This window comes from Lutjanus erythropterus, chromosome 4 (assembly GCF_056507025.1).
Source record: "Lutjanus erythropterus isolate fLutEry1 chromosome 4, fLutEry1.hap2, whole genome shotgun sequence".
NCBI classification, from domain to species: Eukaryota; Metazoa; Chordata; class Actinopteri; order Lutjaniformes; family Lutjanidae; genus Lutjanus; species Lutjanus erythropterus.
Genome location: NC_139320.1, coordinates 7,738,654 through 7,810,742, shown reverse-complemented (window position 1 = coordinate 7,810,742; position 72,089 = coordinate 7,738,654). Strand labels below are relative to the sequence as shown.

The following is a 72,089-nucleotide window of genomic DNA, read 5'->3' as shown; positions in this document are numbered from 1 at the left end:
GTGTATATACTATACATATATTAGATCATTATACACTGTACAGTATAATACACAACTACGCTCTGTAGTCTGGCTCAATGTCCCGCCTACAGCAGCACATCTGATTGGTTAGAAGTCATGATCAATCAATCAATCAGTAGACACACTGTGTCTCAGACGGGGTGAGACAGAGCTGCTCCGGTGAGCAGAGAGGAGCTGTGCAGAAGTTAAGACAGCTGATATCACCAAAGTTTCAATAAACATCACAGTTTTATGATCTGTTTCTTTGGTGATAGCAGAGTTACATCAGTGAAAAAAGTTATGGTCTGGATTTAACTTTTAAATCTGTCACTCTTCACAGAGATGAGCTGCACACAGCAGCATCTGTCCTCTGTTCACTGCAACTCTGCACTGAGATTTCTGGTATTATAACTTATACAAAAGTAACAGTGACAGTAAAACTATGATGCTCACATGTGGTCCGTGGATCACACGCGTGCCGAACCGTATAGGGCGATCTGTACGGGACACGGGTCAACTGCGATCAGTTGCTTAGCAGCGCTTAGCTACAGGGCACGTCAGGGCACGTCAGGGCAGTGAGGGCACGTCTACGTGGATCATGTGACCAACTGAGGGTAGATCTGAATTATTATTATTTTGTTTTATTTATTATTTTGGGCCACACAGACAGACTTTCTCACACACACACACACACTTACATAAAACGAACAAAAAAACACTTTGACAAAAGGGCACTTTGGACATCAAGGGGCAAAGGGGCAGGTGCTCCAGCAGCCTCCGCCCCACCCCACCCCCCCACCCCCCTGCACGTACCAGCACAGGGGGTATAGTGCCTTTCCAAGGTCATGGACACGTCAACTGTGAGCCAGATGAAGTAATACCAGTCCACAATTTGCCACCATTATCTGGCTGACACTCCTCACTTGGATGTCAAGTTGGCCTGTATATTGAGAAGACCATGAACATGTTGAGCCCTCAGGGAACAAAGGTGATGGTTGACACTCTTGAAGATAGCAACCACCTCCCAGTGAAGCCTGGGGGCCTGAGACGTTCCTGTGTGTTCAGATAGTCAGCGGTGCTGTCCAACCTCAGTCATTTTATGCCTCCTTGCACAGGTGAGGCATAAAATGGCTGAGAAAATACCACAAGTTCCAAACTTGTGACATTTGATTTATGTTAAGGAGCCTCCGTCCTCATACTGAGAATGCCACCCCAGACTGTCAGGTAGGTGTCTTTGAGTACATGAGAGATACTACCTATTTAGTCCCTCAGAGGTCAAAATCAACCAGTCACATAGTGGAGGTTAAATAACTCTAGTTACTATCTCTCCAAATACCTATAACCAGATGTGGCAAAAGTAGGCACATTTTCTACTCAAGTAGAAGTACAGATACTTGTGTAAAAAACAACTCTGGTAAAAGTTGATTAAGTTTCTTTACTCATGTAGAACTGAAAAATACAGGTTTTGAAATGTACTCAAAGTTGTCCTCTGAAGGACATTTCTTCCAGCTGGTTTTGTGCAAAGCTTACTGAACCTCACCTTTTTTCCACGGTTGAATGTCTTTAGTGTCATTTTTCGATGTTTTTCATCTCGAAAGTTCTTTTTGGTTTTATTACGTCATTTTTTAAATTTAGTTATGTCTTTTACATAAGTTTTCATCTGGATACATCATTTTCCATCTTATGTCTTTCATATGTTTTTCATCTTATTTCTTTTTCATCCTGTTATGTAATTTTTCATTTTGTTACGTCATTTTTCATCTCGTCTTATTCATCTCATTACGTCTTTTACATTGTTTTTCATCTTGTTATGTCTTTTAAGTCTAGTTACGTCTTTTTCATCATTTTTTGTCTGGTTACATCACTTTTCATCTTTTTTCTTTTATGTAGTTTTCTGTCTTATTTCTTTTTCTATTTCCAGTTATATGTCATTTTCTGTCATGGTATGTCTTTTATGACATTTTTCATCTCATCATGTTATCACATTATTTTCTTATTTGTCATGTTATGTCTTTTTCATCTTGCTGCATCTGCACCTTGTTACGAATTTTTTTGCCTTGCTAAATCATTTTTCAATTTGTTACATGTCTTGTTACATCTGTTGTGTCTCCACTGACAGATACACCAAGTAGTTAAGAATTCCCTTCAAATGCATTAAACCAAAGTAAAAAGCCTGTTTTTAATGTAAGGAGTAGAAAGTACAGACATTTGTTTTAAAATATAGGGAATAAAAGTAAAAAGTTTTAAGAAAAATAAAAAGTAAAGCACAGGTACCTGAAAACTCTACTTATGTACAGTAACAAAGTATTTGTACTTAGTTCCTTGCCACCTCTGCCTATAACACTCTAACACTCCAACACTCCTTGTCAGCATGTGAAAAGGCAGAGAATGACAGGAAATCCAAGATGCATACACCCTGACTTTGTGGGGACGTGGGAAGTCAGAGGAATGGAGGTGCATGTCCCTTCCTCAGTGACCTGCCCAGCTAAATAAAGAGATAACTACAGAACTCCCAGCCAGCAGAGTGCTAATGTGTGCAGTTGAGTCAGGATTTAATTGCCCACCCGTCAATCACAGTCAGTGGATGGTAAATCAACATGTGAATCAATGGCGAAAACGCAGATCTGAAGGACTGATCATTGCTTCTTGGCAGACACAACAGAGGCAATCTTCTCATGAAGCACAATCATTACCAGGACCGGTTCTCCCACTCCCACTCTCCCACACTCACAACATATGCCAGCTGCAGAGTACATGACTGATCGATGGGTGTTTTTCATAGTGCCAGGAACGTGCAAGGAGGGTTCTGTTGTCAGAGAGCGATGGCAGAGAACAAAAATCACTTGCTCTCTTCAGGAATAAAAGAGCAGAGGTGACAAAAGTATATATCCAGGGTTGAGTCTGTTTCATCTTGTTACACCTTTGACATTGTTCTCATCTTGTTACGTCCTGTTAAGTCTTTTGCCTTGTTTTTGTCTTGTTCCGTCTTGTTACATTGCTTTTGTCTTGTTATGTATTGTTACATCGGTTTTATCTCATTCTGTCTTGTTCCATCTTTTTATGTTGTATTTGTCTTGTTTCCAGCTTGTTTTTGTCCTGTTTCATCATGTCATGTTGTTTCTGTCTTGCATTAGAACTAAAGTAATCAGTCTGTTTTGAAAATGTAATGAGTAGAAAGTACAGATGATTGTGTTAAAATGTAGGGAGTAAAAGTAAAAAGTTGTCAGAAAAGCATGGCATCTCTTCAAATATCAGCACAGACTAAATGGCGCCATGTGACGTGCCAAATTAAAAAAGGCGTGATAACACGCAATATGACACTAACACACTGTTATTCATACGCCACTTGATGAGACCAGGCTGTGTGATCAAGCTGAAAACTGAAAATAAACTACAGGTTACTTGTAAGGTCAGATATCATCCTCCACGTTTTTTTTTTAATGGCATCACTTATCAACCCTGACCCCTGTGAAATTTGACCCCAGAGAACACGCTCAGCGAGTCTATATTATGCAAGACGCAAGATATGGCCTAGTAATTGCTCGCGGAGGGATCTTTCCATTGTTGGATGAGTCCTGCTGGCAAAAGCAGAGCACTTATCATGACTAACATACTCTGCATTCTGTGGCCAGTACCTGACAAAGTTAATTACATAGTTTATGTATGACTGGAAAATGAAAAGCCTTTACATCTGACAGCATGATTAGCGTGCCAGCGAGGTCCTTCAGAGTCGGTGTTGCAACAGTGATTGGTGAAGACAAATTAAGTTGAAATGTAGGCTCACTTGTAGATTCTTGGAACCATTTTGTTCCAGTTTGCAAAAATAAAAACGTCTTGTTTAACAGGCAATCTTGATTAAACTGAATGAAGGAGGGCGTAAGATAAGATTAGATAAGATAAACCCTAAAACCTAATAAAAACCTTTATTGATCCCCCGAGGGAAATCCAGGTGTCAGAGCAGCAACAGCAATGAAACTGAAACACAGGAGAGGTACAAGCATGAGTAAGAGTAGGAATAAAGATCAAATATAAATCAAATCAAAATCAAATCAAATATAAATAAAATAAAGATACTATATAACACTGAGCCCTAGATATCTACACTGCTGACGTGAACTGATGAACATGAACATGAACATTATGAGCAGCTGTTCTCTGTATGGACTCTTTATATGAAATTGAAATTGAAAGAAATTGTTCAGAAAGATTTCATGCAGACTAATCTTGAAAAATCATCATGGGTGGAAGAAGTAGGTTAATATCCTTTACTTAAAGATTCATTTATTGAAAATATACTTTAGAAGATCAAATTCTTGGCTATTAAACCTTGTAATGGGCCAGCCTCCTAGTGATTAAATATTTTATTAGGCCTAAATGGCAACGTTAACTCTGTCAGTTGGAAAATCTGACGAGTTGACGTCTTATCAAGTCGACAAACCTCTTTTTTTTTTTCATTTCAAAAATTTAATTCGGCTTGGTTGTTAGCATAGCCATTTTATTTTTTCTTAAAATCTCTTAATGCTGATCAAAATACACATTTTTAAACCATAATTTTATTTAGCTTTGACTTAGAAGGTCTACAGAGTCAACATGCTGTTTGTAAAATATTGGGTGATTTAACCTCTTTGTGTCTCAAACAGTTATCTAAATGAAACCATGTGAAATTTGTCGTTGGTGCAACTGCTAACTTTTCTGAAACATGACAGGAAGACCAGACACAGCTTTGTTACAAGGAGTCATAAGCCAGAAAGGTTTGTAAACCACTCTTCTTGTGTGTTCTTTCTATAGTATAGAGTATTACACATGTATACATTTGGCATTTGGCCTGTTGAGCCATGCTGGCAGTGCTTACATGTACCAAGATGCATTGCACACAAGCTTCTGACACCCATGAATCTCCACCCAAGCCTATAGCTATTACTTTGATGGCCAAAACATAGGTGACAGAAATACTTATCAAGCATGGCTCCATGGCTACTCAGAGGCAGAGACTCGAAATAGAGGAGGAATTTATTTCTTCAACTGACTACATTTACCATTAACACCGACTGGACATCCACTCAAAAAGTGATGAAATTTTCCTTCAATTAACAAAGTCACCAATATTTCCCTTTGAACTAGTCAAGTAGAAGCATGTAAAATTTGTGTTTTTTTATTTATAAACTGTTTAAAAAAAAGTTGAGGTGGCAACACACTGCAATACATTTTTGAGTTTTGAGGTCATCTTTAGTTGAGATAATTTACTTTTCTTCTTTAGATAAACATGAATATTTGAGTTTTAAAAACAAAAAAAGTTAAAAATTGATCACTGTGAGCTGCGAACCTGACAAATTAAGTAAAGATATTAAAATCTTGACATTTACTTACTTCAATGAATTTACTTCATTTTTTTAAAACAGTGTTTTGAGTTTCTAAAATTCAGAGCTTGAAATTTATCTAAAGAAGAAAAGTAAATTATCTCAACAAAGAACAGTAGTCGGTAAAACTTTGACTTGACTTAAAATCTCCTGCTGTGACAAGTCAAATAATCTGCTGTGGAACAGGATGATTCAATAGAGGCTCATGAGGCTCATTGTGGGATTTTGGGATATAGTTTACATTTAGATGAAGAATTAAAAAAGATCCTACACGCCTGCTGGGATCATGACTGAACCTGGGGGACAACTGGTGGAACGTTGCTCCTTACAAAATTCCCGCTAACTCAAATCGTGCTCTTCTCACACTTGTCCAGTCCAAGGTACTGCTGAGGATTCATTTTCCCAAAGCTCAACTGTCACAAATTTATCCCAGTATCACTAACAGCCAACAGATGTCAGTCTTCATCCTGAAACCTGAACCACATGAACCGTTTTTGGCAGAACTACCTCAATACTTCATCAAAAATACTTTTAATAGCTACAAATGTCTCTCCTCATGTCGCCATATTTGAGTTTCCAGAGGGCCACAAGCAATTAGATGTTATCTCTTTCACTTTCTTCCTGGCAAGACTCCATGTTCTTTTGGGAGTCTACTGAAGCTCCCTCCAGCACTCAGAGGCTCCGTCATGAGATGTTCTTTCTGAAACTAGACGAGATTAAATCTTCAGTGAGAGCTAATTCTGAAAAGAGCACCGTCCATACTATAATATAAAGCTTACATTTGTTCCAATAGACTTCTGTCACAGCAGACTTTTTGAAATAACCTGGTACTGTAAACACAGGTGTCATCAATGATGAGGTTCAGTTCCATTCAGGTCAACTGTGCATGCTGGCTCACTGGAAAGGCTCTGCTACACTATATGGAATGGGACCTTAATTAGTATCATTAGTTACACCTGTGTTTACACTACTATTGCATATCAATGATGCTGCTGTGACAAAGGCCTATATGCTATATAGAGCTGAAGTACAAAACAGTCTTGGTTCACCAACAAGCATTTAAACCTGATTACATTATGGTTTACCTTTAAAGGACCAATGTGTAGGATTTAGCGGCATCTAGTGGGCAAGTTTATTGATTGCAACCATTTGAATACCCCTCGTTTCACTCTCCTCTTCTAAGTGTGTAAGAGAACGTATGGTTCTGGGCTACTGTAGAAACAGTTCAACATGGCAGCCTCCATGGAAGAGAACCTGCTCCCTCTGCAGATATGCTAAGAAGAACACAATTATTCTTATTTTCAGGTGATTATACATAATGTTTTTTAAAATTATGCTTAAATAAAATGTTTACTCTAAACCTAGATTAAATTTAATTTTTAACACTATGTCATGTTATTAACTTTTTAGCCAGCTAGCAAACAGTAAGTGTGTCTCAATTCATGTAGTACACTTTGCACACTATGTACTCACTTGCATAGTGCACAAATTTCAACAGGGTTGGCTATCTCAAATGGAGGACAGCTGTTGTGTCCTTACTGGAAGTGCAGATAACAGCGTCTTTGTGGACAAACTGAAGGTCGGTAGAGCTTTACTGCTATCTGCCAAAATATCTACCAACTTGTTTAATTATTTGTGTTCAATTTTACTCCATTCAACATGAATGTCCTCTTTTGCCCTATATTTTTCCATCGGTGCAGCCGAAAATACAGAAGTATGTGAACTGAGACACAGAAGATGTAACATTTTATCAATTTTTTAGCTTGCTAGGAAACAGTGCAATGTTTCATAAACTATAATAGCTACCAAACAATGTAATGTTTTGTTAACTTCTTAGCTAGCTAGCAAACAATGCAATTTAAGGAATACAAAGTGGCTGAAAGTCAATGGTTCCCCCCCTTTCATATTTACAAGATCTCGACATGTATTTATGTATTTATTTGTTTGTTTGTTTTAATTTGGGTATGCAAGCATCAGGGTGATCGATAAATGCTGTATTGACATACTTCCAGTTAGTATTCAACCTGCTGACACTGTTACTGCTTTTAAATCATGTCCAAAGACACATTTATTTGCATTTTCACCTGACAACTAGTCATATTTGTGTACAGCTATGGTGTGCAACCAACTGAATTAAAATCCATTGTAAATCTATTATTATTATTGTTGTTGTTGTTGTTATGAGATTAGTCTTGAAATGTGCAGTAGAGCTCTGTTTAACTTTAGATCTGGATTTACTCATTTTAAGCCTAGTTTTGCTAAACTCTGAATAGAGCAAATCTTTGATGAAATTAATGTTTGTTGGTGGAACCCAGTCTTAGAACCTAACAGTGAAAACTGGTGTTGTTCATTAAAAAAAGAGGATCTTCCAGCTCAAAAATGAGTCCAAAGCCTTTATATTCTTAGTATTTTATCGGGGTATGTTTAATCCATCTCCAGCCTGCTTTGGGTTGCACTGATCATGTGAGGCCTCTCACCCACCATGAAATGATCTCTCCACTGTCTGCTCCAACCAAACTTTCAGCCTCTCTTGCATCATTTTCTTATCGAGCTCCATTTTAAGTGATGTGCAGGGTTTTGGAGCAGTTTGTTTCCAGCCCTGTGGCGCCATCTAGTGTTGAAGACTCTTTTGTGAGGTCTTTGTGTACATTGATTGTAGTCACAGCAGTTTACCACTAGGTGGCAGTGGTGTATAAGAATGAAACACTCCCTTGCAGCTGCAACAGGGTCCTTTGAGAGTGTTTTTCTTTTATTTTTGGGTGCATTATTGAGGCTCATGTACATTATGATCATATTCTTTTCTTTATTCTCAGTCAGATTACTTTCTGTTTTTACTTTTGCAGGGCAACAAAAAACTGTAGCTGTCTGTCTTTCCACTGGTTAACATAGAACTAGTTAAATAGACTTACAGTGACAGTAAAGAGTAGGTTTTCCTCTGCAGACACACAATGAAACACAAGTTACAACTGATATTAGTCAAACAAATGTGATAACACACCTCGATGGTCAAAGGGAACATTGTGTGCACCACTGTGCACCAAATAATATGAACTGCAAGACACACTGTGTGTGTGTGTAGAGTATTAAGTCATGGTTTACTTTGTTTCCGACTGCAGAAACTGTACAAGTCCTTGCTTGTATAGAGGTGTTCATTAAATGAGTTTCTGTGTAGGTGCTGAATACTTTCACTGCAGCTCACGGCAATACTTTTGAGTCACATGTGGCTGTAAAGCTCCTTCCTTTCCTGTGACTGAGGAGAACCCACACAGCGTTGTATCACTGTACTTTCTGTATACATTCCTGAGGGGATCATGATAGTGACTGCTATCACAAAACATTAATAAGAAAAGGTTGTCTCATTCTTTACTTGTTTTTGTCAAAGCTGTTGCGCAGTCTTTAAATATTTAACCCGGAAACATTATCAAAAAATAACACCACACACACACATGACCGTTCTAAGTTCAAGTATACACTGTAAAAATAGAACATTTGTTTTAACTTTAAAAAGTTAGTGTCTGGGCTGCCTTAAAAATTTAAGTTGAATTTGACAAGACAAGTTGAGATAGTTTTGTTGATTAATTGAAGGTATCAAAAAAATAAAAAAAGATATGAATTCAGTGTTACTTGAGAAACCATGTTCAATGAAGATATTAAGTTGAACCAACAACTGTTCAGTCAAACTAACAAACACTGGAGCTACTTTGTCACAGAGTCGATGCAATATGTGAAACTGCTCCCAGTGACTTTATTACATTTTAAGAATTTAATACTAACATCACTTTTTGCTGTTTATTCATTATTGTTAAAATAAACAACAATGACTAATCATAAAGTGTATTGAGGACATGGCAAGTTTTGATCAGAAATACTTTTCTCAAATTATATATATATAAAAAGAGGGCTTTCAGGAGTTTTAACTCCCACACAATGCATGCTGGGAGGTCTGCTGATGTGCTGGTCATGTTTCTTTAGAAACTTAATTTAATGAGTTGATTGAACTTTGTATAGTTCATTCATTTAGCTCATTATTTCAAGTACTTCAAGTTAGGAGAACTCTGTTTATAACTTCTGAAGTTTTCTGAAAGTTTAATTAACTTGAATAAATAAAACTTGTTTATTTATGTTCAGTTGATAAGAAAAGATTAGTTGACTCCACTATATTCCTATGCGTGTCTTTTTTTTGCAGTGCACATGGAACAAATATTTCGAGGGAAAATGGATATGGGCTTGCGTGTGAGTCTGTGTTTCTTTAGCAGTGACATGAACAATGCTGTATGGATCAATCAAATTAGCAGGAGTGCACGCCAAAACCTCTCACACCCACTGATCTGATGATAAGCCACCAACTATGAAACTGACTCATTCTTACAAAAGGACTCTAGCTAACTAGCTGCAACCAGATAGATGGATAGATCCATGACTCAGTCTTTTTAAATTCAAACCTGACCCGATCTGACCTGCAGCTCCTATTTTTCATATAATGATAATAGAAATATTAAACTTTATTTATGCAGAGTGCTGAGAAAATGGTTGTGATCATTTAAGTGTCATAAAAGTCTGTTTTTCCCCCTTGTTCAGTTTTCCTCTTGAATAATAATAAGATAATGGGACAAGTCCCTGCAGTGTGATGATAACCTGTCTGTCTGCCCCTTGCATGTCAGTGTTTGCTTGGCCAGTTCTGAGGGAAGCTGATGTTTAACTAAGATAAACTGTAAAAGCACCTGGCACAGTTACCCATCGTCCTGCTTAGAAACCAAAAAGGGAAGTTCCATAACTTCCCGAACATGGCTGTTGTTCTGAGATGTCTTGATGTCATCAAATGTTCAATGACATCATGTTTTGTATTCTTGTGAACTCTACACAGGAAGGACACCCTTTTGTATTAGACGTAGTGATGCATGAGTGATTCTTATTATTTTAGGTTGAACAGGTTCATTTTAGTTTGATGGAACCTGCTGCACCTCCACCTGTATGGATGCAGTGATGAGGAGCAGAGGCAGGGACAGTGATGAAGGAAGCATTCTGATCCTTTGCTTAAAGCTGCTACAAGAAAGTCTCACATTTTGTTGATTTTGGAGCCCCCTGTGGACAGAAATATAACGTCAAAAATAAAGAAAAGAAAGAAAAATCTCCTCTTTCTCCTTCTTTTGAAGAGGCTAACGTACAACTATAACTTTGCCTGTGAAAATATAAACACAACCTTGTTTCATGTGAGTTCAAATAGAACTTGACCCTGAGTTTAAGCTTCGAAAAGACTTTGCTTCTCTGTGAAATACCTTCCAGGTTCATCTTAAAATAAAGCATGTTTTCTTTCTTGTAGAGAGAAAGTAGTTCTTCTATATTCTTCCATAGAAATAAAGTAGTTCCTATGAAGCTGCTCACAGCAAGAGATATTGCTGAGTTGTTTTTTTTCAAATGTAATTTTTGGCACTTTGAGCACCACCGGCCGAGTTTAGTCCCATTATATTGGAGAGAAGGCAGACATCTCCATAGCTGATATCTCCAAAACTCTGCAACTCACAGGAAAAATTTGTCTTTTTGATTTTGGGGTGAACTGTGCCTTTAAGGACACCTGAGTAATGGTACTGTGTATCAGGAGGGTCACTAGACCATACATTTATTTGTTAAGATGGGTTTTATTACAGGTGAGATAACTTTCCTATATTTGATTTGAGCTGTTAAACTGCACTTGCTCATAGCTGAATCTGTTTTATTTAAAGGGACAGTCCACCCCAAAATCAAAAATACACATTTTCCCTCTTTCCACCTCAATATTCTTACTTGTAGTGCTATTATATTCATACTACTGCAACTCAAAACACAGTAACTTACACTAAAACTATCTAGATGGGTAAATAGCACTATAGAGTTAAAGGGGTAGTTCACTCAAAAATGAAAATTCTGTAATTATTTACTCACCTGCATGCAGATTGAAGGTTGGTTTTAGTTTTTTCAGTCCACAAAACACTGCTGGAGTTTCACAGGAAACGATGTTGCCGAATCTGCCAAACAATGGAAGTAAATGGTGACCAGTTTTCAAACGGAAAAAACAAAACAAAAAAACCCTGATAAGATGCCTCCGTACTGCTCGTCTGGGTTGATCCAAGTCACCTATCAGCACCAACACGCTGTTCATTTGCGTGTACATACCGTCACACCACACACACCCAGTTCAGACGGCGTACGGCGTGAACTGCGCTCCAAGCTAAAGATCTACAGAAAAGATTTAGACAAAAAATATGGTGTAAATGATGTCTTTCATGTCAACTTGGCATTTTGGGGCTTTTCCTCCTCCAGCAATGTTTTGTGGAATAAAAAAAGACTAAACCTGACCTTCAGTGAAGGTGAGTAGATAATGACTGAATTTTCATTTTTGGATGAACTATCCCTTTAGGTAAATTAAAAAAAAAGAATATATAATAAATAAAATATACAATATATATATGTATATATATAGTTATTATCTACTCACCTATATATATATATATATATATATATATATACATATATCTATATATAGCACCTAAGGAAGCACATTTTAAGCACACTGCTTGATTACTAAGCAAATTATTTAAACTGCATTTATATGGGGTTGATTCTGATCCAAGGTTTAAGAGGTCTAAGAGTTTAAGATAGAAAGATAAGAGGTCTTCACTGAATATTTGATTTTGGAGTGAACTGCCCCTTTATTTATTTGTCGCTATGCTGCGTTTTGTCTTGCTGCATATGAACTTAAGAGGGTAAAGTGGTTCATGAATGATTGACTTTGATCAAAAATTAGAAATCAAATATTAATATTTCACTAAGTCATCTTCCAGGGTGCGAGATAAATATTAACCAATCAACTGAAGGGACTTTCCACGTGTTTCACGTTGTTCTCTGAGCTGATTTCCAATCCCGATTTATTATGTAGTCATGTGAACTTAAGAACTTGCACCCATAGACGTGTTAGAGTGTGTTAGAGTTTAATGACAGAATAGCTGCAGAGGCTTTCGTCCCCTCTCACTGTTTGACCACGTATTCAGCAGCAGCAGCTGTGCAAGCTTTCTCCTCTCCGACTGTTTGTTTCAGGCCCTCGCAGCTCAAGCCTGGATCCTCTGCTCAGGTGAAGGGCCAGCCAGCGCTGCCCTCCACCTTTACGGACTGGCTGCAACACACACAGGTGCGCGTGAATGTGTGTGTGCATGACAGAAAGGGAGCGAGAGTGTGTGTGTGTGTGTGTGTGTGTGTGTGTGTGTGTGTGTGTGTGTGTGAGTCAGTAAGTGAAAGGTGAAAGTGAAGCCACAGCCCCTGGAGCAGATTTATTTGCTCTGCAGGTCGAGGCGTGTTTCAGGCCCTTTTAAGATTTGGCATGTAGACACAGGTCAAGACCAAGCAGTGCTGGAGCCTGGCATACACACACACACACACACACACACACACACACACACACACACACACACACACACACACACACACACCTTCCTAGTCCTACCCCCCCCCCCCGGATCACTTCACTTTCAGCCCCTCTGGCCGACTCTCTGCTCTTACTACGACTATCTCTCATCACATTCCTTCATGTGACTAATCCTGGTACTGTGCTTTAATAGCACATTTGCATGGAAATGCCATCACACACAAACACACACACGACCCCACGACGCCCGGCACGGTCATGTCAGAGGTCAGACAGTGAGGTCGCTGCAGGTTGAAGCAGTCTGCAGCTCCGGGAGATCACCAGGAAGAAGAAGCACTGAGGTCATGAGTCCAAGTCCCCCCTGAGTCTAAGGACATGACCTCAGTGTCCCCAGACCTGCCTGCAGACCACATGTGAGAACAGTCTGCTCAGTATACAGGAGCTGTTACAGTGTGATGTAAAGTGTGTTGTTTTTTTTTTTTCATTTTATACAGTAGGCATTACCAACATGCATAGTCTGTCTCAACACAGACACTGTAAAGTCGAGACAACTCAAAATCTCAAAGCAACTTACTGAAATAGATATTTGAGCTTTGAGCCCTACTCAAATAAAATAAACTAAAATACAATAATAATTAAAATAAAATAATAAACTAAATAAAATAATATTAAATATAGCTTTGCCAGCCTATTATGTTTTGTTGAGATCATTTGATTTTCTTCTTTGGACCAACTTGAATCCTCGAATTTTAGACACACACACACACACACACACACACACACACACACACACACACACACACACACACACACACAATTTGTCACAGTGAGCTGAAAACCTGATTTGTCATTATTTGGGTGCCTGAAAATTACATGGTTTTAACTGAAAATATTTAGTTCAATGAGTTTACTGCATCATTTTTTAAATAAAACTTTTTTGGGGTTTCAAGAACTCAAAAATTAATTTATGGAAAGAATAAAAATAAATGATCTGAACAAAAGATTAGTGGTTGATAAAACCCTTTCAAAACATTTCAGAACAATATGTATAGAGCATTAACTCATATTTTATTGTAAATGTTTTGCTAATATTTTCTTTATAAGATGATTTCTGCAGAAATGAGCCATAATTCTGTTTTGAATGTGTTTTTCACAGTTTTGAGAACAGTGTATTAGCATTTGGAAAACACCTTGCAGATATAAAGTGTTTTACTGGTGATGGAGTACAAACGAGAAAAGAGTTAATAACATTGAGTTGGAAATGTGGTCATTGAATGCATTTTTTGTGAAAGCAAAGAAAAATGATTTACAGTTTGGTCCACGGTGACTTCTTTTTACTGTTTGTTTGAAGAGTTTTGACAGTGTGACTCCAGGTTTGACCTGTGCATGTTAGCAATATAAAAAAAGACCGTATGAACATCACCTTTTCACCATTTTTGTGAAATTTGGTTCAATATGTTTTACTTTTTCTAACCTGACAAATCAGGTTCACAGCTCACTGTGATCAATTCTTGAAATATGTTTTCTGAGTTTTTAAAACTCAAAGATTTTACTTTATTTAAGGAAGAAAAGTAAATGATTCCAACTTAAGATCAGCAAAACTTTAAGTTTATTTAAAAAGTTTGAGTTGAGCTGAAAACTCAATTATCTGTTGTAATGAATTGCCTTAAATTTTTGAGTTGTCTCAACTTTTTTTTTTACAGTGTATTAAAGTTAATGTGTTAATTTATCAATGGGGTTGATGTAACTGCTCTTTCTGCTTTATGTGGCAAATCCAAAAATGTACTATAAAAAACTGAAATGACCAACTTTTTTGCAGCACCTGTAGCTCATCCTCTGAGTCGTCCATCATGACACAGCAAACATTCTGAGAACCTCTGGTTTATGTTGTCAGCAGTGGTCAGAGTTCATGACGTGAGCATTCAGACACAGACCATGACTTGACCTCCAGTACTACATCTGCCACCCACCGTCTCTGCCTCATTGTTTAAATATGTTTACAGTGTAAATCATTTTAGCTGGCTCAACTTAAAAATGTAAGTTCCCCCTGCTGCCTTAAAAATGTGAGTTAAGTGAACATGTGTTGAATACTTGGTTCAAAGTCTTCTTTTGAGCTGTGTAATTTTTTTTTTTTTAGTTTCAAACAATTGCATCCTGGGAAGTCTGCTAATGCTGATCACATTTCTTTTGAAAATTAATTCACTGAAAACAGCACATTAACTCAACTAACAACGTTTTCATGTCAGAACAACTAATGTTTATAAGTTCTGAAGTGTTCTGAAAATAAACAGTAGGAAGTTTAAAACTTACTACTACTACTAAAATGTATTATTTACATTAAGTTAATGAGAAAGTATTAGTTGATTCCACTGATTTCCTATATGATGTTTTACAGTGTAGGTCAGTGAAGTTTTATTGGAAAGATGGTTTGAGTTAAAAAAAAAAAGTTAATCCAAAGTATAAAAATAAATATAGTAAATATAAAGTATCACTGCTGGGGAGTAATTGTGTTATGTAATTACATAAAAATGTAAAAAATGTAATTAAATCACGCTGGGCAAATCTCTGTAGACAAATTTGAGTGTGACAGCATCTAGGATGGGATGGTGATACAAGCAGCTGTCTCGCTACATCCGGACAGGCTCCATTAACTGGGCAGTATGCACTCAAATTCTGATGATTGGTTTGATTGGTTCGTGTGTTTGAATTTGCATCGCCTCTCGTCTGCCAATCAAATCAATTCACATTACTCAAGACAATTAATGTGGTTAGTAAACACCTGTGTCTACCTCCTGTTTCATGTCAGAACGGCTGCTGTGAAAATGTCTATAAGTTACATTACTTGATGAAATAGTTACATTTTTAACTAGTAATCTGTAACCTAATACATTTCAAAAGTAACTGTATGATGCATATACTACAAAGCTTTGTTAAATACTTAATTCTGATTGGCAAATTACAGTATTCTAATGTGTTTTTTCTGTATAACAGGCTGTTGCCATGTGTAATAGACTGTTGCTATGGAGACTAGACTGATCATATGGTGTGTTAAAAGTAACTGTGCAATAAATGTGATAATGTACAGTGAGCAGGTGATTACTGTAAAATAAACCCCGAGAGACCCTGTTGGGGGTTTATTTCATTATAATGGCCCGCTTACTGTACATTATCCCTTATATATTAAATACAGAAAACAGTTGTGATGCTCCACCTGATGCCAGTTTCAGTCTTGGTCTTGCAAGACCAGAGGGTATTACCCAGGGTAAAAGTCAGTTATACATAAGGAAGTAGATCATATCTGTCTGTTTTCATTATGTGTTACCATCATTTTGAACTTCTGTAGAAATTCTTAAAACAAATAAATAATATTGGCAATTCAGCATATGAAAAATAACATAAATGGAGAGGGGGGAAATGGATGAAATAGCTGAACAGTTAAAACAATTGTGTGCTCAAGTTTAAACAAGCTCGTCTCTGCTTCTAACTTTATTATTGTTAATAATATTGTTATGATTATCCAGGTGTAAATGCAGCACTTTAGTTTTTCATGGTCTTGTGTAAGCTTCTCCACCCTGTCAGGAATTAGCTTCTAAAGAAAACAGAGAGTGCTTGTAAGTTTTGGGGTCTTGCCAATAATTAACCTGTTGGCAAGTCCTGAACGATGAAACATGGTGCTTAAAGGAAAATTCCATATTTGAATATTCACTTTTGGAGACATCACCTGTCTGTCTGTGTGCTTTCCAGGAGTATTTTTCTATGAACAATGTTTTAATTGACCATGCTTCTCTAACTCTCCTGCTGCCTCATTTTATAATTTCTCTTTTCAAGTAAAATCCACAATCCATATTGATACGAATAATCCCAATTTCAAAAAAGCTGAGACATTGTGAGTAAAAAACAGAATGAAATGATTTGCAAAACCTTTTCAACCTATATTTAGTTGAATACAGTACAAAGACAAGATACTGAATATTCAAACTGATGAACTTGATTTTTCAAAAAAGTTGGGACAGGAGCAACAAAAGACTGTGAAAGTTATAGAATGCTCGTAATAGCCGACCAACAAAATAAAAAAAGGAATCATTTTCTTCATAGACTTTTTTGAAATTGTTTTTGAATGGCTGTAATCAGTTACATTCTGGACGTAACAATGTCACTATGTTTACAGAAAAGGAATCAAGCTGTCTTTCTCATGGATTCCAGCAGGATAGATAGTTTTAAAATAATGAATCCAATTACTCTCCCGTTGTAAAAATAATTTTTCCGAATCACTACCACTGCATTTTAAGCCCTCAGTTACATATTCGGAGAAATGACGTGGTCTTCACTGCTTTACCTTGCTGTCAGACAGCCTTTTCTGATGGAAAACCAATGTTATATAAGTCAAATATCGCCCTCTCCAAACCAACCAGACTCCATAGGCGAAATCAGTGATTTTACCTTGTAGAACACAGCAGTTGCTGGTCTACCGCTACTTCAATCTGTTAGTTTGTTTGTGTTATTGCATGATTTTGGTGAATCGAAACTAACCTTTTATAACACTGAAGTCACACAATAACACAAACAAACTAACAGATGGAGGCAGCGGTAAACCTGCAGACCCTGTGTTCTCTGAGGTAAAATTCCTGATCTCACCTATGGGGTTTGGTTGATTTGGAGAGACTCATATTTGGCATGTATACCAGGGGTTTCCCATTGGGAAAAGCTATCTGATGGCAAAGTAAAGTGGTGAAAACATTAAAAATAAAGCATACATTTAAACTGATGGTGATTTTTTTTAGGTGGCTTAAATATCTTTTCTCAGCAGTTCATTGCTTGACTTCCATGCTGGTATTCCTCTCTGCTATAGATAAGAACCTCATACATGAAATAATCCTGACTATCTCTTTATTCTTCAACATGTTTGCTCTATATTGTATTAGTGACACTGACAGATAAATCACATGGACAGTGTCTCATGTCATCAGGGATCTAATTTTGTACTCCCTTCCTGTGTTTGCCTGATCCACAGGGAAATGTCCCTTTAGTTCTAACTTCATTTGAATCAGTCAGACCCCCCACAGAGAATTTCTACCTGAATGAGTTACTGTTTCTGTTCAGTAAGACCTTTATTTAAAGCTGATGGTAACATGACAGCAGGTGAGACCTTGGGGACCTCTAGAGGAATGTGTGTGTACTGTAGTGAAGGCCGCCAGCAGCTTCTCTTCTCATGCATACAGTGAGATGCTATCTAACCTGACACGTTTACTCTTTGGAGGATTAAGTGCCACCTTTTGTCTTTTCTATTGTGGCTGCCTTAAAACAAGTCATTATATGATTAGAAATGGAATGCAAGTCAGCCTTTTGTGTAATCCAGATGTGTTAATCACATCTACTATAAAGGGACATGAGTCACCCCATGTGTCTTTTTTTAACGTCAGGTGGTTGGATGAGAGGATTAACTGTGTTAAGGATCCTCTGCGGGTGTCTTGCGGGCAACATCTTGCAGCTGACACGAGGCTCAGAGGAATCCACTCTTGTTGTCAGGGTCAGCAGTGAAGCTACTGGTGGTGAGAGCAGCCCAAGTCCTTAAAGTGTACTGGAGGCGATGGAGATAGGATCAATGCTGAAACCCAGCCCACGGGCTAAACTGACAAATGAGACTTACTGTGAGAAATAACTGTTGCCTTCATGGACAGATGGCCTCATCTTTCTCTTTCACACACTTTTCTCACCCCCCCCCCCCCACACACACACACTCTTTGAGGCCAGTTATCTGCTCTAACTCTGACTGAAGCAAATCCACACCGCAGTTATTCGAATGCCAGTGTGCCCGAGTGAACACCTCATTATGAACAATCAGAAGCCCGAACTCTCCCCTCACCTTTGAAAGCCTCTTTGCATCAAGCCATGCTTTGCATCACTCACTGCACACATTCAAAATCCAGCGGCACACAACATTCAAGTCACACAGTGGAGTCATGGACGTGCTGGAGCTGCTGCGAAGCCCGGTGTGCAGATGTGAGTGTGGTCTTTTTCTCTGCTCTGCGTCTTACATTGCTTAGCGTAACGCTCAGGACGGCATGAAGGCAAGCGTCAGGGCTGTAGTGAAGGAAGGGAACCCACTGAACCTGCCTTTTCTCTGGAACTAAAGCAGGGGATTCTACCGAGAACCCTTTTATATTCCAAAGGTTTTCTCTAGAACCTACCCAGAAGGATCTACTGAGAACCATTTTATAATCCAAGGGTTTTATTCTGTACCCACCCAGATGGTTCTACCAGGAAGTCTTTAATTCTAAGGGTTTTATCCTGAGCCCACCCAAAGAGTTCTACTGAGAACCCTTGATATTCCAGGGGTTTTCTCTAAAAATCATCTAGAGGTTCTACCAAGAACCCTTTTATATTACAAGGGTTTTATCCTGAACCCACCCAAGAAGTTCTACTGAGAACCCTTAATATTCCAAGCGTTTTCTCTGGAACTAAACCAGGGGATTCTACTGAGAACCCTTTTATATTCCAAGGGCTTTCTCTAGAACCCTTCCAGAGGCTTCTACCGAGAAGCCTCTTATAATCCAAGGTTTTTATCTTGAACCTACCCAGGTGGTCCTACTAAGGACCCTGTTTTAATCCAAGAGTTTTATCTACAACCCACAGGCGATTCTACTGAGAACACTTTTACAAACCAAGGGTTTTATCTTGAACCAAATCCAGGTGGTTCTACCAAGAACCCTTTCATATTATAGTACAAGGAACCCTTTACTTTTTTTTTTAATTCCAAAAAGGTTTTTTTTTTGGATGAAAAGAGTTCTTAATTGAACCTTTAGTCTTACAAAGAACAACTTACACAACTTACAAAAAAGAACTTTTTTAAAAAAAGGTCTCTTCACAAGTAAATGGTTCTGGATAGGGCCTCCTTTGCAACCCTTATTTATCAAAGTGTATACATATATGAGTATGAAGCAAAGAAGAAAAACATTCATTTAGGCAGTGAAACATGCAGACGTGTGAGTTTCTGCTTGTGGTTTTGGTGCGTTGCTGGTCAGTGAACCTTGAAGAACATGCAGGTGTTTCCCTCCTGCACTGCTGCATGTAGATACACTGATCCAGGAACAGCAGTTTCACGCTCAACATTAGCACAAGACTGAATTTAGAGAGCAGATTTTTGCAGCTGTTCACTATGCTAATTTGATGATGGTTACAGCTTCTTTTTGTCATGAGTAAAGGACGTAGAGGAACTTTACAATGAACTTATTCGAGATTCTTGCTGCAGAACGTCTATGACCTGTATAGTTGCAAGCTGCTGTCTCACAAGTTGAACTGAAAGTCAAATTGTTTTTTTGTTTGGTTTGAATGAGTTTGACCCCAGCAGGAGAGATTTCACCTAAGGCAGTCAAATGTCATGGTTTGAACTGAAAAAGACATAAACCACCTGCAACATCACTTAAAGTCTAAAGGCCGCTCATAACATCTGTCGGAACATACTAAAACATGATGATGATGATGGTTCAAAAGTTGGCAGGCCTGCCTGTGGACTGGGTTTAAAGACCCCTAAAGATGTTTTCTTCCATAACCCTTGCGGTGAACTGTATTTTTTTTTTTTTGTTCTGAGTAATAAATATGATTTCAATCTTAGTCTTATCATCTTTCAAAAGTCAATGAAGTTGGATGGATGGATGGATGGATGGATGGTAGAAATGGAATATAATATTCATAAGTGTGTTTTCATCAGTAATTGGAAGGAGAGAGTGAAGCGAGGTGTATTCATTTGGCTACAATCTGCAGCCGCACAACTAGATGTCACAACATCCTACACACTGGTCCTTTAAGTACAGTTCTGAAATACTTTTATCACCAGCTCAGCCTCTTGTTTTATTATTACTTGTTGGCCAAAACATAGTGTGAGCTGACGTGACCCCCAGCTACCCAGAGATGAAGACTATAAATCCAAGCTGAAAGAGCCTGTAGTTCTTCCTTAACACCAATGACATCGCTGTGACATCACTGGAGCTGGAAGAACAACAGATTGTGCAGCAGGAGAACTCCTCTTTTTTGGTCAACATAGAAGCACAGATGAAATTATTGCTTCAACTGACCACATGAAAAGTGCCAAATTTTCCATTTAGCGGGATGAAGACAACAAAGCAACAATAATTATTATCTGATCATCTAAATCAGTGGTTCTCAAACTTTCTCTGACATGCCTCCCTACAGAGGCCGACAAAAGTTCAGGTTCTCCACACCACAATTATTATCAATCGTTATTAATAATTGGGGGAGCAACTGACAGAAATGGATTTTTTGGATTCTTGTACTTTCATTTAAAAAACAGTGTGTAGGCTTTAGTGGCATCTAGGCACCTGAATTCGCCTCACCCTCCCCTTCCAAGCATATAGAAGAACCTTTGGTGAAAGTCAAGCAAAATGCGAAAGGCTGTATTGGTTTGTCTGTCCTGGGCTACTGTCAAAACATGGTGGTGCGACAGGGAAGACTCTGTGTAGCTACAGAGGGCTCATTCTAAGGTAACAAAAACACAACGATTCCATTTTTTCAGGTGATTATACACAAATGAAAATATATTTAAGAAGGTCATGTTTAATTTCTGCCATATTCTGCCAATAAATCCCCTGATAAGGCTGGAGATATAGTTGGTGTTTAACCACAGGTTAGCATTTGCGTACACATAGCATTCATTTCTGAGGATGTGCACAACAAGTACTCCAAATAGATGCAGGATACATGAGACAGTACTTCTTCCACCACTGTTTGTTGCTGACTGTCTTACAAGCCTCTTTCAAGTCTCGAAAAGAGGAAGTTAACCACAATGAAATGACTGGAAACACAAAAACTACTCAGTGCATCATGACTGCACAAGATCTAAACACACTCTGCACTACACTTAAATTGCATCTGCCTCGGCAGTAAATACTCAAACCATCCTTTTATATAGACAGGTTCAGACTGACTGACTCAGATATGAGAGGTTACTCCTGCTAGCCAAGAAACAAATGGGTGCTGACTGACTTGTATTTGTGTCCGAAAAGAGCAAAGGCCTTAAGGCTTTATGGTGGCATGGTGGTGCAGTGGTTAGTACTTTTGCCTCGTAACAAGAAGGCTGAAAGTTTGACTCCTTGTCAGGACAGATTCTCCCTGCACTGGTGTCTGCTCCAGTTTTGCACACTATGAAAAATCATGCATCCTAGGCACCCCCCTTGTGGAGGCTGCAAGTATGACAGGAGAACGATAGGGAATGAGAAAGTATACATTTAGCGGAGGTGGGGTAGGGGGCTGGCTGAGGTCGGGATCTGAGTCCTGTGAGGAACGAAAAGTAGAAATTGAAAATACTTTATTGTCTACCGTTTACGTGCAAAAGGAAAAAACTAGTTTTTGCTTACATGTGCAGAAAAACTGCTGGTAAAAAACAAGTACATTAAAAAGCACAACATACCACATCCATGCAGAAAACATTAAAAATACATTTCTATACAGACATAATAGATGCTACATCTCAGTTGGAGTTAGCACAGTCTCTGCACGGTTGCAAGCCATGGGTCGCTAGCGACGTCGTGCCACCCACTCTCCGTAGAATTTGTGAGTTAAGTTTTGGGTATTTTAAAAAATTTTGCTCTGGACATGACATCCATCGCATCACTCCTGTCGGGCACAGGTACACATCTATTGTTGTTATTTTAAGCCAAACCAAGATCTTTTTCTAAACCTAGCCAAGTAGTTTTATTGCCTAAACCTGACAAGGTAGTTTCTGGGCATAAACCTAACCAAACTGTGACTGTTTTACAAGGGAAACTACGTTTGTAACATCACATCAGTTATGCCATTGCGTGAATGACATCACCATCACATGACATACATAATGTACAGGGTGTCCATAAAGTCTCTTTGCAATTTAACAAATTTATTACAAAAGCAAATGACTGGACAAATCTGTGGAAATTATTACAAAATGCAAAGTAGATACTGAAGTCTTTTGCCTCATTTAATACACCTCTATATGGGCACCATTAGTTGCACGAAGCACGTCAAGACGGTACTCGATTTCTTGCCATGTTCACTGTAGCACAGCCTCATCAATGGTGGCAATGGCATCAGTGATCTTTTGCTTCATGTGTGAAGCATGAATGTGATTAAAAACTTTGATAACCACCAAATCTGATTAACATATCTCATCAATTGATTTTGTAATATTTTTTTTAAAGTGTAAAGAGACTTTGTGGACACCCTGTAGTTATTTTAACCCAAACCACTGTCTTTTTCGGAAAAAAAACTAAGTAGTTTTTGTGCCTGAACGTGCGTAGTTAAGGTTCCGTAAGCCTGTCGCTACTGGTACTCTCCACCAGTAGTATATGTTATTTTTGGAGTAATCTACAATCAACCTTTTCTATCCTTTAGGTATGAGGATGTGTTGATCCTAGGTCAGTTCTCCAGGACTGGAGTGGGTCCTCAGGTGTCACACAGCCTCAGCACACTGCTCCTGTTGTCAGGTTGGGTTAAACATGAATGAATCTCACTCTTTGCTGTACTCTCTATATGTAACTATAAAGTTTACCTGAATGTAACCACTTGTATATTTTCTTTTTTTTAACTTCACCTTCCAGGACCAGACAGGCCAGAATGGACTGAATCTATAACCACAGAGTGTTAAATTAATGAACTAAAGATAAAAAGCACTTTGTGCACCTTTGTCCTTATGTGACCACAGTCATTGTGACATATTAGTATAATTACCGCACACAAATGAGACCCCTGGCATGAAGCCAGATGCAGCTTGTACCGGTCTGTTGACAGGACTGTGCCATCAGGTCACATTTTGAGGCAAACACATCTGGCTGCTTTTCGAGCCGTGTTCTCTTTTTCCAAGGAAAGGAATTATCATCTGCTGCTTGGGGAGGGGGAGGAGGCGGAGGAAGGGGGAGGATCGGTTGTCCTGGAGTTAACTCAACAATAATGATACATAACAGAAAAATGAATATGTTTTTCCTGCACAGACAAACTTTTTATTGGAGAAAAGCAGATTGTGACGTGAGTAAATACAGGCCTGGATTCAGCCTGTTTGCCCTGGGAGTGCAGTAAAAACCTGTCAGGGGGCATATTGTCTTTATGTGCATGCAAAGTTTGTTGTTCTCAACTCTGTTACTACCTTTGTGTGCCGTGGCCTATAGGAGAAACATTACATTCTTATTATTTCAATCTGTACATCTAAATGCACTGACAATGAACTCAGCACTGCCCCGCATATATTTTAATTAAGTGTGATTAATTTTATCTACTTACAGTCAACTACTCTAAACAGTGTTTACAGAAAAAGGTAAAACCTGACCCCAGCTTTGTATGAAACTTAATAATCATGTAATTGAATTTACTGCGTTTTGCAGTGTGTTGCTGCCACAGCAGAAAAGGAAAAACAGATCAGTATCTCAGTTATAACAGAAAAATATTTTGATACATACAAGAATTTTCTTCACTCATGGCACACTTCCAGTAGTGACTCGCAGATGTGCTTGATGTTGGATAAAATCTCAACAGCTTTTGTGACAGTGGTGTTGTTCATATTATCTGGCTCCCTCCTGTCCAGTTTCCTGATGATACGTGACTCTGTATATGTATAAAACTGTTTCAGCTGTATCTTTAAGCTGATGAGCTGTATCCATGTGACCACGCTCTACCAAGGGTCTCTCTGTGCACAGATGTGTGTTTTATTAAACTCATATATTCAAGTTAGAACAACTGAGGCTCCTCAAATGTATTCTTTTGTTTATCAAAGTGGAGTGACCAGAAGTTACTCCATCAATAACAAAATATTTTTATGTTATTACAACATAAACTTATTACATTATATTGTAACACAAAACTTTTAAACAAAGGTATCATATTATAAAAACATTAATTATCACGTAATAACAATATAAGTTATCATATTATAACAACATTAATTATCATGTAATAACAATAAAAGTTACCATGTTATAACGTGAAATAAGTGATTATTTTATAACAGATGTTGTCATCTTTTACACTATAATGTAAAACATTTTAGGTTATTGCAATAAAAGTTGTGTTATACCAGAAAATGTTGAATCTTATAATGATAGGTTATCATGTTATAACATGAAATAAATCATGGTGTTAGAACAATATAAGTTATCACATCATAACAATATAAGTAATTATGTTATAATGTGAATAAGTTATCATGTTCTAACAATATAGGGTATCACATTATAATGTACAATGTTGTATGTTATAACCATATAAGTTATCACATTATAACAGGAAACCTTTCACCTTATGACATGATAAATAGTATACTGTTATAACAATAACAAATTGTGCTGTAACTCAAAACTATTCATGTTATAACAAGACAAATGGTAGAGGTGAATCTGTCTCCCTGTAGTATGAGTACAAATGAATGTGAACCAGCATAAAAAGTTTACAATTTTCTAATTTTACATTTACTTTTTATTAATGATACTTTTGACAGCAATGTGTAGGAAGTCTGGAAAAAGCTGTGCAGTTCAGCTGCTCCAACAGTTGAGTCAAACTTCAACCTTGGAAAATTCATTATGCATTTCCTGCTATTGTCACAACCAGCGTCTGACTATGAAACATTTGAATAACGTTAATAAATGAACCTTCACCAGTTACTGAAGGTAAGCAAAAGAAAGAAACAGTGTCAAGAAGAGAACCCCAGATCTGCAAGATCTCATGAGAGTGAACATTTTGACCGAAACCATGAAAAATCTCACAAGAGTCTTTGAGGTTCCCTGGACCCAACCAGCAGACACTGAGAGTGACGACACAATGTGCTGCCGCAACCATAACAAAACACACACGCCAGATTCATCTATAGTCTCTTGCTATAATGTGATATGTTTGTATGTAATAACAATAAACTTTTCAAGTTATAACATGATAATTATGTTTCTTTTCTTTTTTTAATCTGACATGGCTGCAGTACTCCTCCATGACTTTGAACTCCTTTCTTCTTGTTTTATGCTTTTTCTTGCCCTCAGATGTCACATCACTGTTTTTCAGTTAGATGTTTAAGACATGGCAGCAACAGTCAGATCTCCTTAATGTGGTTTGACCCCAGCAGAGGTCTGCAGGATTATTAGTTTCCTTTCTGTCACTGACCCCCTGTTCTCTGAAGCACTTCTTCTCCTGGCAAAGAAAAGCCTCATTCTGTAAACACATCTTTATTGCTGGTGGCCCATAAGTTTCCACAGGGGAGACAAAGGCATTCATCTTTTTTTTCACAGTGTATTTTAGCCTTGGCTGAGAGTGAAACCAACTCTGGTTTAGTGCACAAGGACACCGGCTTAACACCTGCGCTTGGCTTGATTTCAGCACTGAATCAGCATCTTTCACAGCGGGGTCAACCTTCTCTGGCCACAGAGTTTTACAGTTACAGGAAAGGGGTGGGAACTGGTGTTGATAAATGTTTCCCCTTACCCTGAAAGACCCCTCATTCCTAAGACCAACAGGTTATCTCTGCTTTGCAATTAACAAAACAGGGATGGTTAAAGTTCACACATTATGTACTCAAGTAGAAGTACAGATACTTTGACTAAAAAAAGACTACTGATTCAACTTCTTTACTCAAGTAAAAGTGAAAAAGTACAGGCTCTGAAATGTACTCAAAGTATAAAAGTAAAAAATTGCCCTCTGAAGGATTCTGATTCTTGCCTTTTCTCCGCGGTCGAGTCTCTGTTGTTTTCCTCTTGTTACATAATTTTTGTCTGCTTACGTCGTTTTCATCTTCTTGTGTCTTGTTGCGTCTTTTACATCATTTACGTTTTGTTAAGTCATTTTTGTCTTGCTGCATTCCTTCAAGTTGTTTTTATCTTCTTGCGTTGCCCTCTTCTTGTTACAGCTGCTTACATATTTTACTTCCTTTTGGGCATTTTTGTCCTGTTACATAATTTTCATCTTGTAAAGTCATTTTTGTTTTGTTCCATCTTTTACGTTGTTTTCATCTTGTTTCATTTTCGCATAATTTTCATCTTGTAACTTTATTCATGTTGTTTTTATCTTCACGTCGTTTTCAGCTTGTTACGTCTTTTACATCATTATTGGTTTGTTAAAGAACCAGTGTGTAATAATTACAGGAATTTATGTACATAAATGAGATATATTATATATAAGTATGTTATTTATTATTATCAATCAACGTAAACTCTATATGTTCCTGTTACTTTAGAAATAGCCATTTATAGTTACATACTGTCGGGTCGACTTACGGAGATCATCATCCTGCGCCGTCTACGGCAGCACAGAGCGGACAAACTGCACTAACAGTGAGTCTTGGGAAGCCTATGGCGACCTTACGTAGACGCCGCAGCGTAAACACGGAAGTAGACGGGGAGGATAGACGCGGGTGATTGCTGGCAGACCATTTAGCATTGTGAACCTTGACTGGCACAGTTTTGACAAATGGAGGATCATACATACACTGTACCAGAACAAAAAGCAGCGGACAGCGAATCCCCGTCATCCAAGAAGCGGAGACGTGAAGAAAGTAAACGCAAGCATGACAGGAAACGGCAAAAACAAGAATCAACATCTGCATAGCGTTTACACAATGGAAATCGCTGATGGAGGACAAACGTTTTCACAGTGACGCCGAGGTTGCCTGTTTTCTGCTGGACAGGTAATTCATCCTACACACATAACTGTAGTTTGTTGTGAGATAGCTTTCGCTCGCCAATTTGTCCGCTGACGGCCACCGTACTCTTGGTGAGAGAGGGGCGGTGTCGGGGTAAATCCTCTTAGTTGCAATCTAAGGTTTGAACGCTACGCCACTGGAAATCACACACTTCTCCTTTAAGTCAAGTTAAGTCTGCCTGCATCCTTTACATTGTTTTTTTTTTTTTAAGTTGTTTTCATTTCTTTGTTATCCTTCATGTCATGTCTTCTTGTGTCATCTTCCTCTTGTTACAGCATTTTCATCTTTTTATGTTTTTCACTTTTTATTTTTTTAGGGCGTTTTCGTCTTGTTACATCATTTCATATTGTTAGGTCTTTTACATCTTTTTTGTTGTGTTCAGTAATTTTTGTTGTTTCTATCTTTTAGATTGCTTTCATCTTGTTACATGCTTTATACCACTTATTGTTTTGTTGCATCTTTAATGTTTTTAGGTTGTTTCTGTCTTTTGTGCCTGACATTCCCTGATGGATACACTGATAAGTTTGCTTTTGTTATTGTTCAGTCCATTTAAATTGACATTGGTCTTGAGCTGCCATGCAATGATGCAAGATAAAAATAATCAATAATTCCCTCAAATGAATTAAAACTAAAGTAACATGCTTGTTTTGAAAATGTAAGGAGTAGAAAGTACAGATATTTGTGTTAAAATGTAGAGAGAAACAGTAAAAAGTTAAGTGAAGTACAGATACCTGCAGAATCTACTTAAGTAATAAAGTATTTGTACTTAGTTACTGAAAACAGAACAGAAAACACTTTACCACTGCTGGACTGAGCTGTGTTTTTGACGATCCACTGAACATTAACATGATTCTCGCCTGTACTTTTTGTGATTTTTTGTTCAATCACAGCCTGTTGTCTCTTATCAAGATCTTAATGCTACTCGCATGCCGTAACAGGTCAGTGCTGGTAAAAGCCTCTTGTTTAAAATGCCGCAGCCAGCCAGATCCGGCTTTAGTGCTCATATCACTTCCACGTTGGCTCCTCTCTGGTGAAATTCAAGATTCATTCCAAAATGCTGCTGATTATTCTCGAGCAAGTCCCAACTAATGGTGGAAAACTCTACTATCTTCTCCTTCCTAGCTGGAGAATCAGGTCATCTTCCTATTTGAAAACTAAATAACTCAGTACTTCAAAACTAAATAAGTAATCTAAATACCCTAACATGTTACTTACTAATGTCTTACCCAGGTTTTATGAATCTTGAATGGAACCGGCTTAAGAACCGGAGCTCATTTGGTGGAAATGAGGTAAGTGTGACAGAACCCCAAACTGTTTCAGCCAGGCTGGCTGTTTCCCCCTGCTTCCAGTCTTTATGCTAAGCTAGGCTAACATTTGCGGCGTCCAAAATCACACACTATGCACTACAAACCCACTAAATGTCGTTCGAACATACTTTTGCGTAAATAAACCTTTCTATGTATCTTTATCTGTAAATTCCACCAGGTTCTGATCCGTTCTCCTCACCCCACCAGCAGCATTTCAGAAGTGTTTAAGCAGCTGAGTGTTTTGGCTGCCTGGTTATTTACGTGCTCAGATTTTGTTGATTAGGCCGTCTTCCCTGCTCTTTGTGCTTCTACCATGGATTAACAGGCTATGTGGTTAAATAGTTTCTTTTCTGTCTGTCTTTATGATTGTGAGCCTGCATGGGGTCTTTTATTTTGAAAATTAACTGGATTGTCCCTGCCTTTTCTGTCTGACTTCCTGCCTGTCCTTTCCGCTGTGTGCTAACTGACGCAGCATCTGTCAAAAATAGAATCAGCGTGTAGGTTATGGGCCTACTGCAGGGGCGGACTCAGGCTGTCTGAGGGGCAGGGGTGAAAAAAAATATGAAGGGCACCAGCTGTACAAGGTGGGGCACCAGAGTGCTGAAAGTTGTGATGCATTTTTGGTGAAATAGTTCCAATCCCCGGTTTAGATGAAAATTGTTTTATTATATTACATGAAGTGCAACAACCACTATGTATTTATATACTTATATAAACTAAATAAGTATAAGTATAAACTATATACTTTTATAAACTAATTTTCTAGCAGCCTGTATGGCACTGTGTTGCATTTTGCCCACTGAAAGGGCCCCTCATAGGGCACTTACTCATGTTTATCTACGTCAGGGGCATCGTGGAGGGCAATTTTATGTCGTTTTTCCAAACCCATGCCAACAATTAACTAATTTTAAAAAACATAATATCCACGACAAACTGAAAACTCACTTACATTTAAGTTGTAAATAAACTGTTATCGATGTTGACGATAGTTGAAGCTGTCCATCATCGTCTGTTATGTTGTTGTTGTCACTAATGCGTTGCATTATGGGATGTTCAATAGATTAATAAATGTTTAACAGTGTCCAGTGCTTGCATACTGTAATATTTCTCTCCAAATAGCATGCAACCCACCTACTACTGGTTTAGTGTTTCAGACATACTGAAAAAAAATCTCACATACTGTTTTAGTGTACTCCAGGTGTGTACTGATGACACAGAGATTGATAGAGATCTTCTCATCTAGAAAGCCAGTGAGATGAAAATGATTTATTTAGATTTATTAAGAGTGTGTGCAGTATTTATCATATCTCCCACTTCGTTTTAGTTTTGTTTTCTTTTCTTTTTTGTGCCTTTTCCTCTTCTCTCCACTTTGTTTACTGTCATTGTTGGTGTCTATGTGATCGGAAAATGTCATGAACTGTAAATTTGGAAGTAGTTTGGAAGTAGTAGTTGCTTGTATGAAATTCATTTTAGGGGAAAAATATAAAGTATATTTTCTAAAAGTGATTGAATTATTTATTTTACATTTAAAGGAATATATACCTTTAAATGTAAAACAAATAATTACATATTGATTTAAGTACATTTAAATGCAGCAGTTTTTATTCTGTTATTTAAGAAATTAGACATCTGTCATACACATAGAAAAACATCATTTGCATCAGTGGTATTTCACTTGATTTCCCTTCATTTGTCTGTGATGCATTTGAATGTATGTGTGCCTTTATGTTTAGTCACTTTCATTTCTGTTTCATTTTAGCATTACTGAGACCTTCAAGTCTCTCTTTTTTAAAATGTTTTATTTCTCATAGTTATGATTCAACTTAAATAGCATCGACACTGAAACTCAATGCATGAGGGAGGTTTGTGGTTAGTGATGCTCTGACATCCCTGGGGGATTGTTAGCCCTCGCCAGGCTGTTATAAAGCACGTCAGCCCGCCACTTTGATTTTCTTCACTTTAACTATATGTTATAATCCAGATAAGCAGTATGCACTGGGAGAAATGTAAGTACAATGTTTTATTGCTATTTTAGTGACTAGATACACAGTAACTGTAAAATCCTCATGTAATGCAGACTGACCTATGTATTATCTTATATAAACTATTCATGTCAATAGTAATCTGCTTCAAATTCATTGACAAAGTTTTTAGAATTAAAAATAAAATGCTGAATTGCTCAAATATGGTGTTTCACCTTTCTGTACATTGCATTTCCTGTTATTTACAGGACGTAACAACAATATTATGAATATCATATTCAGTATATAATATAATCCAGTATAGTACAGTATAGCCTTTGTGAAGTGTTGGCTAATTGTTCTCTTTTTCGTCATGTGATTTGTAGATCAGAGGCTCAGAGGATTTGATTTAGCTTGTTTGAATTTGCATTATTGTGTTTTGGTCAATTGTAATTAATTTTTATAATTCATTTGACTTTTTGCTGATCATAAACATAAAACCAAACTAACAGATGGATGTGCTCAGTTGATTCTTGCCACGTAGTGCACAACATATCATTTAGAAAACTGACTTAGAAGTTTTTTTTGGAAAGACTAGGACTGTTTCCTTATGTGAAGTGTGCCAGGATCAGTGCTGAAGCTGTTGTCTCTGACTCTTTTTAGAAAGAGGAAGGTGAACATTTTGGAAGTTGGCTGTGTGTTGCTACTGGACTGTAATCTTGATATGCAAAATGATAGCAGGCCTCCGCTACAGTAAAACAGAGCACAGCTGTGGGGCTTCCTCTTTTTTGTTGGTTGAGTCTGTGTGCATGTGCCGCCACGCTGATTGTTTGTCTGTCTGTGTGTGTTCATGTGTGATTGATTCAAACAGAAAGAGATGAAGGACAACAACATCTCCTGTTCATCAGTTTCACTTCAAAGATTGATACTGTAGTGTTTAAGCTCGAATTCACACCGTTACTTCTTTGTATTTTTTGGCGCAGAGCTTCCTGCATATCAGGCGCTCTTTTTCAAAATAAAAGACTTTTAAAAATAAAATTATATATTTCTATCCCAAAATTTCCAATAGTAGTATTAATCTTTCACCCATTCTTGAGAATTGTGACAAATCGTGTCCTACCAAAAAATAAAGAAATAAATAACTTAAAAAATTATCATAAAAATTATCAATAATTTTTTGGTGAAAATTAATGACATTTTGGTCTTTTTTTTTTATTTGCTAAACTTGCTCTCTGCCAGAAAACGCCCTTGTCCCAGACAAGCATTCACAACATTCAAACAATTTAAAAATGTTCTAAAAACCTTCAGAATCAAAAACTAACAACACCTGCTGATAATACAGATGTAAAAATGCGATATTATAACCATCTTTGTTTAAAATATTGTTTTTTAAATGAAAATGTTGGCCCTATAAACTTCTGTCCCATGCAGATTTCAGATTTTTACAAAAACATGATTCAATCAGGCATAAAAGGGTTACCTATACCCTAAGGACCCCTGTCTCACTTCCTGGTTTAAAAAAGGCGGGAATACATGTAAACTCTGTAGCCCTTCTATATCAAGACAAAATAAGAATTATGGTTAAAAAATGTGTATTTTGATCAACTTTTAGAAGAGCAGCTTTACAAAATAAAAGGGCTGCTCATTACGACCATGCTGTCAAATGAAAAAATGTAACATTTTGTCAACTCTGTCAGGTTTTCCATCCAATATTACATTTAAAAAACTTAATAACCAAGAGTTTGACCTTTCAAAATATAATTTCTAAGTAAAAATCAAAACCCTGTTTTTCCCCCCACTTCCTATAAATGAGTGACTATCAGTCTTTATAAAATACCTTCTTTGTAACACAAGAAAGCAAGTCTAGATTTACCTGTAATTAAAAAAAACAAACAAATATCTTTAGTCTCAATATATGATTTCAAGTCCAATCTATCCAGATGTGTAACCAGGATGAACAAAGTACAGAGTTGTTTGTCAGCATCTTCAGTCTACATGATAACTTTTAAAGTATGTTAACTGTAACTGTAGCATTAAAAGCACCTCTCATGCACTCTATAACTAAAGCTGTTGAAAGTCACTTGATAAGCAGCACCACTCCCCTGATTGCAGCTCACTCCTTACACTCCTAATTCATCTCTTGGCTGTGTGACAAATGCACTTCCTGACCTCCTGTGACCCGGGTGTTGCTCTCGTATCTCTACAACGGCCACGCCAGCCCCTCTTTAGACTGTAATCAGTGCAAACCATGATGTGAAAACCTTGCTGGACACTGTCCACAACCAAGTAAACTAAGAAGAAGTAATATCATGTAGTCTTACAAATAGCTCATTTACTGGACAGAGTTTTGGGAGTGGATGGAATCAGCACTGATGACATCACTGAAGCACCTCCCAAAACAGTGATAGCACTAAACCGGGGGTCAGCATCCTTAAGACCCTTTCCAGTAGCTCCCTATGACTTTGGCATAATTTTTTTTAAATGGAAATCAATAACTTAATTAACTTAAATACTTTAATTTAACTTCAATAATTTTCATTTTTCGTTGTTGTAGGTCTATGAAAGAGTTGAGACAACCCAAAATGTCAAGGCAATATACTGAAATAGTTTTTCATGTTTTTGTACTAATCTTCTGTTGATATAATTTTTCCTTTCTTCTTTGGATAAATGTAAATAATGGTTTTAGAGTTAGAGTTTTAGAGAGCCTGCAAAAATTATATTCAAAAAATTACAAAGTAAATTAATTGAAAGTGAATGTTAAAAAATATTAATATTTTTAATAGGTTCACTACGACCAAATTTTGAAATACATGTTTTTGAGTTTCTTAAACTCAAAGATTCAAGTTTATCAAAAGAAAAATAGTGATTTAACTCAATTAAAGACTACAGGTTGGCAAAACTTTTGAAGGTTATTATAACTTCAAAAATCAAAAATCTGCTGCAGTTTTAAAAGAGCTTTAATGTTTCATCAACTGAAATGTGCATCATAGTCTACGTTTGTGTCTTTCCCTCTAAATTCTGATGCTGACAAGTCTTCTTAGGTCTTCATAAGATAGCTATTGATGCCAAATAAAAGTCTTCAGGGAAAAGAGAAAATGCAATAGTAGTTTTCTTTTCTTAGCCAAAAATGTTTCTTTTGACTGTAAAAGTTGCAGACCTCTGCACTAAACAGTGCGTGCAAAGGTTAGCATACCAACTAACTAGCTTGCATCCACAGCAGTAAGAACATTTCATAGATACCTACATTTGCGGGCCCCATTCAGGACAGAGCTCCCACTATGTAAGCTGGCTTTGGATGCCACCACATCAGAGTCGAAGATTAGCAGCCCTGTCTATACCTGGATTTGGGAAAGTTTACAGTCAAGCAAATCCAGTTCAGCTTAGATATACAGAGGTGAAGTCCTTCGCCTTCCGGCATGCCCAATAGGATCTTACTTCAGAAGACATATGTATGGTAATCAATGGCAAGAGACTTCTTTTGATTTAAATATTTTTAATGTTCATCAATCAACATCAAAATCAAAAGATATTGAATATTGAACCAACATCAGCGTAGTAAAAACTACCTAAAATTACAGAAAAAAACGTATTTGATACATACTATTTTTTAGTGTGGACCATGTTCAAAGCCAGAGGCAGGGTTTTTTGACCTGTACTGCAGCCGGCCACCAGGGGGCGATCGAGAGGCTTTGGGTTCATTTGTAGGCAGCTCTCATGTTGTCTGTTTCTGTATACAGTCTGTGGTTAAAATAGGTACATAACTTTACGAGGTACATAATGTAAGTTTGTTAGCTAGCTAGAGTGTTGTGAGAATTCAGCTGACAGAATCAATGGTTGCTGATTAGAATTGTTTGAAATCAAGAACCCACTGTTTTAGAAAGTGCTAAGAATTTTCTGAATATTCTGCCGTCATTATTGCAAAATGCACATGTGCTGTGCAAGACCAGAATGTGGACAAAGGACTGTTGGACAAATTGTCAGTTGTGTTTCCAGTCCCTGTTTCTGTTAAGCATCATGGACCTCCCTGTTTGTCTGGAGAGGGCCACTTAACCTGTCTGACCTTTAGAGGTAAATCAATCAGCTGCAGATAGGAATCTGGACTAGATACTGTTAGGACACCCTCAGCCTAAAAAGACAGCAACGTGTGGAATGTTTCCTAATTTTGGAATGCATTTTATTTCACAATACTTACTTTAAACCAGCACAGACTAGCCAAGCCTGTGACTGAATTCCTTGTACCAGCTTAGCTGTACAGCACCACAGGCCCAGCACAGGCTTAACTGCATGCCACCACCACCCCCGCAGTCCCTCCCCCGACCATCAGTGATGCACACTTCCAATGAAATGAGGAAAATCTCTAGGACTGACATATTAAGTTTTGTTTATCTCAGTGTCTCAGTGTCTGTTGGCAGAGATTTCCCACCAGTGATCACATCAAATATCAAAGGACATTCAAATTAGCGTGGCGTGCTCTATGGCACGCTGACTTTGGGATTTGTACTAACAAGACAAGAATGAATTTTTCATAGAGGTCCTGTGCAGCTTTGCAGCTCAGCTTCAGTGTATGTAAAACACCAGAGGGGCTACCTGCAGATGACTTGTTCACGGTCAGACTACTGAACTTTTGACATTTTATTATTATAGAATTTGTCACTTTAAGATTGATGTGCTTGTGTTTGGCATCAGGACAGGAATGTTTCAACACTGACAGATACCAGGAACTGCTTATGGCTCTGCAATTATAGTCAAAGAACAACAACAGTGCCTTATAGTTAATGGCACTTTAATTATGTAATATACTGCATAAACAGGAGTAGGCTTTTATCATTATGTGTGCAGACACTTATCTGCAACTCAGATGACATGTTTATGTTGAAATCAAGATACTGTAAGACGAAAGGCTAAATATTTGTATGTTGGAATTGTGAGTGAATATTACCAGGCAACAGAACTAAATTATCTACCAAGAACTGTGTATGCAATGTGCACTAATCTGTGCCAAAAAAAAAGTGTACCACAGTTCACCATAGATCCAGTTGTTTAGTCAGTGTGCGTAACCATATTGGTCCAGACTGTGTTTCAACAACTATTTTATGGATTTCTATGACATTTTGTCCAGTAATTTGTGGTCCCCAGCAGTGTTGTGCAGGTTCACACTGGAGCGAGCTCAGAGTTCAGTTCACAGAGATTAAAATGAACTAGTTGACATTCAGAGATCACGTTTCATATAGGAAAACAAATGCAAAAGGAAAACACTGCATATCCAGTCATACAACGGAAGTGCTGCAGGCGTCTAGGGGCAGTTCCATCTGGGACAGACAAGGACGTATCAATGTATGGTATGGAGCAGATGAGGGAGTGAGAGAGAAGAAGAAGGTTAGAGGAAAGTTGGCGTTGGGAGAGGCCACATAAAAAGGTACGTATAATTTTTTTCTTTTTCTTTCTTTCTCTTTCTTTCTCTTTCATTCTTTATTTCTTTCATTTTTTACATTTGGCCTTAATCTTTTACAGTACTATGAAAGAGCAAAAAAAAAAAAAAAAAAAAAAAAAAAAGACGTTGATATGTCAGTTGTCTGTATCTCGGGTGGAAGCTCAACTTTGCCCCTAGAGGCCTGGAGGACTTCTGTTGTATGACATGCAGCGTTTTCCTTTTGCATTTGTTTTCTTATAAGCATTGTGTTTTGTTTTGTTTCTGTATATGTAATGTATTTGCCCTAATTGGCCACTGTACTAGTGAATTACAAGTACTCTATAAGTTATGAAGGACAACTTAAAGAACAAAGTTAAATTTGCCCCTGGTCTCCCCAGTCTTAAAATATTGAGTTAGAATCTAACTAATGATTTAAAATGTAAGTCATTGTGAGAAAGTTTCTCATTATTTTGAGATAAATATTCAATGTTTTGAAACATTAAATATTATTTTGAGATTCCAAGACAATATTTTGACAGTTTCTTATTATAATGACTTACAGGATCTTCTTTTTTCCATCACACTGGCAGAAACTGGCTTCCATAGATAGAGACATTTGGAGATAAGAGTATAACGCAGATTTCTCACTGATAAGAGAGTGTAGTTCATACACTTCACTGATACACCACAAAATTATAGCGAAACATGAGGCTTTGTGTCATGTCGACACTTCTGTAGATATTTGAGCACACTCACTTCTGCTGTGATCACACTGTTTTTAATCTGTTCACATTCATTAATTGCAAACTGATTGATTCAGTTCACCGTTCACCAAAAATATGAGCATATTCAATGAACACCACTCTTTTAGCGTATTGACGCAACACTGGTCCCCAGATGACGAATCTTAAAAACTTTGGTGAGCCAGTGACTTTTTTCTCTAGCACTGCTAGCAGACAGTCTTGGTAATTGTTGGGTGGATTGTTATGACATTTGCTACGGATATGAATACTCCCCTAAATTCTACAGAATTTAATGATCCTATAAGTTCTCATCTAGCACCATCATCAGGCCAAAATTGCTCTGCTAGTCTTAAATCACCCACAAAAACTAACAGCATCCCCGTCTTCCTTAGCTGAACCAGCATATATTAGCATGCTAATGGGCTAAACTGGGGTGTACTCAAAAAGAAGTTGCTCATACGACGTGTCGTCTGACCACCGCTGTGAAAAGGTGAACTTTGACAAACTATGACATAGCCATAGGGGTTATCTGGGTGTTGACTCAATTTTTCTAGTTAAACAGAACATACAATGGCCTTACAAATTTTATAATTATTGTACATCTGGGAACACTGGTGTAAACAATCTGATAAGTGTGATAAGTCTGTGTAACAAAATTAGTGGGGTTGCATGTCTCACCATTTAAAGTGAAGGTGGGGGGAAGATGGAAGAGCTGTGTGGCGAACAAAGAGAAACAGGCACAGCCAGGCCAGCCCAGCACAAGGGGCGGACCCTCAAACTCTGGTCAGGGGAGGCGATAGTGATCACGCCTTTGGTCCATCTGGCAACCTAAGGGAAAGTCACTTAGCCAGCTTCCTGGCAGTTGGTTGTGAATGTAGGTAACAGCAGGTAACCGCGTCTCCAGTGACGAGGCTGGGGAGAAGATTGTCTGTTCAAGATAGTGGAAAAGCCCTTTGTTGAGAGAGGCCCAAAGCCAAGACACCCCGGACGGGAGGAATCCTGAGTTCAAGTTTCCCATAAAGCCTTGATTAAAGACATTTTAAGTTTCATGCCAACTGTCTCTGAGTGTCTCGTTTTACTCTTAGCCCTGCCTTCACATCCTCTGTGTTGCCACAGCAGGTTAAATTCAGACTGATGAAAAGCCACATTACTTTTCTTGAGTGTAATTTCACTCACCCTGTCAGGCTCTCTCTCATGACTACATAGTTTTTACTTCGAGTTAATCAGTCTTTGAGTCAATGAGGCAGAAACAGGAAAACTGAGGAGACCGGATTCTGTCCAGTTTATAAAAACTGCTGCACTCTGGTAGCAACTGGAAATACATGATGTATTTGATGGATGGAATTTTGTACTTTGAAACTTTGAGATTAAACATTAAACATGGTGACTAATGGAAGCTTAGACACAGCACAATCTCACAAGTACTTCCTTTGTAAAATAAAACCGATCAAACAGCGACCTGCAGCCTCTCAGTCTGTTTGGGATTCATGAAAGCTGCTGTGCTGCATGTATGTAACAGCGTCCGTCGGTGTGCACACTGCTGCGCTGCTGTGGGGAGAAAATGCCATTATTCTAAATGACTTTATAATTGTAGCCTCGGGCCGTACTGACTCACGGCTGCAGCTTCACGTGTACTGTACTGTTGCCTTAAGTTTATTCAAAAGAGGCCCTCCCTGTCATATCAGATTTCTCCTCATGCTTATACTTGTAGGGAGCCATTGGCTGTCAGCATTTGGACGGACTGGGAGATATTTAGCCTCATGTCTCTGTCAGTGTGTCTCCAGTGGACACCAAACCCCCCACGTTTATCAGCGAGATATTCAAATGAATACAAGTGCATCATTACAGAAAAGCTTTATGATGGTGTCGTTGCCTGAAAAAGACAATAAACTGATCAACAGCAAACCACAGCTGCTGCTGCCACCATGGACTATAAAATGCCACCAATTAAATATTACTGAAATATTTTATTGTGTAAGATGAGAAAACGTCTGTTTGTTACCAATTTTAAAATCAAACTCATATCTATAATGCATAAGTCACCCATTCTTGAGAACTTGGACACATCATATCCCACCAAACACACCTTTAAGTCTAATAAGTCCAATGTTTGGGTGAAATGTATTCTTTAAGGATTTATTTCTATGAAATATATGTAATTTATGAAATCTTTTTGTTCATTGTAATTTCTAACCTTGCTCTGTGCCAAACATCACCCCCATCCCAACTTCAAACAATTTAAGAATGTGTGAAAAGCTTTCAAAACCTAAAACTGACAATACCACATGGGTGTAAAGAAGTGCTATTATAATCATCTTTGTTTTAAAAGAATAAAAATTAAATGAAAATGTTGGCTGTTTAAAGTTCCCAGTGTCCCAGATTTCAACTCTGAAATATTTTTGCAAAAACATGATTCAATCAGGAATAAAAAGGGTCAGCTATACCCTAAGGACTCCTGTCTCACTTACTGGTTTAAAAAAGAAGAACGCTGCTCAAGCACTGGTTGGCTTAATATTTTTTTTTGACAAATTCATGAAATAATGTTGCTGTCAGATGTGTCCCAACGGTAACATATCAACTCTGTAGCCCTTCTAAATTAAAGGTAAATAACAAAAATGGCTTAAAAATGTGCTTTTTGTTTGGCATTACGAGAACTTTAAAAACATTTTTTTAAAAATAAAATGGCTGTCTCTATGGCTATGCTATTAAAATGAACACTTTTGTTAAGTTTGTTTGTTTGTTTGGACGTTACATTGTACCATTGTGGAGCAGCCTGTAGGAATCAATGTGTTAAAGAGTTTACATCAATAATCTATCAAACCAAACGATCATAAACCTCCTCAAAACAAGACAGTGAGTCATATTCCAGTGTTTGATCATTCGTGTTACATTTACATTGCTGCCATCTTTGGCTAACTGCTTATTAGTTAAAATAACATAAAATAGTTAGCGATGCATTTTACATCAGCTGAACAGTATAAACCTAAATACACAATACCAAAAATGTCATGGTGGGAATCCATAATGGTGTTACTTAAAGGCATCATATTAAATAACAAATATTTTAACACTTTTCCATGACTTAATTATCAAATAAAATTCACTCATCTATTAATGTGAATCCAATTTTTCCAGATTGTATACTGACAAAAAAAAAAGGCTTTTTAATGGATCTGAACCATGTGAGGAAGACCACAAAAAAAGGGATTGAGAGTTTTTTTCTTGCGGTAATGACAGGTGTTTGAAAGTTTTCAATAGTAGCTCATATAGAAATGTAACACAATCATTTTAACACAAAGATCTGTGCTTTCAACTCTTTACATTTTCTAAACAGGCTAGTTACTTTAGTTTTAATGTGATTGATGGGAAATATTGATGATCTTTATTTTGCATCATTGTGCGCCACCTTCCCAACATCAAATCAGATTTCAAGCTAAATGGATGGAACAGTAACACATCAGTGAATCCATCAGTACACGTCACACACAACAGATGTCATCAGACAAAAATATGTAAGAAGACGAAAACTGGCATAAAAGAGGTAACAAAACATAAAAGATGTGACATGATGTAAAAGATGCAACAAAATAAAAAAAGACATAATCATATAAAAAAGATGTAGATGTAACGAGAGGAAAAATGACGTAGACGTAACAAGAAAGGATGTTGAAAAAGACGTTACAAGACTAAAACGACTTTAAAGACGAAAAAGACGCAACAAGACAAAAACCAGTGTGAAAGACTTAACAAGACAAAAACGAGGTATGGGCATAAGAGACAAAAACAATGTAAAAGACGCAATATGATGATGTAACAAGGCCAAAATGGCTTTAAAGACGTAAGAGACTTAACAAGATGAAGAAGATGCAACAAGACAAAAAAAACAATGTAAAAGACATAACAAGATGAAAATGTATAAGATGCAAAAATGATGTAAAAGCTATAACAGCAAGACAGAAAAGATGTAACAAAACAAAAAACACTGTAAAAGACATAAGACATAATAAGACCCAGCTTCAAATACACACAGAGTCTATTTTTGATAAATGCTGTGTCAATTAGCACAAAGCAGATCAAATGGGCACCAAGTCAGACGCAGAAAAGGCAGTGAGAATCTAGTTAATTTTCAAAATAAAAGACTTATCCATGGTAGAAGCACAAAGAGCAAGGAAAGAGGACCTAATCAACAAAATCTGAGCAAGTAAACATAATCAGGTGGGCAAAACACTCCGCTGTTGAAATGCTGCGTGCAGCCATGCGGAGGACGGATCAGAACCGTGGATCAACCTGTAACAGTCAAATCTGAGCACATTTCAGAACCTGTACTTTTCACTCTTACATGAGTTAAGAAGCTGAATCAGTACTTCTACTCTTCGAGTCCTTTTTTTTACCTGTACTTCTGCTTGAGTAAAGAATGCGTGTACTTTTGCCACCTCTGTATTTCTCATGCTGTCAGTCTGTTTTAATGAGCAGGAAAAATGTGGATATAATTAGCAGGAGAGGAGCCAAAGTGAATCACTGAGACGTCAAAAAACTTTTTCTAATTATGATGTAAAATTATACTACATACTGTGCTACATTGTGAGACATTTGTGCTAAATATTTGTTGTAAGATTTATGTCAGTCTATTCTCATACACAAATCTCATAATACCAGTGCACCTATGTCTTATCTTCAGAGTCAGAACACGTGCACCTTAGTGAGCCCTCTGAGCCACCGTTCATGAACCCTGTGACCTCATCATGTCCATCACACAGACAGCCTCGAGCACCTGAAGGGAAATCAAGTCATGTGTGTCCTCCTTTCTCTGTCTCTCTCTTTCTCTGTTTGTGGCCTCTCCAGCGCCGCCGTCAGCACTGGCCAGGCCCAAACCGTACCAAGGTGTTCGAGTCAGAGACCCGGTCAAAGAGCTGCTGAGGAGGAAGAGAAGCCTGGAGCCGCACAGTGCCAAGACAGCGCCCCCTACTGCGGTGAGGACGCCATGACATGTGACACTTTGGCTGATGGATACATTTTGTTTCTAAATTTTTGTGAAATTTAAAATAAGGTGTACATTCAAGTGAAAAAAACATCATCATCATACATGCATACATTTATGTACTAACACATTTTACATAACAAAACAGTTAGAAACAAAACAACCAAATAAACAAATGACCATTTGTCCAAACTGCTTAAATTTTAAGTTAATTGAGTTTGAAGACAAGTTGATGTAATTTTATAATAATGCAAAACAAATAAACTTTTCTAGTCAACTAAATTTGATATTAATTCAGTTGTACTTGAGAAAACAAGTTCATTAAGTCTAAGATATTAAGTCGAACCAACAACTCTTCAGTCACACTCATGAACAATACAAACAAATTTGATTTATTTTTTACATTTACTCAGTTTTAAAAGTCAGTTCTTTAGAGTTTAGTTTTAACTCTCAAACAACACATGCTGGGAAATATGCTAATATGCTGATAATGTTTCAGTAAAAACTTAATTTACCGAGTTGATCAGACTCTGTACAGTACATTCATTCAACTCATCATTTCAAGTAGAAAAACTTCAAGTTATAAAGACTAATCTTTAAAAGTTCTTAAGTGATCTGATAATAAAATACAAGCAATTTTAAGTCATACAATATGTAAATTCTTCTGCTCTCTCACATAAAAACACTAACACATGTCATAGTTTGATGATGCCACAAAGTGGCGTGGGATCATGGACCCCACCTGACATGACTCAGGCAGAAATCATGTTCAATCAAGTTTGATCCATGTATTTACACTTAAGCCCAAAATTATTCATACCCCTGTCAAATACAAGGGATTTCTTCATTTTTTCACTCACAAATTAGTATTTCACCTCAGTTTTTACTTAAATAGGACACAAAAGAAAGTCTGAAGCCATAACTGATTTGTGTTTAGATAGAATGTGTAAATAAACATCTTTAACAGGGTGGAAAACAAAAAATCACACTGTCCAAAATTATTCATACCCCAGTGATACAAAGACCGATAGCTACAGGATATTCAAACGAACCGTTGTCTCTGGGTCTAAAGTGTTTAATAATGTTCTCAATGTTGCTGAGTTGTTGTATTTTGTTTTTTAACCAGTTTTCAGACTATAAAAGTCGACTTGCTTGTGACATTTCAGTCATTTTCGAGTCAACACAAGACTTGCCATGACAAAGACCAAAGAGCTCAGTGAGGACTTGAGAACACGCATAGTAAATGCCAAAAAGGAAGGGAAAGTGTACAAAAAAATTGGCAAACAATTTCAGGTGCCAGTAGCAATCATGCAAAGCATCATCCAGAAGTACCAAACATTTCACACGGTCAAAAACCTCAAAGGACGTGGCCGGAAGTCATCTCGGCTTGCCAGAAAGATCAAGCAGGATGTTGAAAACAATCCAAGGACTACTACCAAGGCTGTCCTGAAGGAACTGAGTTCAAGTGGTGTGACTCTATCAAGGCAGACACTCCAGCGGATACTGCACCAAAATGGCCTCTATGGACGTCGACCAAGAAAGACCCCCCTGCTTCAACCAAAGCATGTAAAAGCTCGTCTGACCTTTGCAAAGACCTACTTAAAGAAAGATGAAAGCTTCTGGTCGTCTGTTCTGTGGTCAGATGAAACAAAAATTGAGCTTTTTGGCCACAGAGATGTGGCTTTCATCTGGCGAAAGAAGGGTGAAGCCTTTAAACCAAAGAACACAGTACCTACTGTTAAATATGGAGGTGGAAGCATCATGCTGCGGGGCTGCTTTTCAGCAAATGGGCCTGGCAACTTGGTTAAAGTGGAAGGAATCATGAGGAAAGAGCAGTACATCAAGATTCTTGAAGAAAACCTGAAGCAGGCAGCAGAGAACCTGAACCTGGGGGAGTATTGGACCTATCAGCAGGACAATGATCTGAAGCATACAGCCAAGGTGGTGAAGAAATGGTTCCAGGACAATGATATTAACGTTATGAAGTGGCCAAGTCAGAGTCCTGATTTAAACCCCAACGAAAACCTATGGATGGAGCTCAAGAAACGGGTGACAGCACGGAAACCCTCTAACCTCAAAGATCTGGAAACATTTGCAAAGGAGGAATGGTCCAGAATTCCTGCCGATACTTGCAAGAAGCTTGTGAGCAATTATAAAAATCGTTTGGAGGCTGTAATAAAAAATAAGGGGTATGCAACTGATTATTGAGACAGGGTATGAATAATTTTGGGCAGTGTGATTTTTTGTTTTCCACCCTGTTAAAGATGTTTATTTACACATTCTATCTAAACACAAATCAGTTATGGCTTCAGACTTTCTTTTGTGTCCTATTTAAGTAAAAACTGAGGTGAAATACTAATTTGAGTGAAAAAATGAAGAAATCCCTTGTATTTGACAGGGGTATGAATAATTTTGGGCTTAAGTGTACATTTAGTCACATTCGCCAACTTCCCTCGCTCTCTGACAAAGCCTGTATTTTCTCGTAACCTATAGCAACTAGCAACTAGCTACTGTAGCAACAACTAGCAGGAAATGCACCTTTACCTTAAATAAATCATAGATTTGTCTACGTCTGAATATTGCTGGAAACATTTGGGATAACTTATGTACAGAAGTCAACAAAATATATTGCATATGTCAAACAGTTTAATACAGAGTGTTACATGTCATAGCTTTAATTGCATGAATGGACTGAACTTTGTACGAAACAATTATTTAGTCAAAAGACTTCAAGTTAGAAGAACTGATGTTTATGAGCTCTGAAGTCTGAAAAGAAATACTAGAAATTTTAAGTTTAAGTAACCTAAACAAATAAAACTTGTATATTCATGTTAAAGGAGAAGAGATTAGCTGCTTCCATTTATTGCCTGCATATTTATATATAAAATTATTATTATTATTTTTTTATTGGGATTTTACGTTGGGTCTCCACCCTCTCCAAAGAAAAAGCCACAATCTTCCCTGTAGCTTTATCACAGCTCCATTAGTCATTAAACAAATAAAAAGCACAGGATGGAGCAATGATTGCCAAGGATTATCTGCACTCAGACTGATTAAACATGTCAAACCTGTGATTTGTCAGATTTTCAGATGCTGAAAATACGATAAAAATCAAGACTGTGCAATTGGAAAAAGCAAATTACTTTTAAGTGTATTTGTCTTGTCAGGACTGAGACAGCGACAGCTTCGTTTTTATTCAAACTCAAGTTTCTGAACTTTTTTGAGGAGTTGTCCTGAGCACACACTTAAGACATAAGATGCTAACTAGAACCATAAATGGTGCATTGGCAAAAGTTCTTAAGTGATCTGATCTCTAGTTCTTTAACTAGATCTGTTCAAAATCGAACCGAACCAGACTCTTTTTGGTGTAAATGTTCAAAATTAGGTGCTTGAACCGAAATGGGGCCGGTATGTAATGGTTCCACCACGAACCCTGTCTAGGGGTTCTATCCAGAACCTTTCCACCTTCTCAGGGTGCTAACAAGGACCCAACCAGGGGATTCTACCAGAGCCTTTTTTCTATTACAAGGGTTTTATCTAGAGGACACTCAGGGAGTTCTACTGACAACCTTTTCATACTCTGAGGGTTTTGTCTAGAACCCACCTAAGAGGTTCTACCGAGAACCTTTTTTGTATGGTACAAAGAACCCTTGACAAAAAAGTTTTTCAAGGGTTTCGACAATGCTTGAAAAAGTCTTTCTTCTGTGAGTGAAAAGGGTTCTTAATGTAATCCTTAGTCTCACAAAGAACCCTTCCTTCAAAAAAGACTCAGTAAGAACCCTTTGGGAACCCTAATTTCTAACAGTGTAACATAGTTTCCATGACAAACACATTAACATTGTTTTGCCTGTTTTTTCTTTGGTGTACAGCTTAATGTCTATAACAGCACTTCCTTTATTTCATCCTGATGATTTATCACCACTTGTCTCCAGGCTGACACTCTTCACTCCACACAGCTGTCATGTAGTTCAGTGAAATCAATAATCTCAGTTCTTTCTGCTGCTGTGAGGCCGCTGCTGAGATCAAAAGAAATGGAAATGGCTGAATTCCGCATGCGCACTGTAATATCATTTGTGAACGTGAACTCTGTCGAGCAAAAGCTGCAACACGACACATCGTGATCGTCCTGTGGGGAGTCATTTTTCCAACTTGAGCATTATTCAGCACATTATAGGCAGTATTTTGAGGAGCAGAAGGAAAGGGTCGCCGTGGGGCCATCAGGATGTGAGCAGTCAGGAGCCATTGCCTATCCCAGAGCGAAGGGGGGATTTTGTCCTTATATAATACAGGTGTTTTTCCATGACAGTTACAGCCATTCCCTGCATGGCTCCAGGGCTGGGCACACAGCCCTATGCAAAATCACTCACAGCCTTGCCAAAGATCCCTCCCACTTGCTATTTATTACTCCCACCAGACCAGCAGAAGATAGGCAGCACACATACACACACACACACACACACACACACACGTGCACTCCTCTCATACACACACCGTTTGATAAGACAGACAAAACATGAAGCATAACTTGATACTAAGTGTAGCTGCATGTTGTGTAGCTGTCCAGTAGGTTGAAAAATGTAATTGATATTGCTCATTTTTTAACCATGAGAGCATTTCTGTGGAACACGAAAATTGCTTTTGGAACAGACATGATCAATTCAAGGGTTCTTTAACCCCAGTTTACAACATTTTTAATGAACACATTTCTTTTCTCTGCGTGTAATTTTGACCTATAAGTTTTTAGATAAATCCAACCCAGAGGAAAAGAAAATTTCCAAATAAGATCTCATCTGTGGCGCCAGCCTGTGTTTCATAAACAGACACAATTAGCCTTTGTCTTGTCTCAGCCCCAGACCAATTTGAGTCCAACCGATGATGTTAAAGTTTCTTTTTTTTTGGCTCATTGCACTGGTCTTACATTTGTCTTAAAAATAATAAGCTTTTGAGATAACAGTGAAATCTAAAAGAAAACTCGGCTGTCTTAAACAAGATCTTAAATTTGTCACAGTGGTCAAATTAAAGTCTTGTTGCTCCATAGAGAAACCTGTCAGACATCTATGAGTTCAGAAAAAGGTCTGCTTTTCCTTTGTTTTGCTTCCTTTTCTGCCTTGCGCGGGTACAGGAGAAGAGTCTCATTTATTTCTCATAAGACAAAGAAAAGACAGTTGTGAGAAACAACATCCTCTGGGAATGTGGTCAGTCACTATAGTACTGCGTTCACATTCATCCTGCCATGTTAAAGGAATAGTCTGACGCTTTGTGAAATGTGTCTTTTCACTTTCTTGCCGAGAGCCGTGGATGAAATAAACAGGTCACAGATGCGACACGCCACTGTCTGCAGAGCGGAACTTTTTTTTTTTTTTTTTAACTGTTACACAGACAGACAGTTGTTGTGGCTGTGTGCCAGATGTGCTCAGGATGGATAACGGATGGTCAGCTTTACTGAGTGCATATTGAGTTTTGTCAAGTGATAAAGCGGCTGTTTATTCAGGGTTTGGAAATGTACCATAGGCTATATTAACTGGTTTTAACCGCAGGATCATGAATACACTTCATTTGTTTGACTGATAATGTAAAACACGTGAAGCTTGCTCTGCTGCATTGCATTGCCGGTGGTACAAAGGTATAATGAGGTATATATTTGAATCTTATTTAAACAGCTTGTACTCATGTTTTGCTCGTACCTGAATTAAGTCAAACAGCAACTGTTTGTGCTCTCATGTCTATATACTGCAAAAACAAGCATATATATGTATATATATAAGTCCCGTCCCTTTTTGTCCTGTGCAGTTGAAAGTTGAAAGTCACTGTTTGTCATAAAAGTGCTCAAGTATTAGACTGCATTAGCTGCTGAAGCTATGATGCTTGTGAGTTTTTGCACCGGGATGTTAGATAAAAAAAATTAATAGCACTCCCATGTGTATACATTTACCTGAGCCACCTTCCTCCTTTCCTGTCTTTTCTACTTAGATATGTGGAAAAGAAAAACATTGGTTAGCAGATATTACTGGGATGTTACCTGTGGAAGCAACATTTGGACAAATCTTGGGTAAGCTAATGTTAGTAAAATGCTATGACAGTTTGTCCTCATCGTTGTCTAAGCAGCACTGGCTTACAGTGGAGCCAGTTTTTATTTCTTAATACACAGTCAGATTTGTCCCCACCCTTGGGTCAGGCCCCTTTAACAGGTCAGGAGATAAATAGGAGAAGTCATGTGATGATTAATGGGAGAGGAAACAAGTTAAAGCCAGTTCTGATACACAGATCTGTTGTCATTATTTAGACCTTTTGCCTTTTGCTTTTTGCCCTGTTTGGACCTCAAACAGTTATTAAAATGAAACCATGTGAAAGAGGCTTAGAGGGGAAATGTCTCTGATAACTGATGACTGATGACTCATAACTCAAAACAACTCATACAGTGTCGGCTGGTGGGGAGGGGAGATTATTGTGTATGTACTGAGTATTTTGATTATATAGTGACATTATACAGGGTATAACTAACACTTTTTATGCCTGATTGAATCATGTTTTTGTAAAAGTCTGACAGAGATGACAGAAATCTTTTAAAACCAGGATGATTATAATAGCACATTTTTATGTCTATGCTATCAGTAGGTATTATTAGTTTTAGATTTTGAAGGCTTTTAACACATTTCTCTGAAGTTGTAAATTCCTGTCTGAGAAAAGAGTGTGTTTTCTGTCACAGAGCAAGTTCAGGAATTAAAAAAATACATTCATTTGCATACATTTACATACATTTTCACCAAAAATTGGAATGGGAGTGCTGGTATTAATACTTATTTAGTATTTTGGGGGGTGGGGTGGGGGGGCATTAATGGTCCCCAAATGAGTTGTTGTGCGCCCCTTCCACCCACCAACAAGCAGAGACTGTATTTTTGGACCACAGATGTGTAAAACTCCACAAAAGAAAGACTCAGTGGGTTCATCTGGCGTTTGAGAGGGACTTGACCTGAAAATGCACAACCGTGTGGGAGATTAAGTTCTTGAACAACAGTTTGCACCCCACCATGGTTACCCTATGAAACCCCCCCCCGGGTTAGATTTGACCTGCAGCTGACTCTGATGCTGAAGTAAAAAGTTGGCAGCCCTGTATATTGCAAACTGTGAACTGGAGTGAACTGGCTCTTTAATGCCTGACAGTTTCCCACTTTAAATCAGAGGGTGGCATGAGGCGCAGCAGCAGGTCGACTTCATGTGTGGGGGATTATTGTTTAAACAGAGAGCTTTGCTTTGAGATCCTTGTATTTGACAGAGCCTTGATAAAGTGCCCTCAGTTTACAGTTAAACACACCCAGCACTCAGCGCCACTTACTACAATTGGTATCATGTTTACTGATGTTTTTAAACCTGAAGCCACACTCAGCCTCCGGCAGGGTCGCTTGTTTTCAAGGAACAGCTTCTCAACGTGTACAGTATTCAGCTGCTCCACAGTTCCTTAACTCTACAAACTTATTGACTAATTTCAGGGTCTATCACCCTTAATACTCAAGTAATGTATGTCTTCTGGGCAGGCTTGGGGAGTAATGGATTACATGTAACAGGATTACATAATAAGGATACACAAAAAGGTAAATGGAATCCATTACAGTTGCAGAAAATAGGGATTAAAAATTTTGAAAATGGGGATTATTAGCAGGTTTACTTGTTTAAAATATGTTTTAAAATAAAGAACAATAAAAGAATAAAATAAAGAACACAGATTACTATGCACGCAAAACCACTTTGACCTCAATGGAACCAATTATACGCATTCCAATTCATTATCATGTCTTCTATTAAAAATAGAATGATTCACTCCATAAATCAAAAAAGAGGAACAATATCACAGTGCAGTGACAGTTCTGCCTCAAGCTATGAAAATACTGTCATCATCCAAGACTTCAACATCTAATTTAAAGTTTACAGTTAAGAGCAACTGCTAAAGTTAGCTACATAGACCAACCGCTAACGTTAGCTATACAGAACAACTGCTAATGTTAGGTACACAAACCAGCTGCTAATGTTATCTACACAGAGATCCAGTCAGCAAGCTAACTTGTCAATAAAGCTACCACTGAAAAGTATTGGGGGGACTGTAGATGGTGGTGCTGGTGACCAGGGTGGTTTGAATAAGTTTGTGTCAGTTTACTTTAAGTTTGTGTTTTAAAAGTGAACAGCATGAAAAGGACATTTAAATTAATTAAATAAATACTGCTATAGCTGAACAAACAATAAATCTCAAAAACATAAAAGTTTCTATTAGGGCTCAACAATTTCACTACATTTGGTATTAAAAAATAAAGGAAAGTAATCATGTTACGTTAAATTAGCATTTTGATACTTGGATTAGGTTGCTAACTAAAGGTTTTAACAAGTGATTAATAATTGTTGGAATTGGAATACATGTTAAATGTAACCCTCATAACCCTGCTTCTGTGTAATGACACAGTGCTGTAACTCTCCACCTGCTGTCAGAGCTGTAACACTAACCAGCTCCTCAGTGCCTCTGACAGCACCTGCCCTGCTGGCTGACTGCAGGCAGCAGGATGCAGTCTCTCCCTGCTTCTCATGCCAAGGAACGCCCCGACACTGACACCAGCTGTCAGTACTGTCACTTCTGCTGTTGCCGCCTCTCTCATTTCTTCCAGATGTTTTCTCACCGCAGATTCTGCATCGCTGCTTATTACACAGTCGCCATCACATGGGCCGTCAGAGCAAACGCATTTCTTCATATGTGCGTACACATCTATGAAGATTACACACACTGTTCTGCACAATGGACAGTGGTGGAATTTACACAAATACTGTACTTAAGTAAAAATTGGAAGTATATGAATGCCAGGGTGTTTAGAGGTCTTCCAGTCTGCTTTATGAAATTACAAATAATTTCATTTATCCACGACTGGGATGTGTTTAGTTTCCAGGTTTGGGAGACTTACTTTGAAAATATATTCCACTACAGTTACTAATTACCTGTTTAAAAGTGTATTCAGTAACCTAATCCAAGTATCAAGTAACTTGATTACTTTCTGTTACTTTTGGATTACCTCAATACCAAATATGGTGAAATGGTTTAACCCAATATTTTATTTTTGTTGTTGTCAGATATTGTCTTTTGTTACGTGTGACTGCACATTTTGATTACTAGCTGTAATTATGCTAAATTAAATGTAGGCCCAAAATATTTAGCAATAGAGACATGAAATCACACTAGAGCTTGAGATCTGTGCCCGAACCCAATGAGACCCGGTGGGTTTGGGTCGGGTTGGGCTGTATTTTTCATATATTTCATGGGCTTACATCAGGTGTATTTTTCTCTCCGGTTGAAAAATGTCTGGCTGTAATTGGGTTCTGGCTGACATATGCTAAAGATGGAAGGGTTCGGGTCAGGTTCAGAGCTGGGGCTGGGGCTTTTCAGGCTAAACTTTTCAGGCCCCAGTAAAGTTTTAAGTCGTGTCCCATCTGGTGGACCAACATGGGACTGATTCACTATGAATTGCACCTCGACTTACACATGTGATATTTATCAATTTAAAAGATAATTTCACAAGTCAAGAAAGTAATTGCTTGTCGTAAAACTGTTTAAGTATCAGACTGTGAAGGTACGTAATTCAAAACACTACACACCTAGAAGTTGTTTAAGTGGCATCGTGACTTTCTGCATCCAAAAGCTAATGTTAGCTGCTGAAGCTACGATGCCTTTGTGTTTTCGTATTGGCATGGAGTTGCACAACAATGGGTATTATAAGTTATTTCTTTTCTTTGGCCAATAAAAGGACCAGGAGTTGCTAGATGAAATATTTCAGGTAAGATAACACAAAACTGAGCTAAACAAACATACAACAAACTGAAACTTTCTTGACTTGTAAAATTATGTTTTAAATTGACAGACAGCATATATAATGTTCGCTCCATAGGCACAAACTTGAGTTGAACACTGGGGGGGGGGCAAAAACTCGGTCTATGTAAAGTTGATGAAGTGAGTGGTAGGGATTGAAATTTTCCCAAAAATGACACATTTTGACCAGATGACCACTTTAGTCTATTATCTGGTGGTACTAATGATTATTACTGAGGGAGAACGTCATTTAAACATTAATCGACATTATAATGAGCATAATACTCTGCATGCTTCATGCACCTTGACCTTTACTGTGGCTGGATTCGAGGATGAAATTCCAATTTCAGCCTGTGATTTGTCACTGTCTGACTGAACAGCCTCATGGAAGTATAATTTTACAATTCTTCAAATTTTAAACTAACGAAATTCGTTAAAACAAGTCAGTGGGAGTTTTCAAAGTTATGATATTGAGCTGAAACAGATTCCACAGTCCGTTTGCGTTCAGAGGCTGCTGCTCAGCGCAGTGGACAGCTCCTTCAGTGCGCACTTTGATGGTTAACATAGTAGGCTGAATAAAGTTAATGATCACTGAAAGTTAGGAAGTAAAGCTCTAAAAAAGAAAAAAATCTCACTCACTTTGTGTGTGGCCGTGGATGGATTCTTCGGGAGATTCTGGCATCTTTCTTCAGTGCATTGTTATATATTTTTGAAGTATTTCCACACAAAGCTGGTGGCAGACATCGTGTTATGTGTCTCATTCAGATGGTAGAGACACAAGTTACTGTATTAATTGCATTAATGATTGGAGGTGCTTGAATTCATGGCTCTTTGAATTCATGCTTTAATTAAAGTGCTTGGTGCGCTCACATAAGAGCAACAAAACACACACCAGCCAGCATGAAAATTAAATAGCAACATGCTAGGACTTTATTTTCCTTTCCTTTCAAATGGCAATTAAATTTATTAGTCCTTGGCTATTTTCACAACTGCATTTTTTCCTGCTCTGCCCCCCTCAACTTCAACTTTGGGAGGGCATAAAAACCAGTGGCTCCCTGGCATAAAACCCAGTGCCCCCCTAGTAGGTCCCATACTGGAAGGGCCATGTCTTTGCTGCTTTATAGGTGTATTGACAGGTTAGCTAGCTGGATCTCTGTGTAGCTAACATTAGCAGTTAATTTGTGTTCTGTATAGCTGAAGTTAGTGATTGGTCTGTGTAGCTAATGTTAGCAGTTTGAATGTGTAGCTAATGTTAGTGGCTGGTTTGTGTAGCTAACACTAGCAGTCGGTCTGTGTAGTTAAATATAAGCTGTTGTTGTTTTGTGTTCTGTGTAGCTAATGTTAGTGCATGCGCTGTGAAAATAATGTTAGTGGCCTGTGTAGCTAACATAAACAGATGGTCTGTGTAGCTAAAGATGGTGGTTGGTCTGTGTATGTGACATTAGCAGTTGATCTGTATAGCTAACGTTGGCAGTTGTTCTTTCTTTAAAATAGAAGATGAAATCTTGAATAATGACAGTCTTTTCACAGCTGGAGGCAGAACTGTCACTGCTGAATTGACAGCTGTAAAATTAGCTCACTTGAGATCAAAGTGGTGCCGTGAGACGTGTGAAGTGTTATAATGTGTGCATTGTGTGCATAATAGTATATACCGTTTATTTTCAAAATCTACTTCACAACTATGATCCTGCTAATAATCCCCATTTTGTCTCTGTGATCTGATTATGTATTTGTACATAAGCGATAGTGTTTAAACAAATGATAAAAATATTGGCACAGATAGAATTAAATACTAAAGACATCAACTGTGACAGCTCTTTGAAGGAAGCTGGATCACATGGCTCCGTTTCTTTCCACACGCCATTCAAAAGAACAGCTCATCATTCTTTTTTTCGATGGGGTTAGATTTATTGGCGAAATAATTGCTAGGATAATGATAGAGGACGATTTGGATCAGATTCAAATGTAGTTGTATGTAGTTTCATTTCACATGTGTGGACTAGGTTTAACAGCACTTAATTACTTGTATTGCCACCATAACACAGTCAGATTGGTCTGGTATTTTCCAACTCAAGAAATGGTCAAAATCTGCCCAAACTGATAAAAAAAAAAAAAAACTAACAAAAACTAGCAAAGAAAAATGGATAAATAATCTTGATAATAAACAATGCCAATTATGCCCATGCCAATTAATTAATATTAATATTATTTTGCTTCATAACAATTTTTCAATATGGCATAATAATAAAACAAAAATATACAAATATAAAAAGTATAGAATATAAATAGTATTCACAGGTGGGCTAGAATTCATATAGGAGGTTACAGCACAAATAAAATAAAATAATGGGTGTCATAACATAATTTATGCATAAATTATTGATATAAAGTTTTGCTTAATGTATTAAAAAAAAAACAGCCCAACTCATGCTAAACCCGCCCAAATTCTGTCCACCCACCCAAACCCATTTTGACCTGCAACACAAAACAGCCCAGCTGGATGGAAAAATGCCCGGTGTGGCAACGCTGGTCAAAAACGTGAGGCAATAAATGGTATGAACTTCAAAAACTGCTGCAACTTATGAGACATAACTGAGCATTGGAACGACCATCATATACTTCAGTCACAATGGTCTAAGCCCTAAACTTTTAAAGTGGGATAAAACACAATGTTTATTACAGACTTGTGACTAGAGAACTTGACACATAGTGCTGAGCTGCAGCTCAAATGAACCCTCAGATGATGTACATTACTTCTATGTGACATATACTGTTTACCTGCCAGCTCCGCCTGAATTCTCCCCTAAAAATGACAGAAATGAGTAAATGATAGGGAGAGGTTCAATGAAATACACTTCGAAAAAATGTCAAATCATTTCAAAAGGTTTTGAGAGTTTAATCTTACTTAAACATCTTTTATGTGGCCAAATTTTTATATAATCTTTTATAAATAATAAAATGTTCTTAGGATTGTCAGTAGTCTTCCTAATCTACTTCCATCTGTGGGTGCAGCTGGACTCCACCCTCTCTCTTTGAAAAGCCTCGACTGGTGTAAGACTGGTGTGGCCGTTGTGCCTTCAGGGAACATGATACACACTTTCACAGTCTGATCAATTTTTAAGTTGCAGCTTGGAGGATTCCAGCAAACTTTTTTTTTTTTCTTTTTGTGAAAGACATGTATCCATTGTTTTCCATTGTCTGCTTGATTGGATCTAACATCCAATCTTCTGTAACACAGCTCTGTTACTACAGTGAGAAAATCCAAATCCACTGAGGAACAAAAAAATAGGGCGATGAAGTAGAGGAACAAATAACCAGAATTACAAGCTTTAACTTGAGTTTAATGCGTTTCTTTCTTTTAAAGGGACAGTTCACCCCAAAATCAAATATTTATATTTCCCCCCCTGGCTTGTAGTGCTGTTTATCCATGTAGACAGTTTTGGTGTTAGTTGCAGAGTTTGTGTTTGTGCTTGTTTGTGCACAAAAAAAAAAAAAAAAAAAAAAAAAAAAAAAAAAAAAAATTGAAAAATTGAAAAATTAAAAAATTGAAAAATTCTAAACCAGTGCCTCTTTCCAACAAACATGACCCAGTTAGTCAAGATAATTCACAGATCTTGGTGTGAGCAGTTTAATGTAGGAGTATTTTAATGTAGGATTGTAATTCTGTGAAAGTAGTTCTGGTAGATTCTAACGAAATTAATTTCTTAATTTCTTTCTAAAAAAAATTAGTTCCTCCTACTACTGCTCACAACAAGACGTGGATTATCTTAAGTAACCAGGTCATGATTTCTGGAAAAAGAAAATTATCGCTTCTTTGAGCCCAACAAGCCGAGTGACAACTAGGTCCATTATTTTGGAGAGAATCTGAGGAAATATAATGGGACTAAACGACACTCAGCTTGTGGGGCTCAAAGCTCAAAAACGCAGTTTCATGTCTGAACTACTTTCTTAATACAATAGAATCTATGGGAACTACTTTCCTTTTTAACAGAAACTATGTCGGAGCATTATTTTGAGTAACTGGGTCGTGATTTCCGGAAAGAGACACTAGTTTTAAATGTATTTTCTGGGGTTTTGAGGGGCCTTGAACCCTCAAATGTATGTTTTGGGTGCTGTGAACACCACAAACTGAGTTTAATCTAGTTCCATTATATTGGCAGAGAAGGCAGACATCTCTACAGCCGATATCTGCAAAACTCTGCAACTCATACAAAAACAATCTAGATGGATAAATAGCACTAAAGGTAAGAAGAGAAGTCTGTATTTTTGATTTTGGGTTGAACTGCCCCTTTAAAAAGTTTTCCCATGCTAAAAATCACACAAAGTTTAGCTTTAGTCACACATGAATGATAGACAAACTGTTCCAGACCATACCTATACTGTATGTGAACACATGAACAAATTCTGGCATGTATCTCTAACACACACACACACACACACACACACACACACACACACACACACACACACACACACTTTGATCATAATCTTGACTCAGCTGCTGCTCACACCTGGCCTTGATTGGTACGAGTGTAAATACCACATATTTATATATCAACATTACAGTATGACTAGACTACAGCAGCAGCATGTGATTATTGTTCCACTGCAAATTATCGACATGCCCAACTCAACTTTTTCATTGTTGTTATCTGTTTCTTTTAGGATGTGGTCGCACAAAACAATAACCAGTCATCATACACACAAGGTACACGTTCATTCCTAACAAACTGATTCCTGTAAGCAAAGCATGTGTCTCTGCCTGTCTGTGAAGATTCACACTCAACCTTCTCTTTGAATTTCAGCCATCTTCAGCTCTGATGTTGCCGGCGGCTCCCCAGCCGAGCAGTCAGTTGCGGTCGGCGACGGAGGGCTGCAGGGTGCGGGATGGAAAGCTGTGCCCCCCGCCACTGTCGCTGGCGCCAGCCTGCAGCCTGCTGTAACGGCCTGGTCCTCGTCCGACTACAACCAGCAGGAGCGTTCAGCTCAGACTCTGGCCTACTCAGCCACCCCGGCCCTCACCGCTGATGTGTACATGCAGACTCTGTGTCCCAGCTACACCATGCTGACTTACACACATGCACCACTGCTCACTAACTTTGGGGTGAGTAGAAGACAACAGGTGAACAAAAAAATGCATAAAGGGACAGCTCATTCCCAAAATACATACTTGTGCATTTATCCATCTATACTGTTTAGGTTGGACTTTGAGATATTGACCGTAGAGAAATCATGACCTTGTTGCTCAAAATAATCCACAGACCTTGTTGTGAGTAGTTTCATGTAGGAGCTACTTTCTTTCTGCAGTAGAGTCTACTGCAACTACCTTAGAATCTACTGGAACTACTTCCTTTCTAATAGAAAGAATGTAGTTCCTACATGAAACTGCTCACAACAGGGTCTGTGAATTACTGTGGACACTGGTTTTGAATTTTGCAAATGTATATGTTTTTTTTTTTTTTTCTTTTGGTGCTTTGAGCACCACAAGTCGAGGGCCATCTAGTCTCATTATATTGGATAGAAGGCAGACATCTCTACAGCTGATATCTACAAACCTCTGCAATTCATACTAAAAAAAAATTTTGGAGTGAACAGTCTCTTTAATGTTCCACCAGACAAGGCTTTGCAAAAGTGCACCGACTAACCCTGCATTCCCAATTATATGCTTTTTCTTTTTACATTTATGACATACTTCAGCTGTCCTTGCCCTTGAAATCTGAACCTCTCACTCATGCACCAATCACAAAGGATTAGGGGTCAAAATAGTCAGAAAAGCCTGCTGGTTTGCATACTGCAAAGTGCAAGTGGATGCAGAGGGACATCTTGGCATTTTTGACGTGTTGGGACACATTAAATCTTTTTCAGGTGTATTAAATAGTACAGTAGCATGGGTACTGCAAAATAAATCACTGGGAACATTAGAAAGAGGAAGATTCCTGGGGCTCATCTCTTTTCCAGCCACAGGAAGTGATGAACGTTGAAATATTGACCTCAACAACAGACGCAACCATTCTGCCTGTGTTGTGTCTGAGACGTGTAGTCCTATTATCTTTGTTAAAGGTACTATGTGGAATTTTCAGAATATCGATGTCATTAATTATTGACACCAGTGGCAAGTGGGCATCTTGGACATGAGGGCCGGGTATTGGTGGTCAAAACCTTTAAGGTACTGACTGAAATACTCATGATAATGATGCTTTAAGTAGTACTGAAACTTCTCCTGTCAAACAATACCTGCATTTGATCCTTTTTGTTCCCAGAACTGGAAAAAAAGACTTTTTGTTGTAAGCTACAACCCATATAGTCTGTGGTGTAGTGAAGTCGATCGTGGTGTATTTGACAGAGTTTGTAGTTCAGTGTGTTGAAATGTCACCAAAATGTTTGAACGTATGGCTCTACTACTAGTATTTTTTAATGGAATGAAGTCAAAAAAGGCAGATATCAAATTAAGTGCTCTGTTAGTACTGGTATTGTAATTTTAAACAATGCCCAGCCCTACTGGGTATTGACTAGATTTGTGACGTGACTTACACGAGACTGAACATGTTTGACCAGAATCATATTGATAGATGAGATAAAGTTAGGCTTGTGTTGTGGCAGGTGACTCAATTTCCAAGATAACGTTAGCTAGAGTTGGAGAGCTCCTGGGAGCATCACATCCTTTAAAGTTTCTAACAGAAATTGTAAGTTGTAAGAAACATGCCAGAGTCCTAAAACTTAGAAATCAGTCCAGAGACTCTTATTAGCAAAGACTAGGAAGGTTTCATTTTTTTTAAAGCTAGGTCACAATTCATTCACATATTAGCAAAACAGAGCAATTAATACATGTAAATTGCTTCACATAGTACTTTTAAAGTTATAGAGAAGTGTAAGCCTGGATGAACTGGACTGATAGTCCTGAGAAAAACAGGAAGCAGAAACCTCACCCAATCTGCTCTCGAGTTCCGTGTCTTGGGCAGATCTTTGTGCCAGCTTGCTGTCAGATTCCTGCTTGGCAGATCCAGACATTTTCCTACGTTTAACATCATACTCCAGTCTAAACCTTCTAGCTCTTTAGTATCAAATGAAGACCGGCATTGATGAGTAGTTGTTTTCTTCCTCACAGAGAGCAACACATGTGGCCAGCTTTACTTTGCAGCAGTTCCAGTGACTGGCAGAGATTCCAGTGCTGGCAAGTTTTCATAACTAAAAAAGCAAAAATGTTATTAACCTCTGACAAAACGTGGATGGGCTGAAGTATAACTTCTTCAAACAGACTGACCAACTTTAACCATCTGTAACATAAAGCAGGGGCTCTGACTGTTTTTTGATGCTAGCAAAGAGCAGTGTCATGGATTACTGGGTTGCATGGGGATCACGGTTAGATCAGACTGAGTTTACTGTAAAATATTCTGTCCAGATGTTAAATACAAAGAATCCAGTCCAGGGCAGTAAGATTATCATTTCAGTGCTCATTTACAGGGATATGAGCGCTGTCTAAACTGAAGGCAGATTTCCGAACACCATCATTCTTAATTATCCGGCATCCATTGCTTGCGCCAGCAGGAGGTGGTGGCAGTTGAGATGGGGGGTGGATGGATTACTGTTTTTTGTCAGATCACATGATTGAGACCCAGTAGTCAACACTGCTCAGACCGTTACCTGTTCACAGCATGGTTGTTGTGAACCGTTGGACTAAAGGATTTGTAGAGCTCACTGAGAGTTGTTGATATCAGACAAAATTGCCAACTTGGCATGCTCCGTTTCTATCTTCATGTTGACATTGCCTCCACTCTAACAGAATTCCCCTGGAGTTGATTTTCCTGAACCAGTTACTAGAGACCGATGTATCTGCATAAATCTAGTGTCACTTTAAGTTGACATTGATGCATAGCCATGCCAACATACTGGTTCTTTTGGGGTTTCAAGAGTTCAGCAAAGCAAAGAGAAGCAAAGAGAACAGCCTGGATAATAGTGTCTGTCTTGTCTATAAAGGTTGCCATTGCCTTGGTTCTGGCTTTCAGCTTGACAACAGCTAACTTTGAAGGAATTTAATAAAAGGCAACAAGGTATTAAGACCACCAGCTGGACCCCGAACAGCAAAGCCAATCTCTGGATGAGGATGCAGGGATAGAGCCAGAATCATCGAGCCTCCTGGATAAACTTCAGAGGATCAAAAGGATGACGACATAGAGGAGGACAAAGACTCGTCCAGCATCAACCAAAGTTAGCAGCAGTCTGAAAACTTGAGCGTTCTTCTGTCCATAGAGAGCAGTATTTTTTCTGTTTGTTCATAAAGAACAACTAAAGGATAATTTGGGTGTATTACAACCATGGTTTCTACAATGCTCTTGTCAAAGTAATTGCTGAGATCAATGCTGGATTACAGTAATAACCAGGGAAAGTAAGTAACTCCTCTCAATTCAGGGAAAACCTGCTCCACCAACATTAACATGACCCACACGTACTTTGTCCTGAGTTGAAACAAGATTTCAAACTGAAACAGAGCTGAACATTATGATGTCACAGTGCACTTGATCTTTGACCTTTGGATATAAAATGTCATCACCTCATCATTGTACCCTATTAGACATTGGTGTGTAATTCTGTGAAAAGTGGATAATGAATTCTTGAGTTATGGCCAAAAATGTGTTAAGTGAGGTCACATTAATCTTGAGCTTTGATCTTCATCTTCCAAAATCTAATTAGTTCATGCTTGAGTCCAAGTTTGAAGAAATTCCTTCCAAGTGTTCTGGACATATTGCCCTCACAAGAACCAGATGAACATGAGGTCACAAAGCCTCAATTTCATTTCAATTTCATTCCCTCAAGGAATTTTTGAGATGTCAAGTTCACAAGAATGAGATGACCTGAAAACAAAATGCCAGAGGTCCGTCAGCATACAGTCATGAATGTGCACAAAAAGAATTTAACCATGTGATCTGGTAGTATTTGAGATCAGCTTGGGACAAGCTGTAGGTCAAGGGATCACGCACACAAATGGAAACGATCACATACTCCCCTCCAGACTTAGTCATAGGTTCCTCGCTCAACCTAGTTTTCTATAATTTCATGAACTTCTATTGACGCAGACATATAATTGTGGTTTGCACTTTTTCAAAAGTTTGTGCCTTTGATAGTTTTAGTTCCTCTGTGACCATTTAGTACTATTTGGTGTTGTTTCAGACCATACCTGTGGCCCCAGCACCAGCAGCCCTCCCTCAGATGGAGCTCCCAGACTCAGGGTTGACCTACCTCCCCTGGGCCCAGCCCCTCACCACAATATCTACCATGCCCAACCCAGGGGTCCAGTTTGCCCCGGGTTCTGCAGCCCTGCCCGGGTCGCCTCTGGTCCACATGCCCCTGTCCATGTCTTTGACCACCATGATCCCCCAGGGTGTAGATCCTCAACCACAGATACTGGACCTGCAGCGTCCAGACCACCAGCTGGACCCTGAACAGCACAGCCAGTCTCTTGATGAGGATGCAGGGGTAGAGCCGGAATCCCCAAGCCTTTTGGATAAACTTCTGGATGAACAAAAGGATAACAGCGTCGTGGAGGACAAAGACTCTTACAACAACTCGATCTTCATCCCCAATGTCTGAAAATATGAGCGTTCTTCTATCTGTGGAGAGCAGAATTTTTTTCTTTTTGTTTATAAAGAACAACCAAAGGATAATTTGGGTTTATTACAACTTGGCTAAAATGCCATGCTAGGCAACTAAATCTGGCAACTCACTTACTCAATCAGGCAAGTGGTAAAAAAGAAATTAAACTATTTAACTATTTTGATAATCTTTCATCAATTCCTACACCCGTCTGACATCTTGGTAGTAATATTTCTATGCTCCTGGATCTCAACAGTTAATTTAGCCAGTACATTGTTATTGTAACAGATAAGAATGGTGGTCAAAATGACCAAAAATAAGTTATAATAAACCAGAATTAACTTTAATGTCAGAGTTACACCTGTTTTCCTGCAATGACCAAAATGCCTTCTACTATTATTGTTAGTTTGTGTTTAAAATAAATATGTAGCAAAAGGGAAAGAAATCTGTTTTTCTATTTTTACAAAATACAATTTAGCGTTATTTTTGCCCATGAGTTGCAATCTAATGTAAATTTCTACTGCTGATGTTCTGAGACTGTTTTAAATGAGTGTGTAAGATATTATTGTAATGCTTATATTCACCTATGTTTAATTTGAAATGATATTCACAGCTGTTGCAGCAGAAACTGTGATTGAAAAAGAGGGAAAAGACGCTGTTGTTGTCTGTATTTTTCAAAGTTTTCTAGGACAATGTTACCAAGAAGTGCTTAACCAGAGCTGTTAACTTTCAGCTGCTCTGTATTCCTTAACAAAACATTAAATTGTAAACACAATAGTTGCTAGCTTGCTGAAAAGGTTTTTAATTATATTGTTTGCTAGCTAGCGATGAAGTTAACCAAATGTTATTGTTTGCTTGCTATGTTGGTTAAAAGTACACAAAGCTAGCTAAAAAGATTTTCAAGTGGTATTGTTTGCTAGCTAGCTTAAAAAAATAGTCTAATTAGCCAATACTCATGATGACTTGGCAGAGAAGCTCTAATTTCTTTTTCTTTTCTTTCTATTCTTTTAACTTTCTTTGACGAACTTGATTATTCTGCTTAATCCATCTCAAAAATGCCATCATTTTAAATGTTAAACCTCCTCAAGTGAAGTTTAGTGCTGAAATGTAAACTTTTGGTCCAGGAGAATTAAAATTAATCTAGGTTTAGAGTAAAAATGTTCAAGAAAGGTCTAAATTGAATCTTTCTTAATTTTAAACTGGTTTAAAAGTTTGGTGCAACATAACTTGTTTTAAAAATTCATGCTTTCATGCTCATGCTTGTATTTTGGAGGGATTTTTCAGTTCTTGAGAGGTTGGAAATGGTTGTATTTTGCAAATACAAATCTGTGTAATCAACATAATTAACCCAAAAGTGTTGCAACAGCTTCTGAGACATGATGGAGCATGGGGAAGGCTTCACTTCAGTCTTGATGTTTTAGGCTCTTACACACACCTGTAAAATGTGTTTGTTACAGATTTATGACCGAAAATGAGCTGCCTTTTATTTAACTTGATCTTCAGGTTCCCAGCTGTCAAATGATGTATACCACCGTGGCATACACAGCTCTACTATCTCCCCCTAAAGACCCCTGAACACTCCTGAAAATGAAAAAAAAAAAAGGTTTATGGTAGGGAGGGGTGGAGTGGAAGAGGATAAGTATCATCTTAGGAACTGACTGTTTGTATCTGCCTGCACTAGAAGCCAGAAAAGAGCTGACAAACATATTTTTCTTGGATTTGGGAGTGCAATTCGATTCTCGCACAGATTGAAAAGAATGTCACAGGCACAGAATGAAAACTCCAAGAAACATTAACAATCTGAACAGTTCATCCTTCACAAGGGTGTCAACTGAGGCCAGTGAGCACATGTGAAGCCTTTAAACTGACTTTAAACTGAAACTGCTTCAGGCAAGACCTTTATGTCGAAACACACCCGTCTTATCAGTGTCAGTCACAGATGAGTTTCCAACAGAAAAGCTTCTTGCAGCCCTGATCAATTAAACAATCTTGCATTGCCATGTACCATACCACACACTGAAACATGACTGACTTGCAATGAATGTTTGGTATGAAGGGGAGAAAGTATTGTAAATCAGTGGATGTAATAAAGATAAGTTACTGAGGACAAATAAATAATTCTGGAAGAAACGTGTTGCAAGATTTCTCAGCATTGAACTTTTTTGAACTGAATTTTTCAGCTGCAGTTCCACCTGTCTGCCATCTGGAGCCGCCAACACACGAGACTGAACGATGCAGCTTTAAACTTCTGCTTAAATGAGCCTTTTTTTTTTTTTTTTACAGAAGTGGAAAATACATACTGTACTCAAATGGTAGTACACATGCTTGATTAAATTACGCCTGTTACATGTTCTGTCTTGTTACGTTTTAAATGTCATTTTCGTCTTGTTACGTCTTGGGTCATTTTCATATTGTAACATTTTGTTACGTCTTTTTTGTCTTGTTACATCTTTTACGTCAGTTTTGTCTAGTTATGTACAATTAAGTGATTGTGTTGATTGTGTTAGATTGTTTGTTTTGATATGATTTTTCAGTAATCTTTGTCACGCTATGTTGTTTTTGTCTTGTTACACCATTTTCAGGTCTTGTTATGTGATTTTCACCTTGTTATGCCTGTTACATCGTTTACCTTGTTTGTGTCTTATGTCTTAAATGTCATTTTCATCTTGTTACATCTCTTAAGTTGTTTTCGTCTTGTTGCTTTGTTTTCACTTCGTTATGTCTTTTACATCATTTTTGTCGTGTTAAGTCATTTTTGTCTTGTTACGTCTTGTTACATTGTGTTTGTTTTTTTTGTCGTTACATCTTTTACTTCAATTTTCTCTTGTTATATAGAATTACGTGGTTCTTATTTGTTACATCCTTTTTACCTTATGTTTTTTTAATGTATTCTTTGTCGTACTCTGTCTCTGTCGTATTCTTACATTATTTTCACCTTGTTATGTCATTTTCATGTTGTTACGTCTTGTGTTGTTTATGTCTTGTTACGTTTTAGCTCATTTTCATCTTATTATTATGTGGTTTCCATTGTATTACATCTTTTCAACTTCTTATGTTTTGTACGTAATCTTTGTCTTCTTATGTATTATGTCGTTTTCATCTTGTTACATCATTTTCACCTTGTTATGTCTTTTACAGCATTTTTGTCTTGTTACATCTTCTTAGTTCGTCTGTGTGTTGTTATCTATTGTTACGTTGTCATCTTGTTACATCATTTTGTCTTGCCATGGCTTTTATGTAATTTTTGTCTTGTTGCTTCATATTTGCTTTGCTGCATCGTTTGTTTGTATGTGTTGTTACGTTGTTTTCATCTTTTAATGCCTTTTATGTTGTTTTTGTCATTTACGTCATTTTCACTTTGTTATGTCTTTTATTTGTTTTAGTCTTGTTATGTTGTTTTTTATTTGTTTTAGTCTTGTTATGTTGTTTTTGTCTTGTTTGGTCTTGTTGTTTGGTTGCTGTTTTCATCTTGCTACATCTTTTTTGTTTTGGCAAAACAAAAATAATCAATAATTTCCCTCAAATGCATCAAAAAAAAAGTATCAAGCCTGTTTTGAAAAGCAGTAAAAAGTACATTTATTTGTATTAAAATGTAGGAAGTAAATAGTTGTCAGAAAAACAAATACTCAACTAAAGTACAGATACCTCATCTACTGTACAGTACAGCAGCACTTTGTAGTTAGTTAGTTTGTTACTTTCTATCTGATTATTTTAGGCTGTCGTTCAAGCAGAAATATGCAAGATAGTTCAAAATGTTCTTAGCTACAAAATAATGCACTGGAACATTTTACACTGCACTGTAGGATGAGGACTTTGGCCTAGTGCTTGTGCTTGCTCTTGGCACTGAAGGCCTCTATTTCTCGGGGTTTTCCCCCAGGGGAAACTGACATCGTGAGGGGGGCTGCAGCTCATCAGTCAAAGCCCACACCTGAGATCGTATCACAGGGGAGAAAACGTGCCAGGCCTGCTCGTGTGACAGAAAGGTGAAGAGAAGTTGACTTTGGCTCCGTTTTCTCATGAAGAATTCAAAATTGTGAAAACAGAACAAATACAACGAGTATATTGGTGACAGTGGATATCAACGGGGACAATAAATAAACAGAGAATAAATCAAAGTGACAGACACATGAAATGCACAGCTGAAACATGAAATATTGCACAATTCTCACATAAGAGAGGGTTTGTATGAATTCCAAGAGTGCAGGTTTGCATGAATGGGACTGTAACTGAAGATCTATGGTGAATTAAACATTAAGATTTTCAGAGATTTTGCCTGACAAGATCATTTTAAGTCCAGTTCCTCAAACTTCCAGGAAATGTAGAGACATCATATCAATGTGTGGGGTATCTTTAAACCAAACCTCAGTGTTACTTTAAAGAGATAGTCCGCTAATTTGAAGTGGGGTTGTGTCAAGTACTTATCAATAGTCAGTGTATTATCTAGGAGATGCCGATCAATTTGCTGCAGTTTGGTGTAGGAAGTTTACCAGTGAACTTCTGTGGACAGGGTGAGCAGCAACACTTATTTTAGACACCTACATTTTTTTTTTTTAATAATTTTAAGTGTACACTATATCTATACTTAATATTTTGACTTTACCTTGCCATCAGACAGCTTTTTCCAATGGGAAAAAATACACCAAATATCGCCCTTTCCCGACCAACTAGATTCCTTTGGCAAAACCAGTCATTTTACCTCTGAGAACATGGAAGTTGCTGTTCTGCCTAGATCTGTTTCTGTTATTGTGTCACTTTGGTGAATCCGAACTAACTTTTTAAAATGCCAAAGTCACACAATAACATGAACAAACTAAACGATTGAGGCAGCAGTAGACCAGAAACTCACAAATTCTGCTAGGCAAAATTGTCGTTTTTGTCAAAGGAGTTTGGTTGAACGACACGTCCTCAAATGAAATATCATCACTCTATGTCCAAAATTGTTACTTTTCAGGAAATTATAAAACATTGTATTTTTAAAATATATAATTGAGGCAAAAAGCCTTAAAGGTCTGCGGAATCCATCCGAAATCTCACAATAACTCAGTGAGAGCTTTTTAAGAGCTTTGCTCTTTAACTTGACGTGATCACTGAGTTTCTTAGGCTGATGATATGTGACACTGTGCCCTCTGCTGCATCACAACAGCAGCCTCTGAACACCAACAGAATATGGGATCCGTCTCAGCTTAATCTAATGACTTTAAAACAGGAAATCACCTGCTTTACTGAATTTTGTTTGTTAATAATATGAAGAATTGTAAAATATCACTTCCATGAGGATTTCTAGACATAAAGTGACAGATCACAGCTTGTAAACTTGGTATTGGGTCCTAGCAGCTGCAGCGAAGCTCAAGCTATAAGGCTTGCATAGTTTATATTATGGTCATCATAATATTGATTAATGCCGAAATGGCATTTTCCTGCCTCAGTAATTATTAATACTGCCAGATAATACCTTCAAAACAAGTGCATTTCCCAGGATACATCAGGATATTGAGCTTCTGTTCTTAGGATAGAAAATTTCTCATTTTCGGGAAAAATATTAATCCCTGATCATCACCACATCACACCGTCTAACATTACAGTTTTTTGCCCCACAGTGTTCAACGCAAGTCGGATCTCATGACTGTAGGTAATACACTGACTATGGACACGTACCTCATACAGTCCCACTTTCAATACTCTGAACTATTCCTTTAAGATCCTGCATGAATTAAACATGAATGTATTCAGAGGTTTTGGCTTGATGATCATTTTGAGTCCAGTCACTTGAATCCTGTGTGAAGTATATATCATGAATTTAACAGACATCGTGTGTTAATCCCTGCAGCCTTTCCTCACAAAAACCTTTCTCATCATCTGTCCTTCATTCTTGTTGGCAAATGATTTATCTGATGACTGACTCAGAATGTGCTGCTAATGTGTTCTTCTTCTTTTTTTTTTTTTGCTGCATTGTTGCAAAATGTGAACTTGAGCTCGTCTGTTGATCAGACAACAGACAGTTTGTTTTCTGCTGACACAGCTTATGTGCACGTCCTGAGGGCGCTCCAGAAAGACAGTTGTTGTTGAAAGGTAATATGATGTGTGACACATTTGCCTGTTGTCAGTCCAGTGTTTCTCCTCCTCCTATCTGCCTAACAGTTTATTTTATCTCAGGGATGCAGTGTGTGATGAGATCTGTTGAATAACACAGTCCCTTTAAAATTCTTCATCTCTGGGCCAAGAGGCACTGCAGAAACATGCCTATGCAGCACCTTTGAAAGCACGCAGGGGCGGGACGCATTGCCAGAGCTTATCATGGAAAGGTTGTGCCGCAGGGTCTCAGAAATCTGGCACCCCAAGGAGACTGAGAATGCACGTTTCGTTTTTGTTTTTTTATATTCATCTTGCTGTTGCGCAATAATTGCTGTTATTACAAAGCTATCTCGTAATACCACTTTCTAGTAACCCACCCTTTATACAGAGCTTATAATCTGTAGTTTTTTCTTTATTAAAGAACAGAAAAATATATATATAAACCTTGTCTTAAAATATTTTAAACAAAATCTAATGGTTATTCTGTGATTTGCTGAAAACAAAAGCATGGGCTGTCAGCCACTGTGGCGCTAAATCTCTGGAGCAGTCAGCCTCCGGATCTGAGGGAGTTAAACTATGGGATGGACTTTGAAATTTGAAGCTCTGTGTTGAGTTTCAAAAAAGCCTTGAAATGGAAGATATTTAAGAATTACATAAAACTATTAATATGGCAAATAATTATGGAATATCATTTAGTTTTTGTGTTATGATATTCTGGGTTATCTCATCTTAATGGATTGTATAATCCGTGCACTTCAGCCTTTTCCTTTTTTGTGTGAATTGAACTGTGAATTCTGTTGTGTGAAACAATGAATTTTTAACTTACATGAACTATTCTTCATTCATTCATAGTTTGATGTAGCCAATTTGCTTTACACCTTGACTTAGATATGTGAAAGAACAACACAAGAGAAATGTATTAGAAAGATGTTATCATAACTTTTATTAAAACTCTTCATGTGCCAGGTCACTGGATTACATCCTTTTTTATTTCATGTGTTAATCTATTTCATTGACTTGTATTGACTTTCAGCATTTCACCGTTTTAGTTTTGTCATTTTTATGTTGTGCACACTTCTATTTATTTTGTCTGTTTTGTTTTTTTTTCTTTTTGTCTGTGCTTTTTTTTATTGGTGATCTGTGAACCACTGTGGGCGGCACGTTTGTATGAAGCGTGTTATATAAATAATGTTGAGTAGAGCATTGAAGAAGAAAAAATGACAATGACAACTGCATGACAACTGGCCAGATTAAACTTTTCGAAAGTAGAACATCATTACAAAATCAGGCTGCAATATTGGCCTTATGCATGAATGTAAACCTTTGCCTGAGTACTTCAATAGTCATTGTCGTCTTTATTGTTTGAGCTCACCTGCTGGAGCCCCCTAGAGCTGTTAGGCTCCTGTTTACCCTTATGTCTCCATCTCTCACTGCATTGTATTACATATTGCAGTTATTAGGTTTTCTGTGTGGAAATTCGATCAGTAATTATCAAAATTCTGACCAGTTCCCATGCAGTGAACCTGGGACTTTTGTTGGTCAGGGACATATGCATGTATACAGAGACGCTGCACTGACTGCTTCAGCCTGTTGCTGCGGAGGGTCTACATCAACGTCGCCGCCATATTTGATCAGGGAAGACTGTAATTGGAGGAGCTGCAGTATTTCTGGATAAAAATCGCTATAATGTGTGCGTTTCTCTACAATTTCAGTGAGTCATGTTATATTCAAGGGTCTGATCTGCTAGTTTATTTATAACTTACTCCATGTAGATCATGAACCCTTGACTTTTGAAATGACTTGTATCTCTTTAATGTAAATGCCATGGTGCTTTTTAGTGAGAAAAATATCAGCTCTGCCATTTAATTGTATTTGCTTGCAGGCCACTGTGGTGGCAGCATTGGAACATGCATACGTATATATCTATGGTCATGACCCATCTTTGTCCAGGTGATAATCCAGCCGTTACTGTGGTCCGCATCCTTGTTAATAAAAGTCTGATTACACAATTCGACAGGACTGTATCAGGTTTCCATGGAGATAAAATCGATGTCAGTGACTCAGGAGAAAAACAGTGACTCACTTTGTTAACATGTCCTCACTTAAAAGCCAAAGAGTGTGTTTTCCGTCATAAGTGGTTTGAAGTGTTCTGTTAATATTTTAACCCCTGTGCTATCAAATCACGTCAAACTTATTTAACACTTTACGTAAGCACTGGTTGAGTAATAAAAATTTAATTTCATGACTCAGCATATTATTCCAGTGTGTCAGACCATATACAAGCCATGTGGCACCAGCAGCGCTTCAATTAAATTTATTGGTGATTGGTGCAAACAGACGTGTCAGTGCATAAAAGCTACTGATTGATTGTAGTGGAAGAGGGGAAAACCCAGACAACAACATTTGCCAAGAAAGATCCAAGTTTGTGTATATGTGTGTGTGTTTGTGTTTGTGTGTGTGTGTGTGTGTGTGTGTGTGACAGAAAGGCAGTAACACCCTGCCAAACTAGCTTTCAGCAGAAAATCTGTTAACATCTGTCTATGTCTATCCATTTATCTGGCTACAATTGGCTCAAATCAATCCATTATATTGGAAGTTTTAAAAATTAAAGTTAAAAAATGACATTTTGGGAAATACCCCTATTCACTTTGTTGCTGAACAGTAGCTGAGAAGATAGATGTATTACTCTCATATCTACTTGTTAAATATTAGGCTACAGCCAGCAGTCATCTACCTTAGCTTAGCATAAAGCCTGGAAACTAGCTAGCCCAGCTCTGTACAAAGATGAACAAATCCTCCAGCATCTTTAAACTATCTCATAAATAATTTGAAGTAGAAAAACTGAAGTGTACAAAATACTGATTACTTTTGGATGGGCTTTCTGTTTCCCCAGTTCCAGTTTTTATATTAATCTAAGCTAAGTGACTGCTAGTTTCAGCTTCATATTTAACATACAGCCCCAGGGAGCTTCAAACTCCTACATGTGTTGCTCAGAAAATGCACTGACCATCTGCTATCACTATCGCTTTGGCTACTTGTGCATTTGATTTATCTCTGTGTTTAATCTGTCAAGAAAAACAACCTCAACAGCAGGAGTTTCACCGGAGCCTGGGCAGTCATGCCGAGGCCTGTTCCTCCTGCTCACTTATCCAAGAACACTTAATGTGAAGATTATCCTTAAACAGTCCAAGACGCCACAGATCAAGATAGCAGCGAATAAAAAGGAGGGGGGGGCGGCGAAGGGGCCTGTATGTTATTGCTGTCTCAACTGCTCTCACATATGGATGATATCTGTACAGTTAGACGGGCAATGCAGGCAGAATGTTAGTGCCACAAATGTTGTGGTTTATCCCACACTTACATTAGTTAATGTATGCTGCTGTACTCAGATGTCTTTTTCCTGGGACGTTCCATTGAATGTCAGTCACACTTCATTTTTTTCAGTACACTAATTAGACTCAATAAGCTGTACTTTTTTTTTTTTTTTTATCAAATTAGATGAAAACTAGAAATAATATGTTCTTTATTATAGAGTAAACAAACACAAATATACTGTAAATAGACACCATACACACAAAATTGCTCTAATAACTCATAACAAGCCGTACTTCATATCAAATTAGACAAAAACTAAAAATATGTTCTTTGTTAGATGGTATTAGACCCTTTTTAGACTTATTAGAGGGCAATTTGAGATGCATCACAGAACTGTACTTAAAAGTGTGTTGTTTCCCACTGTTAGACCCTTTATTAGACTTCATTAGAGGGTAATGGGGCACATTACAACAGAACTGTACTGTAAAATAAAGTGCATTATTTCCCACTTTTAGACACTTTATTGAATTTAATTAGAGAGTAATTAGGGACACACTGTGACAGAACTATACTGTAAAGTGAAGTGTATTATTTCCCACTGTTAGACCCTTTATTAGACTTCATTAGAAGGTCATTAGGGACACACTACAACAGAACTGTACTGTAAACTAAAGTGTGTTGTTTCCCACTACGAGATGCTTAATAGACTTTATTAGGGGATCATTTAAAAACAGTATGAGAACCAGATCTATCAAGTAAAGATCAAAATCATAGAAATAGAATAATATTTTGTCTGAATAATAAAGAACATATTATTTAAAGTTTTTGTCTTATTTGATACAAATTACATCTTGCAGCATCTTTCTAGTGAACATATGGTGTAGTGGTGTTTGTTTGCACCATCATACCTTACAGATCTCCTCCATCGCCACTCTCCCACTCGCTGCTTACGCTCTGCTGATGCCAACCTCCTTACCCCCATCACCACGACCAAATACTGCTCCCTGGGTGACAGAGCTTTCGCCATTGCCGACCCCTGCCCTCTGGAATTCCCTCCCCCTGGACATCCGAAATTGATGATACGTTGCCCTCTTTCAAACGCAACCTCAAACCTCATCTCTTCAAGACCACATACAACATCTGACAAATCATCTTTTCCAGCATCACCCACCCCTAATCTGTTTCTTGTATCTAGGCATTGTATGTATGTATGTTTCTTTTGTCTGTATGTATCCTTTTCTTTCCTTTTGTAAAGCATCTTTTGGGTGTGTATTATTATTATTTCTCTTATTTCTATTTCACTGCCTACCAGACACCTGACAGGAAAGAACAAAGGAGCTGTGATGAAGTGAGGTTTGAATCACTTTCTTGTTCTTCCTGCAGCAATGTATTTATTTGAAGTCTGTGAGTTTAATAGTGTTGACTAACCTACTTCACAAATAGAAACACAGTACTATCACACATC

General features: G+C 37.8%; 1 protein-coding gene across 1 annotated transcript; it reads left to right on the top strand.

Annotated features, from left to right (window-relative positions):
- The first annotated feature begins 30,637 nt into the window (after positions 1-30,637).
- Positions 30,638-62,512, top strand: pou2af1 (POU class 2 homeobox associating factor 1). Its single transcript, XM_084716840.1, has 5 exons — positions 30,638-30,725; positions 41,676-41,803; positions 56,315-56,357; positions 56,455-56,753; positions 60,815-62,512. The coding sequence occupies exons 1-5, from the start codon at positions 30,710-30,712 to the stop codon at positions 61,232-61,234; spliced, it is 906 nt and encodes a 301-aa protein (XP_084572966.1). The 5' UTR covers positions 30,638-30,709; the 3' UTR covers positions 61,235-62,512.
- Positions 62,513-72,089: the final 9,577 nt, after the last annotated feature.

Coding starts and splice junctions, on each gene's coding strand:
- pou2af1 (XM_084716840.1), top strand. Junction 41,804..56,314: donor AGACAGCGCCCCCTACTGCG/GTGAGGACGCCA, acceptor TGTTTCTTTTAG/GATGTGGTCGCACAAAACAA. Junction 56,358..56,454: donor CCAGTCATCATACACACAAG/GTACACGTTCAT, acceptor TTTGAATTTCAG/CCATCTTCAGCTCTGATGTT.